This window comes from Euphorbia lathyris, chromosome 5, assembly GCF_963576675.1.
Source record: "Euphorbia lathyris chromosome 5, ddEupLath1.1, whole genome shotgun sequence".
NCBI lineage: Eukaryota > Viridiplantae > Streptophyta > Magnoliopsida > Malpighiales > Euphorbiaceae > Euphorbia > Euphorbia lathyris.
Genome location: NC_088914.1, coordinates 48,806,487 through 48,878,575, shown reverse-complemented (window position 1 = coordinate 48,878,575; position 72,089 = coordinate 48,806,487). Strand labels below are relative to the sequence as shown.

The 72,089-nt window shown below is 36.2% G+C and overlaps 2 protein-coding genes across 3 annotated transcripts; one reads left to right on the top strand and one right to left on the bottom strand.

Moving 5' to 3' along the window:
- Positions 1 to 25,466: 25,466 nt before the first annotated feature.
- On the bottom strand, positions 25,467 to 40,352 carry LOC136229774 (uridine kinase-like protein 5). The gene is made up of 14 exons (XM_066018667.1): positions 40,235 to 40,352; positions 40,055 to 40,146; positions 39,902 to 39,971; positions 39,668 to 39,783; positions 30,634 to 30,730; positions 30,203 to 30,282; positions 26,881 to 27,075; positions 26,697 to 26,780; positions 26,392 to 26,452; positions 26,236 to 26,296; positions 26,048 to 26,141; positions 25,884 to 25,956; positions 25,699 to 25,781; positions 25,467 to 25,625 (listed from the first exon to the last, which is right to left on the bottom strand). The coding sequence occupies exons 1-14, from the start codon at positions 40,314 to 40,316 to the stop codon at positions 25,467 to 25,469; spliced, it is 1,347 nt and encodes a 448-aa protein (XP_065874739.1). The 5' UTR covers positions 40,317 to 40,352.
- Positions 40,353 to 40,923: 571 nt separating this feature from the next.
- On the top strand, positions 40,924 to 42,970 carry LOC136230503 (uncharacterized). 2 transcript variants are annotated; one of them, XR_010689421.1, is made up of 4 exons: positions 40,924 to 41,150; positions 41,845 to 41,954; positions 42,513 to 42,624; positions 42,733 to 42,970. XR_010689421.1 is itself a non-coding variant. In XM_066019588.1 (3 exons), exons 1-3 carry the CDS (start codon positions 40,947 to 40,949, stop codon positions 42,544 to 42,546), a joined length of 348 nt encoding a protein of 115 aa, XP_065875660.1. In that variant the 5' UTR covers positions 40,924 to 40,946; the 3' UTR covers positions 42,547 to 42,968. The 2 variants fall into 2 exon arrangements, 1 of the variants encoding a protein (XP_065875660.1); XM_066019588.1 differs by having other exon boundaries at positions 42,513 to 42,968.
- Positions 42,971 to 72,089: the final 29,119 nt, after the last annotated feature.

Genomic DNA, 72,089 nt, shown 5'->3' with positions numbered 1-72,089 from the left:
AGAAGCTGAGTATAACAAGAGTACCTTCCTCTATACCTCTACTCACTCCTATTCTACCGCTGAGTACTATAACCGAGTACTCAGCCTCTCCTTTCTATTCTTCTAGAAATGATAATAAGATTGTCCTATACAACAATTGCTAAGACACTTTAGATGATTGGAAATCACTCTAGACTTTTACACAATAATATGGAAATTGGTGTAAGGTATTTGCTTTACTTTTCTCACAGAAAATTCGAGTATGAATTTGGTCAGCGTTTTGACAACTTGAAGTTCTGCCTTGATTGAAGCAAATGAAAGGACTATTTATAGTGACACTTGAGGCACTGGTCATTTCGAATTTCGAAATAACCGTTGGAGGGAAACGGCTTCCTGTTGTTGTCACTCTGGGCGTGCTCAGCGTCGTTGGCCAATAGAATTCTTGTATCTTCTGTCTTCGTCAGTCCATGGCAGAATGTTTCGACATTTAAGGAAAGGTCCACGGGGACAGCTCCCTGCGCCTTCTGAACATTTCCCAAAGTAGAAATACTTTGTCTACAAGTTGAACATTGTCTGCCGCTGACTTGTACTTCTTGTCGTTCAACTCAGCAGCTTCATTCCGAAGTTGTTAGTAGAAGGCTTCTCGATCCTTCTTGGTGCTGGGCTAACGTCTTACTCAGTACGACGGCGTTTTGTGTCTTCTTGGGCCGTGTAACTTTGATCTTATTGACTTGGGCTTGACTTCCTATTTTGGGCCTTTGGGCCATTTGTCTTAATGTCTCATGAATTCAATAAACTCAACATTGAACAAACACATTAGTGAAATAAATCAAAGCATTTAAATTTAATGTGTTAGAATATTTTTTCTTACTTAAATAATTTTGTCAAATCAAAATCATGTGGAAAGGTGTTTCAACAAAACCAATCCACGACCCTGAATAGGCTGCTTCAGAAGATCCCACGAGTAAAAAAGAGGTAGCAGAAAAAGAGACAGAAGGCCCAGCAGATAAAGAGTCATCAGAAAGAGGATCCGTGAATCAAAACCCACCTCTGGTAATTAAACCACCTTTCCCTGGTCGTCTAGCCAAGTCGAAAAAAGAAAAGGAGGAGAGAGACATCTTTGAAATCTTTCGTAAGGTTGAGGTAAACATCCCTTTACTTGATCCAATTAAGCAAATCCCTCGCTATGTAGAATTTTTGAAAGAATTGTGTGTAAATAAGACCGAGTTGGATGGTTATGAGAAAGTGGTTGTAGGAGAGAATGTCTCTGCTGTTTTACAAAGACAAATACCAAAGAAATGCAAAGACAAGGGTATGTTTGCTATTTCTTGTTTAATCGGTAATACGAGCATTAAGAGAGCGATGTGCGATTTAGGTGCGTCAATTAATGTCATGCCTATGTCTATTTACTCTTCCTTGAATGCTGGTCCACTAGAAGAAACGGAAGTAGTAATTCAACTTGCAAATAGGGCTTTAGTTTATCGAAAAGGTGTTTTAGAAGACGTTTTAGTTCAAGTCAATGATTTGGTTTTCCCAGTTGATTTTTATGTGTTGGATATGCAAAATGATGACAATGCTCTAGAATCATCTGAAATTTTACTTGGAAGACCTTTTCTAACTATGGCGAGAACCAAAATCGATGTTCATAAAGGAGTCCTAACCATGGAATTCGACGGTAAGGTTGTCCAATTTAATGTTTATGATGGCATGAAATACCCAATTAATGTGTCTTCTATTTGTGGTATTGATATATTGAACTTGTAACCCAAAATTTGTTTAAATTGAGTAGAGAAGATGAGTTGCAGGTTGTATTAAGCGAGAGCTTAACAATGGACAACGAATACATGGAAGAAAGTATAAAAGAAATCATCGATGCCTTGGAGAAATCTGACCAGCAGGTAGGGAACATGTTGCATGTTAGACCGATTAAAGCTAATAAGCGTCCTTTACCATCTGTTGTGTAGGCACCCAAATTGGAGCTGAAAGAGCTGCCTAAGCACTTGAAATATGCTTACTTAGGGGCTGAAGAGACATTAGCGGTGATAATTTCGAACAAATTAAATCCGGATGAAGAAAGGCAACTAGTTGAAGTGTTGCGGCAACATAGAGAAGCTATAGGGTGGACAATTGCTGCTATCGAAGGTCTCCGTCCGTAAACATGCATGCATAAAATTCATCTAGAAGAAGGCGCAACTCCGAAATGCGATGCTCAACGACGACTCAATCCACTAATGATGGAGGTAGTGAAGAAAGAGGTTCAGAAGATGCTAGATGCCAACGTAATCTTCCCAATTTCGGACAGAAAATGGGTAAGCCCAGTCCATGTAGTACCAAAGAAAACGGGAATTATGATGGTTCAGAATGAGAAAGGAGAGATGGTTCCTACTCGAGTACAAAACGGATGGCGCGTCTGTATCGATTACAGGAAGTTAAACGCTTCCACGAGCAAAGATCACTTTCAACTTCCTTTTATCGATCAGATATTAGAAAGATTGGCTGGTAAGAATTTTGATTGCAATATGGATGGTTATTCATGCTTCTATCAAGTCCCGATAGCACCCGAGGATCAGGAGAAAACTACTTTCACCTGCCCTTTCGGTACGTTCATTTACCGACGGATCCCATTCAGACTTTGTAACGTCCCAGCAATGTTCCAACGGTGTATGGTTAGTATCTTTTCATATTATGTAGAACAAATTATTGAAGTATTCATGGAAGATTTCACGGTATATGGAAATTCCTTTGACGAATGTCTGGCTAATCTTAGTAAAGTGTTAAAGCGGTGCTTAAAATTTAATCTGATTTTGAATTATGAGAAGTGTCATTTTATGGTTAATCAGAGCATAATTTTAGGACATGTCATTTCAGCTAGAGGTGTTGAGGTAGATAAGGCTAAAATCGATGTAATTCAATATTTGCCTTACCCCGGGAGTGTCCGGGAGGTTCGTTCTTTTCTTGGTCATGCAGGTTTTTACTGGCGCTTCATCAAAGATTTCTCCAAAGTGACACAGCCCATGTGCAAATTGCTACAAAAGGATGTCATATTCGAGTTTGATCAGGCCTGTAAAAACGCATTCGATGAACTTAAAGAGAAGCTAGTATCAGCACCTATAATCCAGCCACCAAACTGGGATTATCCCTTTGAGATTATGTGTGATGCCAACAATTATGCAATCGGTGCTGTCCTAGGACAAAGAATCAAAAAGCTACCTCATGCCATCAAGAACCCTCAATAATGCTCAATGCAATTATTCAACCACAGAGAGAGAACTTTTAGCCATTGTATTTGCCTTAGAGAAATTCCATTCTTATTTACTGGGTACTAAAGTTATTGTGTTTTCTGATCATGCAGCATTACGGTACCTATTGAAGAAGAAGGATATGAAACCTCGCCTTATTCGGTGGATTCTTCTGTTGAAGGAATTCAATATTGGGATACGCGACAAGAAAGGATCTGAAAACTTAGTCGCATATCATCTTAGCCGATTAGTTTCAAATGACGATGATGAACGGCTCAAGGACGAATTCCCCGATGAACATTTATTCAACATTAATACATTTACCCCTTGGTACGCTAATTTAGTCAATTATATGGTTGCAGGGGTGATGCCAGAAGAATTCACCAGGAACGAAAAGGATAAATTGAAAAAAGAAACCAAGTACTATGTTTGGGACGAGCCTTATCTATGGAAACACTGTTCTGATCAGATGATGCCGCGATGCATTCTTGAAACTGAAATTGAGTCCATCCTGCAATTTAGTCACTCAGGATTGTGTGGTGGTCATTTCGGGCCCAAGCGAATAGCACGCAAAGTACTCGAATGTGGTTTGTTTTGGCCCAACATTTTTCGTGATTCATATTTATTTTGCAAATCTTGTGCCAAATGTCAGAAGATAGGAAACATGAGCCAGCGAAATCAGATGCCACTTACGTTAATTTTAACTTGTGACGACGTATGGGGTATCGATTTTATGGGCCTATTCCCAAGCTCTTTTGGTTATCTTTATATATTAGTGGCAGTGGATTATGTTTCGAAATGAGTGGAAGCAATCGCCACCAAGACTGATGATGCACAAACAGTTGTGAAGTTTTTGCAGGGAAATATATTTTGCAGATTTGGCACACCTCGTGTGTTAATCAGTGATAGGGGGACTCATTTTCGCAATCGAATAATGGTATCCCTGTAAAGAAATATGGAGTCAATCATCGCGTGTCTACAACCTATCACCCGCAGACCAATGGTCAAGCTGAAGTTTCAAAACGAGAGATAAAATCTATCCTGGAAAAGACAGTGAATTTTACAAGGAAAGATTGGAGTGTCAAACTCAAAGACGCCCTCTGGGCATACAGAACATCGTACAAAACTCCGACTGGCATGTCCCCATATCGAATGGTTTATGGAAACCGTTTCACCTCCTGGTGGAATTGGAGCATAGAGCATCTTGAACAGTAAAAAAATGCAATATGGCATATGACGAAGCAGGAGAAGAAAGGAAATTGCAGCTGCACAAAACGTACCATGATAGCCTGCTCACACGGAAGCAGTTCCAAGTCGGGGAAAAGGTCCTCTTATACAACTCTCGACTCAAGATATTTGCGAGAAAGTTGCGCACAAAATGGATCGGTCCTTTTATGGTGACGCAAGTCTTCCCACATGGTGTGGTAGAAATCAAAAGTTTGAAGGACGACAAACGTTTCAAAGTCAATGGTCATCGCCTAAAGCCATTATATGAAGGTTTTCCAGGCTCAAGGGACCGAAGAAGTTCACTTTGAAGTCCCAGAGGACTGAATACTGAAGTTCAGTTGCGTCTAGTCAGAGACGTGAACAAGCGGCGCTACTAGGAGGCAGCCCAGGAATTAGTCTTGACCAAGGCTATCTACCCGTTTTCATATCATTTTTTCTTTTTGTTTTTTATTTTTAACTAACTTCTCCCCCTTCCTTGGAATATTTCTGGGTTCAATTTTGTGATTGCAGGCCTTCACTATGGTGTTTTTAATGAAGATGGTGTTTTTAATGAAGATGGGGCTAAATGAATTGGATAATAAGCTTAATGGGCCCAAATGTAAAGCCAAAAAATAGAAGTTTTTATTTTTATTCTTTTTCTTAAACCCCTAATTTTACCATTTATCCACTTCCCATTTACCCACTACACACTTACTCGATCATTTACCCTAACTATCTCACACCCACCACTTCATCTTCTTCACAAGAAAAAGACAAACCCTAACCGCCTCTACACCGCCGTTGTCTACCACTATGGACGGATACCTTAGCGATTTCCCAAAGCGCAGCCGTTTCTACACGCCGATGTCTCCTCCTCGCCAGTACCACACCGACGTTGAAGAAACATCACCGCCAGCCATTATTCGGAGATACTCACGATAGACGAAGGGGAGGATGACACAACAGACAAGCCCCTCATCCTCTCCATTGGTCGCTCCTGAGTCGCCGTACTGCCCCCACTCTCCTTCCGCCTTCGAGATTGCCGCAATGATGAAGCGGACTCAGGAGACCGATTCCACAGCTTTTGAAAACATGGTAAGCCCCTCCTCCCCAATCCCGACGGGTCAAACCTTTTCACCACAAGTTTTTGGCAACACTCTCTACCATCTAACTACAACAGGAAGAAGAAATCTACACCACTAGTAAGTCCGGTTCTGCGTCAGAAATCCCAACGGCAAGCCTCCCTTCCTAAAACCACAATCTCCATTGAATTATCTGAGTTAAGTGCTTCTGATTCAAAGGAGGCTGATTCTAGCTCGCATAACAATTCCTTCGAGCGAGCAGAATCAGAGGCTTCGAAAGCAAACAGTGATAATCCAGTAGAACCCGAAGCACCAACCACCTCAGTACGACCAAAGAAGACATCTCGGGCTCGGTTAGGGAAAGGGCCACATTGTTCTAAACCTGAAGTCATTGACACTCAGATGACCTTCGACATGGCGGAGCATCAACGAAGGTATAATTCCTTAAAATCTAAATCTTTTGTTGAAGGTCGATTTTTGCATTACGCCACCTTAGTTGCTTTAAATGTTAAGTCTGATGTGAATGATTTGATGGATACCATTGACTGGAAACCCTTTCTGCGAATGAATTATCCTGTTTACAACTCTTTGGTGCATGAGTTCTTTAGCACGTTTACTTTGGATAAGAAAAAAATGAAAAAATCGTAAGTCTCATGCATCAAATTCTAGTTATGTGACCAAATGTATAACCTGTCTGTGGCTGAGTTTAATGTGGCATTGGGACTATTTGACAAAGAATTTTGCTCTACTGATGCATATTCTAAAATTTTTTATGATTACCCCGTTGAGTTCAATGCTGTGAATGTTTATTCTGAGTTCACTGGTTTAGCCAATCACATTTTTAGTCCTTCAAAGTCTAAAGCAAATCTGATGTTGAGTGAGCCTTTGCATTTCATGTATAGGTTTTTGGCTATTAACTATTCGGCTAGGAATGATGACACCTTTGTGGTGTCAAAACATGAATTATTCTTTTTATGGTGTATGGTCACTGAACAGCAGGTCAATTTAGGCTATTGGTTAGCACTAAAATTTTCTGAAATGGTAAAAAAGGTAGCTAAATTTCACCTAGGGCATGTCATCACGTGCTTAGCAGTTAACCTATGCGATCTTGATATTGATGAATGTCCTTTGCACGTTGTTTGTCATATGCTTCCCTTTGATTTAACTTTGTTGCGAGCCATGAAGTTAATCCGGGATGAGGAAGATGGTTCTGTTTCTTTTATCCCTGCAGGTGATTTATGTTCACACACAGGTCGTATACCAATGAAATTTGCAACCTCTGCAGCAACCACTCAAGGACAAGGAGAAACTTCTGCCCCCAATTGTGACACGACCGATCCCATAGAGCGATTGACTTCCTTAGTAACTGTTGTTAGCACCATGGCTGAGACTATTCAGAAAATCTACCAAAACCAGGCAGCCTACTTCAAGGAGGTTGGATTCAACCCTCCATTCCCCTTCGCTCCTTGACTCGATCAGCACACTCCTCCACGGGGCACTAACTCTTACCCTTTTTTCTTTTATTCTATTTCATGCCCTTTAGAACTATTAATGGTTTCTCTTTTTACATCGAGACGATGCATGACATTAGTGGGGGAGGAAGATTTGAGTAGTAGAAGACGTTTGTATGCTTGTTTAAGTACTGATTGGTGTCATGGGAGCTTTGCTCTGGTTTATATATGCTGTTGCGCTGTGAGATTTTTGACTAAGTGTGAGGTGCCCACCAATTTTTTTATTATAAATACGACAAAGTACTAAGTGTGAGGTGGGCACTCAAATGCATGTTCCTAAGTATCATTGTGGTCTCTCAATCTATGCTTGAAATTGTTGACAAACGAAACTAGTCTAGTACTGAGGCCCGTTTGTTTTATGGAAATTCACAGCTGTTGATTTGAAAAGACTTGGGGATGAGTAGATGACCCGTTATGCTTTGCTAAATTGTTTAATCAATTATGGAGTCTATCAACTTAGAATAGAAAAAATATTTTGAACCTTGCACCGCCACCATCTTACCCCTAATTTTTGGAAAGCATTTGAGCCAAACAAGAAAAAAGCAGAAACATTACATTCCGCTCTCATTTTTCTGAGTGTTATCCAATTCAAGTTTGAAATTCTAGAACTTGCCATATTATGCATTTCGAGACCACATTGATGTATTCAAGCATTAAAAATGATAAGGTAAATAGGTTTTTTTTCTCTGTTAGCCATTTCAAATAAACTTTGAACCTTTAGTCTTGTCCAAGACTAACAAAAAAAGACAGTACCAGCCCTTAGTTAGCCACATTTGAGCCTTTTCCCCATTCTTGACACACCATTGTTCAAGTCCTTTGGCAAGGGACGTTCTAGCCGTCAGAGTCTGTACATTCTTTCATTTATCTTAGTGTTTAGTTGCTGCTTTAAGCAATCTCTTCAAATTAACCACAAGTTCATCAAAGTATAAGGATTTAGCATAAGCCCTTTTAGTTATATGTGGTCGTGCTTCCAAAGGTGTCTCAATGGACATTGGATTGCAACACAGTAACTCTACTGTGTTAGTAGCACTTTTAGTGCAAAGAAAGAAAAAAAAAGAAAAAAAAGGAAGAAAACACAACCACCACCACCACCAACAACAACAAAGCCTTAGTCCCGAAATGATTCGGGGTCGACTAACATGAACCATCATATGAAACCGTGCAATCAAGTTGTGTCAGCGACACAAATTCTCTCCCTCCACTCTATCCTATCCACTACCATATTCTCCTCAATCCCTAATAAACTCATATCACTCTCGATCACCCTCCTCCAAGTTTGCTTAGGTCTACCCTTACCCCTCACCACTACATACCTTTGCCACTCTTTAGTCCTCCTAACCGGCGTATCAAGCGCTCTTCATCTTACATGACCAAACAACCTTAGTCGGTTTTCCCTCATTTTATTCTCGATAGATGTAACCCCTACTTTTGTCCTAATTATTTCATTACTCACCCTATCCTTTCTCGTATGATCACACATCCATCACAACATACGCATCTCCGCCACCGACATCTTATGAATGTGACAGTGTTTCACTGCCCAACACTCCGTACCATATAACAATGCTGGTCTGATTGCCGTGCGGTAGAATTTTCCCTTCAATCTATTAGGCATGCCAGGGTCACAAAGGAAACCCGTAGCACTCTTCCACTTCGCCCAACTAGATTTAATCTTATGAGCAACATCTCCATCTACTTCTCCATCCATTTGGATAATAGATCCTAAATACTGGAAGCACTCCAAGGCCTGAACAACTCTCCCATCTAGGGTGATTGTCCCTCTCTCCCTACTCCTATCGTTGCTAAACTTACACTCCAAATATTCTGTCTTACTTTGGCTCAACTTAAAGCCTCTAGATTCTAAAGTTTGTCTCTATAGTTCCAACTTCCTCTCCACACCTTCTTTCGTCTCATCAACCAACACAATATCATCTGCAAACAACATGCACTATGGTATACCATCTTGAAGTGAACTCGTTAGTTCATCCATAATGATGGAAAAAAGAAATGGGCTCACTGCGTAACCTTGATCCACTCCAATCATAATAGGGAACTCTTCAGTCTTTCCCACACTGGTACCTACACTCGTGCATGCTCCCTCATACATGTCTTGTATGATGTCAATATATTTTCGCGAAATTCCTTTCCTTATTAAGGCCCACCAAAGTACTTCCCTTGGTACCTTATCATATGCCTTCTCCAAGTCAATGAAAACCATATGCAAATCGTTCTTCTTATTTCGATAGTGCTCCATTAATTGTCTCATTAGATGGATGGCTTCCATAGTTGATTTTCCCGGTATAAAGCCAAACTGGTTTTCCGAGATCTTCACTGTCCTCCTTAACCTTTGTTTGATCACTCGCTCCCAAAGTTTCATAGTGTGACTCATTAATTTGATTCCTCGATAGTTGGCACAATCTTGGACATCACTTTTGTTCTTATACAAAGGGATTGGGATACTTTTCCTCCATTCTGAGTCATCTTATTGTTCCTCCAAATTTTGTTGAAGAATGTTGTCAACCATTCGATTCCTCTCTCTCCCAAACATCTCCAAATCTCAATAGGGATGCCATCAGGTCCTACTGCTTTCTTCAATCTCATTTTATTTAATGCCATTTTGACTTCACCCTTTTGAATTCTCCGCATGCAGTCACGATTTATCATATCATGAGGGATACTTATATCTCCAACATCTTGTCCGCGATCTCCATTAAATAAGTCATCAAAATAGGACCTCCATCGTTCCTTGATATCCTTATCTCCAACTAGGACTTTTTGGTCCACATCCTTCACACATTTAACTTTTCCAAGATCTCGTGCCTTCCTATCTCTCATCCGAGCAATTCTATATATGTCTCTTTCCCCTTCCTTCGTATCCAACCTTATATATAGATCCCGATTCACCTTTACTCTAGCCTCTCGTATGACCTTCTTTACTTCTCTTTTAGCCTCTTTGTACTTTTCGTAGTTCTCATCACTCCTGTATTTCCCCAATATTTTATAGGGTTGATTGCTTTATTCTTAACCATTACAGCAAAGCAAGTATACTTGTGGTTGTGAAAGTCCATTGAGATTGATTTTTGATGGCTTGTGTTCTTCATAACACTAGAGGGACTTAGGAAAGATTAGTGAGTGTGTTTCAGTTGAAAAGAAAGCTATTGACTAAACTGTGACATGCTTAGGGACAAGCATTTGGCAAGTGTGAGGTATTTTGATAAGCGCCTAAAATAGCAAGTTTGTTAGGCTTCTTTTGATCTTTATTCTTCATTATATGCATCACTTTGGAGCCTTTTTACTAGTTTTCTCGTATAGGCATTTACAGGGATTAAATTGGAGAAAAGGAGATCTAGGAGTACTGTTTTGGAGCCATTTTGTTGCTGCTGACTTAGTCTTGCCCAAGGCTAAGGAAGGTCGGCTTATGCAGAATCGCCAAGTCAGCAGAAACATAAATTAACTTATCTCTCTAGACTCAAGGCGTATTTTGAACGATTGAAATCCCTAAAATCAAGGAAAAAGAAGAAGTTTATTGGAGTTAGGATTTTGGTTTCCCTTATAACTAGGGGATCAAAAACATTATATATAGTTCTCTCGACTGTTTTGTAAATAGACGATTTTCTTACTATTTCAGCAGGATTATATCAGTTCTTAGGAAGTTCTTTTTCTACATTCATCATTTATGTCTTTGATAGTTATCATAGTCGATTTCATGACTATGTGTAGCTAAAACACCTTAATCGATTGAGGGATCAATCAAAGGTGAGCATTATTTTCCATCGTGAGATTGCTGCTATTTAATTTAGAAATCTGAATTGATATAAGCTGTTTGCATGTTTGTTAATCTATCAAATCAGACCATCTTTGGAGGTTTAGGTGATGGTTCGTCCGGACTCCAGCCTTTTCATTCATTGATCAACGTTGAGAAATAGGATTTGTGTTCATCCAAAAATCTTAACAAAGACTAAGCATATGGACATGTAATTTGGTTTAAATCGGAATCGATAAGAATTCGGTTAACTTAGATTGGGTCTCTCTAGTTACTATTGCATTCAATAGATTAAATTCTAACGCTAAGATAGAACTGTCTAATCGAATAGGGGATTATCTTTAGGAGTACTTGGATTCGCTTTACAATTAAGGAAAGATTAGGTCGGGAATGAATAAGGAACGACTATAACCGATCTAGGACATATTAATTAAGATAATAGCTCACCTTCAACGATCAATGGGACATAATTGTTCGGCCTGCGGATCTCCCTTAATCGAAATTCCAACATACAAGATCATCAACTCAATTTCGATTCAGTTTTGCAATTTTTATTAGTCTGTCAATTAATCATTTCACCCCCAATTATTTCCTATTTGTTAATTGCTTTGTCATATTCGTTAACAGATCAGTCTTAATCCTTCGGGTATGATCTTTACTTACCCTTTTTACAAGCTTGTAACTAGGTCTGTCAAGTAATAATTATTTATCTGGTGGATTCGGCACCCATCAGTTACCTGACTCGGGAAGAGCAGTGATGGACGAAGATGAATGTCGAGCAGCTAATATTGCTTGGTACGTGGCATACTCGGCTGCAGTAAGTGTGTAGGTTAGATCTGATGCAACATCAGTAGTGGCAACATGAGCAAACCGATTCCTGGGATTTTTGGATTGTAGTTTCTGACAGGTACGCTTGGTATGACCAGGTTCATGACAATAATAGCACACAACAGAGCGGCTTCCATCTCCGAAGTGTTTTGCATCGCGAGTGATACCCTTAGTTGGACCCGTAGGAGAGCGGCCTGACCCATGCTTGTGACTGATAAGAGCGCTAGAGGCGGGAACAACAGGAGGAGCGGAGATAACAAGCTCACTACGTAGAACACGAGTAAGAGCCTCCTGTGAGTCAGGATTGTCAGCACCAGAAAGAATTTGAGAAGTAACACCCTCATATTCTGAGCCGAGTCCACATAAAAATTTGAGAACAAAAATTTGGTCTCGTTGAGTTTGTAGGACTTTGATATCAGTACTCAGGGGCACTAACTCTTTCAACTGTTAAAAAAATTTCATAAGTTGCATATAGTAGTTCTGAACTGATTGACCCTATCGCTCGGTAGTGTAAAAAGACTTGTAGATATCATATATGCGTGAGATATTACCTCGACCAGAGTAGACAAATTGCAATAAGTCCATCAATTCTTTGACATACTCACAATGTTGAATCATGCCGACGATAGTATCAATGGAATTCTTAATCTGAATGAACAAACGAGCGTCATCCTCCAGCCAATCTTCGTCAGTTGTGTTTGGAGCATCAGATAAGTGACGACTTTTTCGAATACTGCGAAGATAAATTTTGACAGTTTTGGACCAATCAACATAATTCAAGCCAGTCAATTTGTGGTCGGTGATTTTCTGAGACACTGGAATAATATTAGTAACAGTAGAATGATGAGTTTCGACTTTCTTTCTGTCTGCCATAACTACTCAATAAATGGAAATTGCACAATGTAACAACTCCAAATAAGGAACACAGGGACTACGGAAGTGTAAGAGTTCCACCACACTTCACAAATTCAAGCAAAATAGATCACAACCCACTGTATAGTACAATGGAAAGACTAAAAAAAATTTGAACAGGAGGGCAGCAGCAAAAGGAGTAGCACACAGGAACCCTAACTATGAAAAAGTGCAGGAACCCAACAACTGACCGGAGATGCTGATAGTGGAGGATGGGGCGACGCCAAAAAAGGAAATCCGATGATGAACGGCCTCCGGACGTGCCCTCACTCGCCGGCGCGTGGGTGATGGGGTGAAACTTGTAGGCAGCACGTGAGAGACACACGCTGCAGGTATGGTGGCCGGAGTTGGACTAAACGGCCGATCGGAGGATGGGTGGTCTGCTAGAGCCGATGGTGAAGCAAGGAGATGAGCAGAACAGGAGACCCTTCCTCAACAGTCTATACGTTGGGATAGAGAAGACTTGAAAAAAAAATTACCCAGACCATTGCTCACAAGGGCAGCTCTGATACCATGTAATTTAGGTGATGAAAGTGTATTGTATTACAATTCATAAGAATTACAGAAGCCTACATATCTATATATACAAAGGTGATGTATGGGCAAAGACATGGGCACAGGTATGGGTATTGAGTATGGTCTGTCTATACCCTATCCTCTACTGTCTTGAATACAGTAATAATCTTGAATTCTGTAACAAGCCTCAAGGAAAATATACCAAAATCATGACTCAAAACACCAAAACTCTAAAAACTAATACGACTTAGTTTTTACCTAAGAAATCTGCTCCCGTTCCAACCAAGTTCGAGCCTAAAGGCAAACGATTTGTCTAAATATGATGTTGAAACACAATTTCCATTAGTTTTTTATTATGACAAAAAAATTAATAAGGAAATTAGATCCCCAAAATATTTAAGTTTAAGAAATTACGTTTGATTTATGATAACAAGTTTGTTGAATATTGATTACAACTTAAGCATTAAATTGAACACAACGCAAAAAGGACTTAGAAGGACAAAGGCTCAAAGCCTTATTTCTAGTCTAGAAATAGAAGCCCAAAATTTAGAAGCCTAGAAGCAAGAAGGAACAAGGCAGACATTGACATTGAGTCACATCATGCCATTCCCAAAATAGCAAAAAGGACAAGCTACAGAAGTCATGTCCACCACCATCTCTCTTTTGATGCCCAAAATGGAAAGATTACAAGCTGCAAGTCTGCCATACCTGAAGATAGAAGAACGTACGATTCAAGAGACAAAAGCCCATGTGTTGTCAACGGTAACCTTTTGGACTGTAGGCACAGAAGTCAGAAGCTGATAGTGACAGAAGTCATTTTCCCTCCAAACGGCTAGTTTGAAATTCAAATGGGTCTTCTCCAAAGCTTCTTCTATAAATACCAACACCAAGCTCATTCACAACTGATGGTTTATCAAATGCTGAAAAGAGATAAAAGCTTCCAAATGAAACTAGATCAATATTTGTGATACACAAACATTTCAATATTTGTGTAAGTCCAATAGAGAGATAGCTCTTCAACCGAGTTCTATATTAGAACCCATTTTCTATTTGTAAATTAGAAACTCTGTTGTTTTCTTCAGTTATAGGCAAATAACTAGAGAGATAGATAGCCGAGTGTGAGTGTAAAGGAAGGTACTTTATAGAAGCTTTGTCTATTGTATAAAGGATCGTGTTATACCCGTTAAAGAGTACTTTAGTGGATTAAAGCTCAGAAGATGGGATTATGAGGACTGGATGTAGTCGAGAGGCCGAACTAGTATAAATTTGATGAGTAGCGTATTTCTTAACTTTGGCTTTATCACCTCTAATTATATTGCTTGCTCTAACTCTGTTATCTCACATATAGGCTTTAACTGTTAAACACCTATTAAACCGTTCATCTTAAGAAGTAAACTAAACTTGCCTCTATGCTAAGCCATTTAAACGCCAAGTGAGAAATTTTATAAAAGCTTAAAATTAACTAATAGTTCCATTCATCCCCCTTGGAACTAATCTAACCTTACAAGAGACTAATAAGTGGTATCAGAGCTTAAGCTTTATTGCTAAATATAAAACTATCTTGAGCTCAACATCCTTAATGGCTTCCAATAGCACACGTTTCCTCCCTGGTAATGGACAACCTAAATCCTCCCGGAGGGTCTATCCATTACCAGACCCTTTGTTCTTTGGATCCAATTATACATTCTAGAAAATAGAATGAAGAATTTTATCCAAGCACAGACCATGAGTGCCTGATTAGTAATAATCAAAGGGCCTTATAAACCTTTTAAGACAGTATGAGGGACTCAAGTCATAAAGACTGAGGACAAATGGACAGATGAAGATTTAAAGAAGCTACAAACTAACGCTTTAGCTATCAATATGCTTCATTGTACTTTAGATGCTACATAATATAATAAGATCTCAGGTTGCAAGATGGCCCAAGAGATCTGGAACAAGTTGGAAGTAACCTATGAAGGTGCCAGCAAAGTAAATAAGTCAAAAGTAAATCAAAATATGAGACTCTATGAATTGTTTGAAATGAAGGAGAAACATGTCAAGAAAATCCTCAGAAGCCTTCCAAAGAGTTGGCAGGCCAAGAAGACGACCATTGAAGAGGCTCAGAACTTGACTACCTATAAATATGATGAGCTCATCGGATCCTTACTGACCTATAAAATCCCAATGAAGAACTTTGACATCAAAGAGAAGTTAGAGGACAAGAAGCAGAAGTCAATAGTGCTAAAGGCAGATAATACTGACGAAATCTCCTCCGTTGATAAAGAAATGGCCATGTTCACCCGCAAGATGCATCAAATGTTCAGAAAGAATGAAAAATATGGGAAGAAGCCATTCAGAAGGTTTGATAAGACCAGACATGAGTATGGTGATAGCAAGTTCAAGAAGGAACGCTTAAAGCCCATCACCTATTTGAATCTCACTAGCCATGACACATTCAGTCCAATTTCCCAACACTCAAGAAGGAGAAACGACACAATAAGAAGGCAATCTTTGCTACTTGGAGCGACAGTGATGAAACATCATCCTTCGAGAATAAAGCTACTGAAACAACAAATATATGCTTCATGGCTGTAAAGATAAAAACACCCAGAGCTACTGAGGTTGCTGAGTCATTAAACACCTCCAACGAGAAAGATCTCGATCGGAATAATGAGTTAAATTCTTTATCTCTCTTTCGAGAAGAAATGATTAATGCCTTGTGTGATTTTTATTCATTTGTAAAGAAGTGTAATAAAAAGATAAAGGCATTAAATAGAAGATGTGATGAAGTTAAACTTAGAGATATCCGATACCTTCTTCAAGACAACACTCGTCAAGATGAAAATATTAAGATGACAATGAAGTTTGTCACTAAAGTCTATGAGTAGAATAAATTCCTCAGAAAAGACATCACATTAATTCAGAAGCACCTAGTGACTCAGAAGAGAAATAGCCACCATTATCAGTACTCTCGAGGCCAAGCTTCTAGTAGGAAAGGATCGAAACCACGGTCGGAAGCTGTATGTAACTACTATGGTAAAGTAGGCCATGCTACTGAGTTATGCTGGCATAAAAATGGCTATTATGATTCATATGATGAACAACCTGTTAAGACTAACAAAAGAGGACCAAAAAAGACTCGGGTACTTAAGAAGAAATAATTATTTTGCAAGTTAGCCTGAGATATGCTCAAGAGTAGAAAATATGGTACATTGACAACACATTCTCAAGGCATATGACAAGTGATGAAAAGAAGTTCATCACACTAGAGCATAAATAAGGCGGAAATGCCAGTTTCGAAGATGACAAGAAAGGTAAAATAGTGAGATCTGGATCCATCAGAACCAATCCCTCTATTGATAAAGGCTCCTTAGTTAGAGGTCTGAAGTAAAACCTACTGAGTGTGCCCCAGCTTTGTGACAAAGGCAGGAAGGTTATCTTCGACTCCTCTGGATGTCAAATTATAGACAGTCAGACTAATGCTTTAATACTTACTTCTCCTGGGAATGATAATGTTTTTATGCTCAACTTGGAAAATAAGTTTTCAAAAGAAATATGTTTAGTCTTAAAGGAAGATAATTCCTAGCTATGAAACAGAAGACTTGGTCATGTAAGCATGGACCTTCTAGCCAAATTAGCAAGAAAACAACTTATTGAAAGGCTGCCAACCTTAAAATTTGAAAACAATCATTTATGCAATGCTTGTCAATCAGGAAAACAAACTAGAAAACCTTTCAAACGTAAAAATCTTATCTTAACCAAATGTCCTTTAGAATTATTATATCTAGATCTCTTTGGCCCTGTTCAGCCTCTGAGTCTGGGCGAAAGAAGATTTTTATTAGTTATAGTAAATGACTATTCTCGATATACATTGGTCATCTTGCTCAGTAGCAAGGATGGGACATTTGAGACATTCTCAACACCCTGTAAGAGGATTGAGAATGAGAAGGATTTGAAAATTGGTCGTATCAGAAGTGATAATGGTGGAGAATTAAAAAACCAATTGTTTGATGAATTCAGTGAAACCAGAGGCATTGACCATAACATTTTCTACTCTTAGAACTCCTCAGAAAAATGGGGTTATTGAAAGGAAGAACAGAACTCTAGTTGAAATGGCCAGAACAATGCTGAGCGAAAATAAGCTTCCGAAGTATTTCTAGGGAGAAGCTGTCAATACTGTTGAAACACCTTTCCACATGATTTTGATTTGACAAAATTATTTAAGTTAATCCCATGATTAAGACAATTAAATTTAAGTGCTTTTATTTAATTGTACTAATGTGTTTGTTCAATGTTGAGTATATTAATAAATGAGAACATAAATGAAAAGTAAAAGAGAACAAAGTCAGCATGAGCCACAGAAGCTGAGTAGAACATAACTCAGCATCATAGAAGAAAAGTTTTCTTCAGAACAAACGCTTGAAGACGGAGCGGACCGAAGAAGCTGAGTAGAACACAACTCAGCATCATAGAAGAAAAGTCTTCTTCAGAACAAACGCTTGAAGACGAAGATGACCAAAGAAGCTGAGTAGAACGTAACTCAGCCTCGTCAAAGATAAAGATCGAAGGCAACGTCAATTAAGTCAAGCTGAGTGCTCGTCAGGTCAGCACCAATGATCCGTTAACTAGAAGACAAAACCCGATAAAGGTCTGCACCAATGTAAATAAACCTCATAGGTTTGAAGACCCTAAGCTTCTGAACCACGTTTATAAACTTAAGAAGGCTATGTACGGTTTGAAACAAGCACCACGTGCTTAGTATGAACGTTTGACAAACTTCCTTCTAACTAGGAACCTTGTCAAAGGCAAAGCTGATACAACCTTATTCATTAGGAAAAAGGGTAACTGATGAATCTCTATATAGAGAATTTAGTGAACTAATGCATAATGAATTTGAAATATCCATGACGGGAGAACTTAGCTTCTTTCTAGGACTTCAAATCAAGCAAGGAAGCAACTGCATATTCATTAGTCAAGCTAAATATGCAAAGGAAATACTGAAGAAATTTGACATGGAGTATTGCACACCAATATCCACTCATATGAGCATAGATACGGTACTTTCAATAGATGAGTTAGGTAAGTTAGTAGACATCAAATTATACAGAGGTATGATTGGATCATTACTCTATCTCACAACAAGTAGACCAGACATTCAATTGATATTGATATTGTGGGACCTTTCTCGAAGTTCAAAGGGCGGAAGCAATATCTCCTAGTAACAGTTGACCACTTTACTAAGTGGGTAGAAGACGAAGCCATGTCAGCTATCACAAGAGCACCAGTCGTAGACTTTGTGGACAGACTCCTACTCACCAAGTATGGAATACCCACACCATCATAGTAGATAACGACACCCAGTTCAACTCTGCAGCTTTCAAAACTTATTGCGCCAAACTACAAATCAAGCTTTAGTTCACTTTTGTGGCCTATCCATAGACGAATGGTATGACAGAAGTTACGAATCAAACCATCGTACTAGGCTTTTAAAAAATATTGGAGCTCAAAGATTCGAATTGGGTAGACCAATTATCAGAGATATTATGGGCTTACCGAGCCACTCCCTAAACGACCATATGTGAAACACCCTTCTCCTTATGCTACGGGACCGATGCTTTCATACTAGTAGACATTGGAGCCGAATGTCCCAGAGTACTATTTTATTCGGAAGCAGACAACGAAGCTAATATGAGGAAAAAACTGGACATGGTGGAGGAAAAAAGAAAAAGGGCCACAATAAAAATGGAAACCTACCGTCAGCAAATGAAGGCAGTCTAAGACAAAAAAAAATGTAAGACCTAGACAATTCCAAGCAGGAGAGCTAGTCTTGTAAAGTACCGAAGCATCAAAAGCTGATGAAGGGAAAGGAAAAATGGGAAGGCCCATTCCAAATAACTGAATGTGTCAATACACACACCTACATGCTAAAACAAATGGACGGGAAACCAATACCCAAGACATGGAATGTTGTAGCACTAAGAAAATATTTCCAGTAAGGTTACTTATAACTTTACACATATTTTTTCATTAGATGCGGCTTTTTCTTTATAGGAGGCTTGGACAAGTGTAATATTCTTGCCTTTTGGGAATTACAAAAATGAAAAGACGTTTACAATCATATTCTACTGAGTAAAGTCTTATGGAATTTCTTAATCGACTATATTAAAGGTCAATCCTATGCATGCTAAAAGGATTTTGATCAAAGTTATTAAGTCGAAAAAATTCTTGACACTCCGTTCAAAAACAAAGTAAAGAAGTATTTTCACACGAAACCTAAATGAAACAATTAAAAAAAATGAAGAAATGAGGAGAGGTTGTGAGAAAAGAAACTTTGTGCCATGCTCTCAGCGATTGTGAGAAAAGTAAAGAGGTTTGGAGGAAAGTTCTCCCTATAAAGGTGATGTCTTCATTTTTATCCCACTCTGAGCTTGATTGGTTTGTGGATGGGATTAATGGGAAACTTTTGGCTGATTTGAAGCATGGTGTTCTCTTATTTGTGGTGGTTTGCCATCAGATTTGGAAATGGAGAAATGAGGAGATTTTTGGAGGAGAAACGGTTGTTTTGCCTAATGTTTTTGATTTCTTTTCCAAAAAGATTTGCACCTTGGTTGATAGCTTATTTGAGGATCCCTTGGCTAGGGCTATTCAGAGGAAAGAAGTCTATCTCTTAGGCTGGTGTAGGCCTAGTGAAGGTGTGGTTAAGCTAAACACTGATGGCTCTTGTCTAAAGGACGTGAGAATTGCTGCGGGAGGGGTTCTGAGAGATGATAGTGGTGGTTGGGTTTCTGGTTTCTCTCAGAATTTGGGCATAGGATCGTCCTTTTCTGCAGAGCTTTGGGGGATTTTTTCTGCCCTTAGGCTTGCTAAAAATCTGGGGGTGAAGAAGCTTCTGGTGGAATCTGATAACTTTGAAGCTGTCAAAATGATCTCGGAGAATAACGCTATTTGCTTGAATAGCCAAAATTTAATCAAAGGTATCAGAAGGATTTGTTCTTCCTTTAATTTTCTTAGCTTCGACCATATTTATAGGGAGCAAAATCGGGTAGCGAACCGTCTTGCAGTTGAAGGTCATACAAGGATGTTGGGTCTCTCAACCTTTTCTTCTCCTCCGCTGTTCATTTCGTCCCTGATCTTGGATGATTTGGTGGGGGTTAGCTTTCCCAGGCTGATTCCGGGTTAAGCGGTTTTGTTCGTTTTTCTTTCCTTTCCTACAAAAAAAATGAAACTGTACGGTAAAAGGGATACCTTCTACACGTTTGTTAACATGAAAGAATAAATAAGATTACAAATGGCGACGTTCTAATATAAACAAAAGTTTTGTTTTTGAAAAAAATATAGAAGTTGTATAAAGCCTAAACATCAGCAGCTAGGGGAGAAGTTGTAAAAAGCCTAAAGTTTAACACGAAATTTTTCAACAAGAGCGGGTTGAGGATGAAGGACCGGAGACGCGATGAAAAGCTACTCAGCAGAAGGGTAAGTAAAACAATCAGCTGAAAGAGGAACTACTATAGGACCTTCCTCATCTGACTCAGAAGCAGATTCATGAGGAAGTTCCACATCCTCAGAATCCTCTGGCAGAGGAAAGGTAGGATCCACTTTGGGATCCGGAGGAGACACATTCACCCAAAACCGAAGGTCAGCTTTAGGGTATTGTTCTTTAACAGTTCCTATCATTTTTACTTGATCCCGATTCAACCTCCATAAGCCTTCTTCACTGCTCGAAACTTCTGCCATGACAACTCTTTCAAATTAGTCTGCAGCTAAGCAAGGTGTAACATCCGTAATTTTATAGGGCTAATTTGCAAAATAAAATTTATAATATATATTATAAATTACAGTAGTATAAGTGTACCAATTAACTTTATTATTTAATATATTGCTATTATTATTAATAATATTAAATTGTTAGTTATTATTATTATGATTACGTTTCTTAGTGATGAGGGAGAGGAGAAATCGATTTCTCAACCTGTAGTTCCTCTCTCACACATTATTTTCTATTTTCTTCTATGTTATTTTAATTCATAACTCTATTTTTCGGCCACCTCTTCAAATGGAAATTATACCATTAAATTCCTTGTTTCGTGAGGAAGATTTTAAGACCACCATTGATATTTTTCGGACTCAAAAATATGGTGACCGGAGTGGGTACTTTTCACCGACAAAGTGCTAGATCTCGACATTTTAGGCCGTTTTAGTTGTGAAAGGTGCGTACTTTTGGACTCCCCTGCTCGTTGGCTATCTCGTGATAGTCTCGGTTCGTGATTCCGGCATCTCCGGTGAACTTCCGGCAGCCGACCACCATGCTCCGGTGAAACTCCGGGGAGCCAGTAATGGGTCAATTAGAACCCGAATAATTTGATTAGCTTTTTAGGATTAGAGGTAAACTTAATTGCTTATGTTTATATATATATCTATTGATATTTTGTCATAGAATAATTAAATGCATGTTGAATTGATATTGAGTATTTGGTTATCATTTAATTGGTAACTGATTTATACATATGGTGATTTGAAATGTGGAATTTCAAATGTTCTCTGTATGGTTGAATTTATTGATAGAAGTCTTTGTTCCTTTTAAAATCATGTTGCTGTGAAATTATACCATGATAGAATGTGAATGCATATGAGTTCAAAAGATAACGAATTACGAAATTGTATTGGATTATGCTTGAGTTAGAACGAAATTGTATTGGATTATGTTTGAGTTAGAACAAAACATAAATAGCTAGCTTGGGTGAATATATTCAATGGTCTGGAGGTTTGTTGATACTGTGATCACAGACACCTGGGTAGGGTGTTATTTTACTCTAATTGAGTTTATACTGTGTCCTGAAACTAGGGGCGATAGCAGTACCGTATTATTGAAAAAAAAGAAAGAAATCATTATGAGGTTAAAAGGGTACGTGTCCCGAAACTAGGGGCGATAGCGTACACATACGTTGGAATATGGTTAACCATGAGACCATTCAGTATATTTCACTTAGGTCTAGCTGTGCCCTTAAAAATAAAGATAATAAATTATAATTTTGTTGTTTGAAGTAAATCGAGTCACATACGAGATGATATGTTTATATCTTATTCTTGATCGATTGATGGTTGATTGTTTGATTTATTAAATGTTAAGATGCACGAAATTAATTATATATATATATATATATATATATAGGTAATTATGTTTATTGAGTAGGCAGCTCACCCCTTACCACGTTGAAATTTTCAAGCTAGGTTCAGAGGTTCTCCTATTTGCTAGATTTTCAGGCTTATCCTGCATTCAAGCTGGCCAGCACAAGCATCTCATTCTCATTAGAAATTTCATTGACATTTATTAGGATTTAATGTATTGTTGAACTATATTATTTTGTTTAGATTAAGTGAATTTTCATTTGTTTTATTGGTTATTGAACATTTTGAATATTGATTCTTGATAGGCAATAATGAACAAGGATACTTTATTTGATTATGTTGCTCTTTGTATGCAATTATGATAACTAATTGGGTTCGTGTGTGTTTTTAATGTGACCCGAAACAGGGGTTACACAAGGTCACTACTTTGTTTATAAAAAAGATCCCTCAATCTCCGACTCTCAGCCTTTGCTTCCCTAGTTCATCCTGGCTCAAGTTTAAACCCAACTGCATCTCAGCAAGTTGAGCCAGAAGCTAAACAGAACTAGAATCAGTCGCTCTTCAACTGAGGCTGAATATCGAGCCATGGAAACCACAAGTTGTGAAATAAGATGGATTTCCTACTTGCTTAAATATTCTAGCTTCCTCTATAGTTTCCTATCAGATTGTTTTGTGATAACCAGACAACTGTCCAAAAAGTTACTAATTATGTTTTTCATGAACCTACACGTTGTTTACCCTTTATAAGAATATAAAAGGTCTAGACATAATAGTAGATCATAAAGAGTTGGTACTTTTTCATTCACAATACATGTGAGTTCCATCAGGATATATGTCAAGCATCTTGACATTAATTGTAATTTCGTTCGTGAATACTTGCAATCTAGTTTCATTACTACTCATTTTGTCTCAAACTTCAATTCTGATCAATTACCTGAAATCGTTTGATTGGAAATAAAATGTAACTAGTATTATGCAAATTGGGTCTTGTCACTAGGGGTTTTGGTTTCCGTATTTGTGTTGCAACAATCACACACATAATCTTGTTGTTTCATCAAAACGTTTTGGTTGGGAGAACATAACATGATGGAGCTTGTGTCTCAAATGGGGTGTGAAAGAGTAAGAATCTATAGTTTACCGTATCACTGCATATAGCCAAACATATTCATCAATAATTGTCAAGAAAAAATAATTAGAATCTGTTACTTTGAGAGGGAAAGTTAATTAGTGTTGAGAATTTTTATGGATTGAGACAATTCAGCAGAAGCAATAAATCTCAATTTTATTGAATTTATAAGGTTTACAAGAGTGTGTTCTCTAAAAACTTTCTAGAGTTACAATGAGATAAAACAAAAATAGTAGCACTCGGGTGTTTCCCAAAAATACCCAAAATAATTATCTTTACTGTTTTTATCTCTCTCCAAAATAATTAGACTACCCTCTAAATAAACTCTCAAAATTCACAAGACACAATTGTGCCTCCTCTCACTCTACATCATTCCTCTCTCTATTAACTCTCTTTCTCTCTTTTTTCCACAATACCTCAAGTTGAAATTGAACATCATTGGCTTTTTATAAACCAAGGTATGCAACCTAATTAATTGTGTCAGCAACTTGTTGCTGGCACAATTAATTGATACATTGACCACCAAATTCCGTGGTCAATTTTCAAACTTTTAATTTTTTTTAATAATTACAAATTATAAAAACAATCCCTCATTACTATAAATTACAAAAATAGTCCCTTATTAATTGGGACTTCACAAAAATTCATTTTTTATTTAATTGTTTTAAATTAATAGTTAATTTTCTCAACAATCTTCCCCTTAACTATTAATTTAAAACTTTCATTTTTTTTCTTCATACCGGAGCACTTCTCTCCGTAGACAACTTCTCGGAGCACTTCTCACCGAATCGATTTGTTGATGCACTTCTCATCAACCTTCAACTATTTGAGCACTTCTTTCCAAATTAAGCAAATTCTTCTTCGTCAACATGATTTGCCACATTGACATTTTCTTTTCTCTTGTTCATGCAATTCCATTGCACGTGCCCAAACTTCTTACACGAAACATTTGGGGCTTCCCCTTCCTAGCAGTTCTTCTCATCATGACCATGCCTTTTGCAATGATCACATTGAGGAATTTCCTTTTTTTTAACCTTAGGCAAAGAAAACTCCTTCAACTACTTGCTCATTTTCTCCATTTTCTCATGCCCAATTCAATTGGTGCGTGACGCTAACATCAGCAGGAGCCCCAACATTGAACCATAGCTCTGATACCACTATTGGAAATTTTTCTGGATTGGGACAATTCAGCGGAAGCAATAAATCTCAATTTTATTGAATTTATAAGGTTTACAAGATGGTGTTCTCTAAAAACTTTCTAGAGTTACAATGAGATAAAACAAAAATAGTAGCACTCGGGTGTTTCGCAAAAATACCCAAAATAATTATCTTTACTATTTTTATCTCTCCCCAAAATAATTAGACTATCCTCTAAAATAAACTCTCAAAATTCACAAGACACAATTGTGCCTTCTCTCACTCTACATCATTCCTCTCTCTATTAACTCCCTTTCTCTTTTTTTTTTCTTCACAATACCAAGTTGAAATTGAGCATCCTTGGCTTTTTATAAGCCAAGGTATGCAACCTAATTAATTGTGCCAGCAACTTATTGCTGGCACAATTAATTGATACATTGACCACCAAATTCGGTGGTCAATTTTCAAACTTTAATTTTCTTTTAATAATTACAAATTACAAAAACAATTCCTCATTACTACAAATTATAAAAATAGTCTCTTATTAATTGGGACTTCACAATAATTCCTTTTTTATTTAATTGTTTTAACTTAATAGTTAATTTTCTCAACAATTAGATGGTCATGGGATGTTTCATGTATATGTAGCTTAGATGAGTCATTAGTATGACAAATCTTGTGTATATAAGTAATACTTGTACTTGATATATTTTATATGAATGAGATATCAATATTGAAATATTATATTGTTTCAAATTAATTTAGAACCATACATCGCTACAAATAAAATCATTACACTACTATACATTAATAAACCGTAAATATAAAATCTGGTGTAAAAAGTCAAAATGAATAAAATAATTACATGGAAAATTGTAAAACACAACCATATAATCTTGAGAAAAGTTATATATTATTGATTTTAAGGGCTATTGGCATCATTAACACTCGATTTTCCTTGATATTATAAACAATAGTAAAAGAGAAGATAAAAAAAAGTTAAAATCATAAATTAGTAATGTAATGTAATTGGAAAGTTAAAGGTGTGAACACATATGGTTATATATGTTCTTCATTATCTGTACCGAAATAACGATCTCCAAACTCCCCCATGCCCGGGATTACACGAAAATTATCATCCAATGTTACATCAATCTCTGAGGTTACAATCTTCACCTTTGGAAATTGCTTGCAAACTGCATGTATTCCTTGAGGAGCCTATACATGATGATTTTAGTAACGAAAAAATAAAATAAAAATAAAAATATGAATTCAATTGGAATGAACTTACAGCTATAAGGTTGAGGAATATAATGTTAGATTCTGGAACACCTTTACTAACAAGTAGTGATATAGCCTTAACTGCACAATTTCCTGTTAATGATATAATGATTGATGTGAAATTTATATGTATACATGAAAAGTACATCCATATTACATACAAACTTTTCCATAATAATATAGTATGATTGAAACCTGAAGCAATTACGGGATCGAGCAATAAGACATGACGACTTGAGATGTCTGCAGGTAACTTTTCATAAATTAACTGCATACATAAAAATGATTGGTAGGATGAATTACTTGAGGAGTATGGTAGATATTCTTGGACAGAAAAATGAGATTCCTAGGAGACGAACCTGGCGTCCACTATGACCCTCTCTGTGGATAAGAATTTTACCAATTTTGATTCCTTTACAACATGCCCTTAAAGCATTTTCCATGCTTTCTCCACTGAAATCAATCATCTCTCCATTATAAAATTTAATACTATTAAGGATTTTTGCATACACTATATAGTTAATTAACGACCATATTATGTTCATACCTTCTAATGACTGACACCCCACATAATCTTTTGTAGAAAACAACTCCAGGATATATGGAACCTGAAAAACATTAAAACAATAAAAGAATAATGGTGGATAACATGTAGACTGATGGGTTTTTTTTATAGACATTTGTAGGTAATTAAGGCAATTACTTGTTGGAGTTGTAATTTGTCTTTCTATGAAAGGAAGATGACCAAGACCATGCTCCACAACCTGAAATATATATCAATTCACAAACAAATTGGATCACATTGATTGTACCAAGAAATGGATAATTTCTACCATACTTACAGAGCAATACACACGACTAACCAAAAGAGCGAAGCATACCACTTTATGGGAGATGATTGGTGTTAAGCAATAAATGTATATAAGTGACATCAATTAAATGGCCGGATATATTGCTCCACGAGTATTGTAGAATTTCATGTGTCTTAAGAATTAATTTCTCTTTTACCAAACGAATTAATCTGTCCGCATAAAACACAAAATCATGTTTTGTTGTATTCACATCACGTATCAATGTGTGCATCCCTCTTATCTACATCAAATTCAAAATTATTAGAAAAGAAAGATCTATATGACTTTATTGTTTAATATATATAGAATGAATTAAAGTTGAAGAAAGCATTATTAATTACCTGAAATGTTGGAAATATGACAAAAATATTTGGATATATTTTACAGAGTTCGTGTTGGCCAAGCTTTGTTCGAATATGTTCAACTATCAAGTCAATTGCTACTTCATTATCTCCTCCTCGAGGGATTATAATATCAGCATACTTTTTTGATGGCAGTATAAATTCTTCAAAGCTAGGCTTCACAAATCTGTCGTACTGCAAGTTTTCATGTCAATTACTTATTAAATTAACCAAATACCCTGTAACTTTTTATTTAATAATACATGCTATATTATGGTATCTCAACTTTAGCATGTTTCACACTATAGTAGTTAAACTCCATTTTGTGCTTGAAAATACTTCGATTCAGTTGTGACCTACATTAAATTCTATACGTCCTGTTATGAAAACTTAATTATTAAAAAATATGACATGACATAATTTGATCTAAATAACAAAATTTTATAGATCCAACTAATATAGAAAAATACACTTTTAGCCTTATAAATGTTTCCCTCTGTTTCCATTTATCACATTTCTATCTCTTGTTCAATTTCTCTCCCTTATTTGATACAATATGCGTTGTCAAAGCTACAATTAGGGGTATTAAAAAGGGTTGTTGTGTAATAATCGTGTTATGTGATCTATAATCAAATGATTATATATGATATAAATGAAACAAAAAAAAAAGACTAGGATTAACCTCTCAAGCAATTACATCAACACATGGCTCATAACAACACGTCCATGAATATTGATTATTTTAATAGCATGCATCATTCCTTCTATGATATATCCTTCTTGACCATAACATGTTATTTATTCACACAAACTAAATTAATGTGAAGTTGTTTCTTTCTTTAGAACATTTTTAGTGATATCTTGTTCCTCTTCTGTTTACAAGTTCTAAGATTTTCCCTTTTGCATTGTTTTATCAGTGGAATGTGGTCATTCATTTTGATAAATCTGTTAGCTACAGTAATTTCAATAAAAAATTCCTAGTTGCTAGCTAAACCCTATTTTGTCTGTTCAAAGAATAACTAACTTAAACAAAGTTAAAAACTCTTTAGAGAACAAAAAGACCTAGATTGACATAAGGTTGAATCTTTTTGTTTGTTTGCATCCATAGCTCCATCGAAGGATGTCATGTTTTTTTTTGTTGAAGATGTTGATGCCATTTATGGTAATTTGAGATTTCAATAGGGGATTAGATGGTGAGACTGGGAGTTTAGAAGAGAAGTTTAGTAAATGAATAAAGATAGATAGATATGGTGAATACCACTAGAGAGAGAAATAAATGGTTTAAAAGAGAGGTTTAGAAAAGCAATAGAGAAATATATAAGGGTAAATAAGTTATTGTACCCAAGTGATTGCATGCTACACTAATCATTTAAACTATTTTTAAAAAAATTACATTATTGACTATAATTTTTTTCAAAATTAACTACTTAGTCATTTTGTCCATAATTATGTTAGTCAAAAGCTAAATTTTATACAAAATGACAAGTTTACCAGTCTATGATAATTCAGAGATTCCGGACGGAATGACGAAATAATTGATTTTGAAAAATTTAGATATCAATAATGTATTTTTTAGTAAGGACTCATTAGTGTAATATACAGAAACTCGGGATTAATAAACTATTTACCCAAAAAGAAAAGACATTGGAGAATAAAGAAGATAACAATCTAAAGTAGAAGGAAAATATAAAAGGTTAAAAGAGTATTTTAAAAGTGAATGGTAAATTATATGTAAGTATTTTAATATTTAATTGGCCATACATTCCAAGTTAAGAAAAACTAAAGCACTGATATGGCACAATCAACCGATTCTATCAGATCATTTGAACTATAATATTAGGTAATGTAAGACTCTCTTTGATAACAAGATAAATCACTTAAATTAATATATTAAGCATTTAATTAATTTAAGTGTGTTTGATAACTTTATATTGTTAGGTTCTTAAATTATTCAATTAAGTTAAAATTGACTTAAATAGTAAGTGTTTTTTGACTTAAAACTAATCACTTAACACACTCAGTGTTAAGATTTGAATTATGTTTACTTTTATATCCTCAGGAGTTCCTTCTTTTTAGGCCCTTCTTCATCTATTCGTTGCTTTTCTCTCTGTGCAATGTTCTCCATTATTTTGTCTGTGCTAGATTTTCATCCTTCAACATTTAAAATTCTTCCCCATCAATAAACACATTCCAAACAACATTAGTTATATTCAATTATTTAATGTGTGACGAGGATAAACAAATAGGAATATTTGTAGCTTGTCATAGAAATTATAAGTAAAATTAGTCCAACTTCATTTTTTTGCATACATTTGTAGTTGGTAGTACTTTAATATAATGTTTTAGTGGAAGCTTAGTGTCATTGTCAATTTATGCATGAGATATGTATTTCAAGATAGTCAAATAAGAAATACATACATATAGTAAATGTTATTAGTTGCATTGAGTCATAGGAAATTTTGATTTATATATATATAAACTTTTAAAATGTGATTCTAATGTAATTACAATAATGTTTTGGCTTAATATAATGTTCATTAAAAGGTTTCGTTGCACAATATGAATTCTTTGATTTATTATATTTTTTATTTTAGATTAATTGAATTAATATAAAGGATATAATGGTCTTATTTATAGTTTTATATTTTTTTCGTCTCGTAGTTATTAAACAGATTAATTACATTCAATATTTAATTTTCAGTATAAACCAAACAGTTTCATAGTTTAATACTTTCAGCATTTAATATTGAACACTTAATTTTCAGTTTTATCGAACATCACCTAAGTTCAAGTATGTTTAAGTGCAAAAATGAATTATAGATACCAAAGTGTAAATACATTAAAGTTCATGTATAATAACTGTAATTTACCCAACAATACATAATTAGCAGAATTTTAGATATATCAAATTGAATATGAGATCAAGTTATCAACGATCATTTTCCTCTTTATTTGTTGTATATTTTGTCAATGAAAGAAAATTCCTCTTAATTTCATCATGTAAAGGGAGGATTGCTTCGTCGAGATAATGATGACTCATTTTCTCTTATAACTAATTCAACCTTAAAGCTAGGCAGCTAGAGCATGAAATTTTCAACATTGATCATATATGGCAGCTAAACCGTAAACTAATTGTCTATGATATCATGTTGAGAAAGTTGTTCCTAAATTCACTTAAAAAGTACCTCAAAGTAAATAATCACCTTAAACTTATAAATGATTCCTTTGGATGAAGCTAGGACTTAGTTTATCAACATATTCCACAATTTCTTAAATTATAGATATAATAAAGCATAGTGAAGCCAATTTTGGAAGTACTGACTTGATCAAGCACATTTTGAATATTTCTTCCTCTTTCAACAGTATCACGTCGAATTCTTCGAGCAAGTCGCAAGTCGGAATCTACATTGTGTAATAAATCATATTAACATTTGTCTAGAACAAAATTAATTCCCATAAAATCATGCCATTTCTGACATCATTTCTAATTGTCAAATGAAATATGTAAGAATTCAATTATTTCTATTCTTTTTTGTTTCCAAACATGAAAATTAAGTAATAGAATTCAATTGAAATTAATTTTATCTAAACTTACATTTCTAAACACTTTTTAAGAAACATAGCACAAAGAAAATTTAAAGTCACAAGTTTTTTTCCTACTAGCAATTTGTATTAGGCTACTCTTGATAAATATTTCATTCAAATAAAAAAGAACTAATAAATGTATGAATGAAATAATTGAGAAGAATGAACCTGTATCAACAAATATCTTCATGTTCATGAGACCGCGAACTCGGGGATCATGAAGAACTAATATTCCTTCTAATATGATAACATGTGAAGGATTAACCTAAACATGATAAAAAATATATAATAAAAACATAATAATACTTTAATCAATCATTTGACTATAAAATAATGTGAGTTAAAATATATCAAATTTCCAATATATAACTCAACAAAACCTTAAAACCACCAATGGCTAGTAATTGTTGCAGGTAGAGGAAAACAACAATATAAAAATGCAGACACTAAAATTTATTTCATATAGGAAGAATAAAAACTTTACAAAACAATCAAAGGTTGTTTCTTATTTGTTATTCTACACTCGATTGTATACTTTACTATGAAAATGGCTCTATTTATAGAGCTACAAAATAAATTAAGAATACAAATCAAACACAATTATGTGACACCTTAAAACACAAAATACAAACTAAATTTTATACCAAAAACTTCCATGTCCATAAGTTTCACCAAACACATTTCATGTCAATAAATTTTACCAAACTTCTTCCATGATGATAATGTCACATTTTTCATCTCTTTTTGTTATATTCATGAATATATATATATTTGATCGATTACATCCACATATTTTAGTGTCACATCTTTTTTCTCAATAAATTTTCTAATAAAATGATATATTGTATCAATATACTTACTTCGATCATAAAGCACTAGATTCTTCGATAACACCAATGTGGATTTATTATCATTAAAAATTTCCATTATATCACATTTAATCATCTAAAATTCCTTTAACAATTATTGGAGCCAAATTGCATGAGACACAAATGATGTTGCAAACACATATTCGGCTTCATAAGTAGATGATGTCAGTATCACTTACTTTTTAATTCTAAGTAAATATCGTGTCACCTAGAAATACAAAGCCACATGTATTCTTTTTAGGCAAAAAGCATCATTAGGCACATGATCTTTCATTTTTTGGTTCATTAAGCCCTTGATCTTTTATTTGGATACATTAAGCCCCTGATCATTTATTTTTGGTCTAATTAAGCCCTTGATGACCAAATCAGTAAGTTGTGAACATCTAATTCTGTTAAAAATACGTTATTGACTTCATCTGTATTTGAAATTATTAAAAAAAATATATTTTTTACAATTTGGGTTAAGATTTTTACAGTTTTCCTATCCACATGACACATCCAAAACTGATTTCAAAAAGGGAAAAAAATACAAATTTCGAATGGAGGTACAATGAATAACAATCCGTTAACCAAATTTTATGTTCACATTTACTTTTTATGGTCATCAAGGGCTTAATGAGACCAAAAATAAATGATCAGGGGCTTAATGTATCCAAATAAAAGATGAAAGGCTTAATGAACCAAAAAATGAAAGATCAGGGTCTAATGTCCTTTTTTTTTTATCATTCTTATTATAACCAAATCACTATCAAATTGTCCAACTAATTTGAAATCTTCAGTTTTTGAATAAAGTAAACAGAAATTACTTGTACATTTTACATAATGCAGAATCTTTTTAGTAGCATTCTAGTATGACACATAGTTTGTGCTTCAATGTATCAACTTACCAAACCAATTGCATAAATAATGTATGGTCTTGTATAGCTTAAATATTCGAGGCTTCCAAACAAGCTTCAGAATATTGAAGGATTGAGACTTTTCCATCATCCTTTGTTAATTTGAATCCGCATTTGACTAGACTTCTAACGAAATTGCAATTTTCTATCTCATATGTCTTCAAGATTTTTTTTGCAGAGAAATTAATGTTCCATCTTCATTATGCTTCACTTTAGTTCCAAGATAATATGACATGAGATCGATGCGAGTCATTTATACGAAACTCTACGTGAAAGCAGAAACAGGGTCAAATTCACAAACCATTGTTTTCTTGAAATCTTTAAACATTTGAAGATTATTTCCAGTAAAAATAAGACTATCCACGTATAAACATACCACTAGAATATAGATCTTTCACCTTTTCATACAAGGAATATTCATGTGGGAATTTGACAAAACTATTTTCTCGAAAGTATTTATCAATGCATCTATTTCATGCTTTCAGTGATTGCTTGAGACAATATAGTGCATTTTCTATTTTAATACTTTATCTTCATGGTATTTGACAACATAACTAAGTGGTTGTTGAACATAATTGTCTCCTCTAGAAATCCATTCAAGAAAACTGATTTGGCATTCATTTAATGAACCTTCCACCCGTTTTGAGCAGCAATCGAGATCATTAGTCTAATGCTCTCCATTCTTGAAACATGAGAAAAAAACTTTATTATAGTCAATTTGGGATCGTTGACTAAATCTTTTCCTGACCAATCTTGCTTTATGTCTGACAACTTCACATTTTGCATTTTTATTGAACACCCATTTAACACCAATGTGTTTTTGGCCATTTGGATGTGTAGTTAGTTCCCATGTCTTGTTCTTCTGGATTGTTTGAATCTCCTCTTCCATGGATTTTCTCCATTGTTCATCTTCATGGATTCTTATATATCCATTTTCTCACTATCAACATAATGACAATAAATAGTTAGTTCATCACTACAATTTCTTGTTACATCTTAGAGATCTTCAATACATGTGAATTTTGTAGGCCTTTTCTTGGACTTTCAATGAGACTGTCTTCTTCAATAGAAGATGCTCTCGAACTGGATGTATTTATTAGTGATGTGGTTAGTTCTTCATGATCATTGTTTTCATCCATAGTGAAAGGATACAAACTATAGTTCTTTTCTTTGTCAATTCTCTAATCCCAAATTTCTTCTTCATCAGTGGTGACATCTCTAATGTTGATGATTTTCCACGACCGATGATCAAACAAATTGTATCCTTTAAAAGGTTCTGAGTAGCCAACAAACAAGTATTTCTTACTCCTGCAACCCATCTTCCTTCTTGGTTCATCTCGTACATGAACATATGTGACACTTCTAAAAATACGCAAATGAGAAATACTTGGCTTTCTCATACTCCATGTTTCTTGAGGCGTTATATCCCATACACTTACTAATGGAGACTGATGCAATGGGTAGACGACACGTTCTCTTTCTTTTAGCCATAACCCTTTTGACAATTTTTTGCATTTTAGCGTGCTTCTCACCATATTAAGCATCATTTTTATCTTCCTTTCAATGACACCATTTTGTTAAGGTAATATCGGGATGAAAAAGAATGATGAATTTTATGTTCCTTATAGAATTTATTGAATATGTTGGATATGAATTCAACCCTTATATCATATTTTAATACCTCAATAAAATGACCATTTTCACTGTAAACTAAATAATAATAATTTTTACCCAAGAACATTAGAGTCATTTTTCCACACATATTTGCATAAACGAGCACAAATGGTGTCTTTCCTCTTAACATTAACACCTTTGGAAAAATGATTCTGAATTATTTTCCAACAAGACACCCTACACACGATCGATGCTATTGATAAATAGGAGGCAATCCATGCATCATATTCTTCTAACCTAAGAACTTTAGCCCTCCAATGTTTAGATGTCCAAACCTTAGATGCCAAAGCTAAGGGAAAATCTTCACACAAGTTGTTAAACATTTGGCCACTTTTGTGTGGATGTTCATCATGAACATTCGGTTTTATGACATAGAAAATCTAGCAATCAACTCATTTGTCTCGTCCAATAGTATTTGTGGTCAACCATATACTTTATAATTTTTCTCTATAAGTTGTCTCAATCTCAAAATATTGTTATGCATGTTTGCAAAATAATACACATTATTGATGAACTAATGAGCACCATTCTTTCTCTAAATAAGAATGGTTCCATTACTTGTGATTGGGAATCTTCCAAATACAACATTACCACTAACATATTCATATAGCTCAATGAAGCTTTTATTACCTGAACACATATAATTATATGTTGTATTGTCAAGAAAACATATGTTGCTTTCATGATTTTCTTCTCCTTCATAGGTAAGTAAATTGTACCTGTTACATCCTCATCTGGGATATGTTAGCCTTCTTATCCACCTAATTAGGACTCTAACAACATGATGCATCGTGCCGATACTTGGAGAAGTTGTAGCATTAGATGTTGGATTTGTCGCGTCTTTCATTTGGCATCCAACTTCTTCTTCCTCGTTCACGGTCTTGGCCTCTTACAGATTGAATGCTTAATTGTTGTTGTAACCATTATCACCTCTTTTTTATTGTTGATTTCTTCAACATCCTCATTCTCTTCCATTGCCTCCTCCAAATCTACTACATCCTCTCCTAGAATAGGTTTTTACTTTCTTTCTATTTGAATGAAATCTTTATTGTTGAGACTTGTTCTGTTGACTCTTCTTTTTGCGTCTCAAGCCCTTTTTCACATTTTTGCAATGATGATAATCATCCACGGTCATCACATTTATTCTCTAGATACTTCCATTGTCACCCACACATAATTAAATTTTAGTCACATTGATCACAAAAAAAATAAAATATTTTGGAATCTTTAATTTTTTCATCGTACAATTTTATTTGATTCACAATAAATTGTGCTCGGAATGAGTAATCGATGATATCCTCTATTTCCTCCATCTTCATATTTTCAAACTCTCATCTCAACATCTGTAATCGAACCTTTTTTTAATTTATTTTCACCTTGAAGAGAAACTCAAAGAATTTCCCATGTCTGTTTGGATATTGTAGCTTATGTTACCTTCTCAAACATTACTTCATCCAATCCTTGATGGATGGGAGTAAGATTCTTTTGATTGCTTATGTAGTTTTTCTATACACTATCTTGTTTCGGTAGAGATAATCATGACTCGTCTACTACAACTTTGTAGCCTTTATCAACGATGTCCCTAACATCTTGATATTTGAGTAAGACCTTAATATGGAGGCACCAATATGTATAATTAGTCTTTCTTAGATGATAGAAGTGAAAGGAGATATTTAAATTTCTATATATTTTTATGTAGTATTTCTGAAACACTCAATTTAAGAAAAGAAAATTCTCACAACTTTTCCATCCTAAGCTTTGATGCCATTTTGTTGGAGGTACAGGACAATAGGAATACAAAAACACACACACACACACACACACACTAAAGTTTATTTCATAAACCAGGAATACAAACTTTACAAAACACTAAAAAAGTCTTCCTTATTTTCTCTACTCTCAGTTGCATATTTTTCTACGAAAATGACTATTAATAGAGCTAGACAATCAATTAAGAGTTTAAGGCAACAAATCAAACACAACTGTGTCACAAAAAGACCATAAATTACAAACTCAATTTTATATCACACATTTACCGAATACCTTTCATGTCCACAAGTTTTAATGACAACCTTTCATGTCAACAAATTGTATCAAACTACTTCCATAATGATGTGTCACATTCCTCATCTCTTTATATTTAATAATTAAGTTTAATTTGTTTAAAGTAACAAACCTCGCTTAGAAAACTCTCTCTTGACTTTTATCATCCTCATTTTTCATAAATTCTAAAGTATGTATGAAAATTTGGACATTCCATTTGTGATTTTATTTCAGTATAAAGTAGAGTTGGATTTGGTTTCACCATAGCAACTGATTGATTATAATCTTACAAGAATATGAACAAATATATGTTTACGTTAATTAGCCTTTAAATTCATGAACACTTGCCATAATAAGTTAGTAGTTGAATTAGTTCCTTATATATACTACATCTAATTTTGGGACTAGAGGGAAATCCAAAACACCTTAATAGGTTGACGTGTCTTAGAAAAGATTTAATTGGGAGATGTGTCTTTAGTATAAACTATACTATAACTTCACATACCAAAGGTTCATTATAAATTATTTATACATTACCAAATTATTAGTTCTTAAATAGGCTTGAAGTCGTATTATGGGTCCAATTTCTCCTAGTAAAGGTTTACATCAGGGAGACCCGCTCTCACCGTATCTGTTTTTATTTTGTGCTAAAGGGCTGTCTACTTCACTGTCTAATCTGGAGGGCCAGGGATTGTTACATAGTTATCGCATTGCTAGGCTAGCACCGCCTATCACTCATCTATTTTTCACTAATGACATTTATCTATTCTTTAAAGCCAATACAAAGGAGGGTATGTGTGTGAAATTTTTTTAAGACAGTATGAGCTCGCCTCTGGACAGAAGGTAAACTATGACAAAAGCTACATCTCCTTTAGTAAAAAATGTTTACTGGCTACATGTGCTTCTCTTGCAACTGTGTTAGGGGTGTCGATTGCCTCTAGGCTTGGTAAGTATCTCGGCCTTCCATCCATCGTTGGTCGAAACAAATCCATGCGTTTCAACTTCATCCAGGATAGAGTTGCATACAGACTCCGAAGCTGGAAGGCAAAGTTCTTATCCCGGGTTAGGGAGGAAGTACTTATAAAGTCAGTTCTTCAAGCTCTATCGGCATATGCAATGAGCCTATTCATCCTCCCTAAATCTCTGTGTGACGAATTAGAAAAGATGATGAACTCCTTTTGGTGGGGTTCAGATGGCAATCAAGGGAGAGGCATAAGCTGGAAAACTTGGGAGCGCTTATATGTTCCAAAGGAGGCGGGTGGTATGGGATTCCGGAATCTTCATCATTTTAATGTGGCGTTACTCGCAAAGCAAGGGTGGCGACTGATTAATAGCCCATCCTCTCTTGTCGTATGGGTTCTAAGAGCTAGGTACTATCCCCATGGTTCTTTTTTGGAGGCTGAGTTAGGCTCGAATCCCAGCTTTGTGTGGTGAAGTTTACTGGAGGCCCATGATATAACGCGATCTCGAGTTAAATGGGTGGTGGGTAGTGGATCAAGTATTAACATTTGGGAGGACCTCTGGCTACTAGACCCTCAGAACCCGTTTGTAGAGAGTGCGAGATTAGAGGGAGTTAGCGTAAATACTGTTAATATGCTTCGTATTCCGAATAGAGCAGCTTGGGATATGGATATGGTTAGAGGTCTATTTTGCGACCGGGATGTTGCACTAATTTCCCAGATTCCATTGAGCATGCACAACGTAGAGGATGCCTGGTCCTGGTCGGATGCCAACTCTAGTCAATTTAGTGTTCAGGCTTGCTATCTTTCTTTGAGAGCGGATTGCGTTCCGTCGAATCCTATGATGAATGCAAAGATGTGAAGCCCTATCTGGAAATTAAAGGTTCCCCCCAAAGTCCGTAATTTTGTATGGCGTGCATTGTCGGATAGTCTGCCGACTCGGACTGCGTTAAGGGAGCATCGTGTTCCGGTATGTTCAAATTGCCCATTGTGTTTTCAGGTGGCTGAGTCGACGGTTGTTTGGTAGGATGCCCGTTTGTACAGCAGGTTTGGACATTGTCAGCATTCGGAAGTACGGGTGTGCAGGTTGGGTCGTTTTTAGACTTTTGGTTATCTGTGTTGAGGTCAAAAGTTTAGGAAGATATCGAGTTGGCTGCGGTAATTTGTTGGGCAGTTTGGATTAACAGGAATAATAGAGTTTGGAATAACTCGTCGTCTCCAGCTACTATCATTTTTAACTTGGCACTTTCTGCACTATCGAGTGGAAAGCTGCTCAGGATCTTCGTAACAATCATGGGGCTCAGCCTGTTGCTTCGTGTTGGTCTCCACCACCAAGGGATGTCCTGAAACTCAACGCTGACGGGGCATTTTTTGCAAGTGAAGGGTATGCTGGCTTTGGAATTGTTGCTCGAGATGAATTTGGTCAGTTTATTGCAGCAAAAAACGGCCAGCTGCTCTGCCCTCTTGATCCATTCCTGGTCGAAGCTCTGTCATGCCGTGAATCTCTGAGTTGGACTAAAGAGCGGGGCTGGAATTGCATGTTAGTGGAGTTAGATTCTCAGTTAGTAGCTTATGCTCTAGAGCGAGAATCTACTGTTTCTTCAATAGTGGATTTTATAATAGGCGATTGTAAATCTCTTTTACGAGATATAGATACATGTGAGGTTTCTTTTGTTTGACAGTCTGCGAATCACTATGCTCATGTGTTTGCAAGAGGAGTGGCTTCGGAGTCTGATCGGGGATCCTGGTTTGACCATCCCCCCAATTTTGCTACTGTTTCTGGTAACGTTATTCTTTAATAAAGTTTTCTCAAGTTCTTTTCAAAAAAGAAGGCTTGAATACATGTTTTATAAACAATTATAATGCTTCTAATTCACAACGGCAACTCCCAATAAAAAAACTCATAGTTGGTAAGGTCTAAAAATGAGTAGATTTGTTAATTAAAAAATAATGAACAGTAATTTTAAAGTTTTTACTTTATTTTATTTCCTTATATGTAGTGACTTTGCGCTACATCTTGTTATTCATCAACATTTAGCATTAAAATATTTCTTAAATTAAGATCTTATAGATATTCATCAATTTTTCAATCCAAGTCTTATTTGGAGACTTGTTATATTGCTTTCTTTTATGATTCATTATTCTCAAAATATTTCATTCTATTGATAGAGATGTTTAGGTCACTATTGGGTTTTTTGTGTTTGCATATTGCCTTCTGGTTTAACGGGCTCATTTCTATTTCAGTAGGATACTAACATATGCATTATAGAACAACATAAACTATTTCTCATTTAGATCTATTTTGAAACTAATTCCAATTTCAGGGTGGGTTTTCTTTAAAATGTATGCACATATGTAAGCCATATAAGCATTGTGCATGAATTTTTTTTTTTAAATATTCATCCATCAGTATAATAGAAGGATGACAAATTAGTAAGCTTTTGCTTTTCTTTTACAAGAAAAAAAAATTGATACAAATGGCCATTATGCTATGCTAAAAGAGGACATTCCTCCATGAGAACTAAATAAAAAGATTGAAAAATAGCCGAAACTACAGTATGCTTGCAAGTTATTTTGTGAATAAACTTATGATCTTAATTGATAATTGTGCCATAGATTTATATGTTGCTTTAAGATTGTCTTATATATAGTATTTTTTTATTATTAAAAAACTAACTAATATCTAAAGTAATTGTGAAGTATTAGGTTTGAATTGCATAAATAGTGAAAATGAAGAATAAAAAATGCAATGCATAAATACCTGTTGTCCTGGTCCAACGCTTTTATGCCTTTTGAAATCATAATATGGTATAGAAATTGGTTGGCCAAGTTTCAGTTTCTCCACGCATGAAAGTAAAAGCTCTGTGTCAAATGCATCTGATCAAGAATAACGGCAGAAATAAATTACTCCAAATATAAGTTTTTATTTATTGAATCTATTTTGCGATTAAACTATATATATATATATATATATATATATATATATATATATTACCAGGATGATCAAAGTTGTACTCATGAACCTTTTCCAATTCTTTATCATTGAAGGAGTGATAAAACGAATCCTAAAACAAAATTATCATATCATTGATTAGAATCTTAATAGTTTTATTCCATTTAGAATTATAAATAAATAAAAATAAAATACTTGATTTATAAGAACAACGCCTTGATCATGAAGTTGAGAAATAATCATATTGCAAACAGTTGTTTTGCCAGATGCAGTGCCACCAGCAACACCTAATATTTGATTCATAATCATAATAATAATAATAATAATGAAGTGAGATGAATAATTACAAAATCCTATTAAAAAATAGTAATGTACCAATGACAAAGGGAAGTTTAGATTGGACAGATAAATGATCTTTGATTCGATGAGCTAATGTAGCTAACTGATCTGATTCCATCTTTGTTTTTCTTCTCTTCAGATTTCGATCCTTTTCTTTTTCTCTATAAATTATGAGATCATCATTCAATGGAAGTGCTGATTAGTTTATTTTTTATAATGCAAAATTTATCCTACAATTCCGCACTAACATAACTATGTAAATATCATCTGTTTCTTTATTCCTTTTAATTTATACATATTAACATAATTTTCTATATATAGTATATATACTAGTGAAACGAATAATAAAATATAATTTTATTATTGAATATTTATGAAATACAATAGTGATTGCACAAATTTATAAGACTTAGACACATATATCTATTGAATATAAGATGAAGAAAAATAGATAATGTGTTTAATGAATTCCATTGATTAGGGTTACGCATAAATCATTCTATATATATTAAAATATATGAATATAAGATGAAGAAAAATAGATAATGTGTTTAATGAATATAAGATTTTTTTTCCTAAAAAAAACAATAAGTGTTATAGACAATTATAAACGCTAGCTAGATAATTAATCTAATCTATATATAATCTAAATCTGTAGATAGTATAGATGATGTGTCATTGTTTCAATGTGTTGATGCTGATTTGTCATCTCCTTATTTTTTTAATTCTTTTTTAATTCTTTCCATCTATGGCCATTTCTCCCTCCTTGAAGCACGATCTTATTGTTCCGCAATTTACCATTTACGGTTTCCATAATCCTATTTCAACTGCTTTATTCTTTCAGTTCCTGTTTCGGTTTCTTCCCCAACTCCCTCAAGACTCTCTTTGGTTTCTGTTTTTCGCCACTAGAACTATTGCCATCATCCACATCCTTTATCTGGCTTCTTCTACGGTGAGTTGGATTTCTATTCCTGCATGAATCAACTGATTTGTCTTTCATCCCCATGGGCACTATTTCCGATTGTGCATATTACTTTTCCAATTAGTCACTTGTGACATGGATTTCTTTTTCTATGTTTAGCCTAAGATTTCGAATTAAACTTTTAGTTATGCTTTAAGTTTATTAATTCACTTACTTTTTACTTCCATTTACATCTGCTATGTTGAAGTGTGATTACCCAACCAAGTATTTGATCAATTTTAATATCCTACTGATTGTTTATGATTAGATGCTCCCCAATTTTACTGTTTCTCATTTTGCTATCAACATTAATCTCCAATGCATCCAATTAACAAATCTGTTAAGACTTTTGTTCTCTCTTCTTCTTCTTTAATGATTGGGGTTGTTCAATTTAGATACGATTTCTTTTGTGTATGATATTTCCTTCTGGTGAGTATAATAGTTTTCTTTTACACATCTTACTTCCTTCTAATCTTCATCATCCTTCAAGAATTTATGGTCACATATTAGTTTGGCTTGGATTTATTGTGACTTCTTTTTCTCTATCTATAGATAAAAATTTGATGACTCAGAGTTTCAAAATGCATTATCTCTGTCCGGGGATGTTAGAATATAGAAACTTCCATAAAACCTCAGTTTATTTTTTGGACCTTTTGTAGTACTTATTCATGTGTTTTTATTTAAGGGAAGTAGTGTGACTCATGGAGCTTACCGGAGGAGCCCAAGTCGTAGAGCAGCAGTCAGATTTTCAATCACAACAGTAGTCGTAGCTATAATGACAGAATGGAGCATGAGGTATTTTAATCTTGAAATTTGCAAATGTTTAAAGCTGGTTCGCTCAGTAGTTTCGATTATTGGCTAATAGAAATGTGTGTTCCAACATGTCTCATGTGGATAAATTATAATTTTGGTTCTTTCTCTAATTCGTTTCATGAGACAATTTAGGAATGAAATAAGGAAATCTTCTTTTTCTTTATTTGTTAGTTAAACACTGATATCTTTACGAGTAATTTGATGTGTTTTCATTTATAGTTCCGACTGATGTTATGGTTTTAATGGATGAGAAATTTGAAAACTTATTAAAATTATTGCCTTTCATCAATAGTTTAACCAGTGCTTCTTTTTATGTCTTGAAAGGTGGTTCATTGGTACTTTCATATATAACATAATGCATTAGCTGCTAAGATTTATCACTTTTTTTCAAATTTTACAGTTCCCACATGATTTTGATAACTTTCCCTCACTGTTATCTTATATGCAATTTCTTGCTGATCCCTATGGATGAATAACAGCAAGAAAGAGGGGAAAAAATGAATGAAACAAGTTATATTGTAATTTTTGGCTTATTCTCAGGTTAACCTCAAAGCCAAGAATGGTCAAGCTATGACATGGACAGCTGCTGTTTTTACATCTTACTATATCCAACTTGTGCCAAATACTTCCAGAATCACACATGACCATGATAGTGTGCCTCATTTACCTTCTGTTATTTAAAAAAAATAATTAGTTAATTTTTCATTATCTATTCAATTACTAACTAAAACCTCAAATGATTGATCTCTTCTGTTATTAGTTTTCTATGACTTTGGTTGCTCTAACGGAGTTTGGACTAAAGATGGATGAAGTTGTGACCAAAGTGGCATTATGATCTATCAATATGGGCTAATGAAATCTTTTGGGGTAATTTGAGCATTTATTTGCAGTTTTGTACTTTGAATTTGGGAAACAGATTCTGGATGTCGGGATGATTTTACTGATTGTGCTGTGTTTCATTGAGTTTATTTAATAACTATGTTTTCTTAAATCTTGCTTGAACTGAATGAAATGCCAGTTTAGAATTTATCTCAACTTTTTAAGGAAAAAGTTAAGAGTTTAAATTGTCTCATGCTGTAATTTTTATCCCTAATTATTATACAATAATTACGTTATAATTTTGGACCTTAAGGACATCATTGATTCAAAGTTTGCACAAACAATCATTCAATTCATTAACACAGTACAAGAACTCCTATTTTAGGGACTATGATAAAGACATGGCAAACGGTAATTGAAGGGAACTGCATTGATTCGGGAATACATCCACAGGTGGACTTTGGTATGTTTTGGGATATATGGAAGTAAAGAAGAGTCTGAAAGGGGTTATAGAATACTAATGATAAACCTTGGTAATAATTATGTTTATGAATGTTTGGAAAGGGAGTATAGGATCAATATCCTCCTTCTAATCCAATTGCCAATCCATTCAGAGCACAATATAGTTTGGTCAATGATGAATGTCTTAGCTTTGTTATCTTTACTTTTTATTAAAACGAAAATTGTGATCCTTGAATAGGGTATAGGGAAAAGGAACGTTATAGCATTTTAATTGTTTTTGGTTTCATCTTGAATAATGTTATTTATGATTTTTACTAAAATAGGATATACAGTTGTTATGAATTTAATTAAATCTTCAATAAAAATCATATTTTTTATTTTCTTTTTGTAAGTATATTATATGTTATATATGTTGCGTCGCACTAGAATAATTCTGTTGAATTTTTTTATTGGGAACAATCATAGAAAAACATGTATTGTACTCAAAATGTAAATTTTAAAGAAGTGTATAATAATACTAATTAAATTATTTATTATTGTTCAATACTTTAATGCGTTATAAATAAATAAAATTATTACACTAAATTTTAATATTTACATATCTTAATGTAACGAAACCAAATAAAAAAACCGTGCAAAGCACAGGTCTAAAACTAGTTAAGAGATAATGTTGACAATTATCTCTAACACCCCCCTAAAGCCGATGACGAGAGCGAACCAAAAGGCAAGAGCGAAGCATAGTGAAGTGGGAACTGGCAAGTGGATTGGTTAGGATATCCGCAACTTGATCATCGATTGAAATGAAATGAACGTTGATAAAGCCACACTGAACTTGTTCACAAATAAAGTAATAATCAAGCTCAATATGTTTCGTTCGAGCATGAAACACTGGATTTGAATTGAGATAGATGGCCCCAACATTGTCACACCAAAGCTGAATATGTGTCGGTAGTGGAATATCTGCTATTAGTGCTTCTTATTTAATGAAGGGTGGATTCCAAGCATATTTGGCGCATATTGTTAAGCCCAAAATATACCTAAAATATCATTAATATTCACGTCAGTTTTGTCATGAAATCGTGCTATTTATATCTATTTAGAGTACTTTTACGTTTGAATATGTTTCTTTGATGCAAGGTACCTAAATATTTGGTAAAATCCAAATAGGAGCGAAAACGGATCAAAAACGAAGGAAAACCCCTAAGTTATGAGCCAAAAGTACGAGAAAATCAGTGCACTGATACGAGGAGACGGGAGCGGACCAACACCGGGAGGAAAATCCCGTGTCGCGACCGAGATTCCTATATCTCGGTCGCGACACATCTTTTTCAAGCACGTAGACCTGTTCGTTCTGAAGATAAAAGTTGCTCCCCATATCACGACAGGGATTCTGGAATCTCGGTAGGATTAGCAGCTCTGCAGCACTAATTTCACATGTCAAAATTCCAAGAAGCGCGTCTGTTCGGGAGGATAGAAACGACTCTTCGCAGCGGACACGGCCCTTCAAATACGACTCTTCAACATCTATAAATAGAGAGTTGATTTCAGAGTTAGTGAGTTAGATTAATTAAGTTTTAGAGAGCAGATATTATGTTGAATCTCTGACTCAGAAAAGAGTCAGAGATTAGATTTCATTTCTGTAAAAGCAAACTTGTTGTACACAAGTTGTTCTTAGATTATTACAAACACAGTAGCGATTAAGTTTAGATTAAGAATTGTTCGAAGACAAGTTTTCATTCTGGTAGGAGACGAACCATCTTTATTCCGAAGATTCAACGAGAAGAATAGACAGCGGAAGCGATCCTAGAGTCTGACAAACTCAAACGAAGTTTGGGGAAATGATTGACAACCCGGAACTCAAATTAGTTAGAGTGCTCTCATGTTTACTTTTCTCTGTTAACTTGTTATGATTCACAAATTCTATAATAAAAAGTTTACACAATTCAATATACATTTCTGTAGTTACTTTGATAATATCTTCGAAGTAAGATTCTGGTGTTTCCATTAAAATGTATTCAATTTCACATAGTTACAAGGAAACTTGGTTGAACACTTGAAAGAATTAGTGTTTACGGATGATATGATCGTTAGGTCAGTTTATCAGAAATAAATACCAATTTGATTAAGGTAGAAATCTACTCCGAACCACAGAGATTTCTACGGTTCAAAGCCTATTAATTAAAGGAATTTACCTTTTATTACATGCTTATAATCTTTACAAAGTTTAAGTTGATATCTTTGCTTAATGCAAATAAGTTTAACGCTTTTCTTACTTTAAACGCTAAAACTTTCTGTCTTGTAATCCAATCTCAAGACAGAATTGTTTTCTAAATTTCTAACATAAAACTCTCATCTGATTCTTATTAATTCAATTCAATCCAATCCAATTCAATTAAATGATTTTCTATATTATAAACCTAAAACGTGAATCAAACTGAATTAAAATAAGTTTTCGCTAAAAAACGTTCTTTGTGGGTTCGATATCTTTTTATTACTACAAGCGAAACCGTGCACTTGCGGAAATCGCTCAATAAGTTTTTGGCGCCGTTGCCGGGGAACGCTAAATTTTTAACAAAAATTTATATTTTTCATGTTTTATTCTGAACCTTGATTTATAATATATGTATTTATTTATTTTATAGTTTTTTTTTTATTTGAGGATGGTCACTAGGACTAAATCCTCATTGTTATTTAACATTTGCATTTAGATGTTTGCAGATTAACAGAAAAAAAATCAAAGTTTCTCAGAAGATAACTTGGAGATTTGATTATCAATGAAATTTACAGAAGGAGTCTACAGAAAAGAAATTCGGCTAGCAGATACATCAGAAGGGAAAGGAAATTTTTGAAAAAGCTTGTCAGACGTCACAGATGGTTTTTCCAGAGAAATTTACCTCTTCCCAAATAACTTTACCTCTTTTCTATACACTTAACCCTTCACCAAAACATCATATCTCTTTGTAAAAAAAATTATTCAAATCCTACATTAAAACCAAATAATTTCTTTTTCTTTATTCATATCATTTTCTTAAAACACATACATTTATCTCTCTAAGAAACAGCTGATCAACTCTTCTCAGACAGATATATCAGAAAGTGGGAATGAGGAATACAGTCGATGAAATTATCTTATCCGCCAGGAAGGATTTGTCTACTTTTAGTTTAGTTTTGAAAGTTTCGGTTCATGTGCGTAGTTTTTGTTTCATGCACAGAACTAGAAGTTTGGGCATTCAACCGAAATCACTAGATCCTTAATTTGAGAAAACGCAAAAAAAAAAAAAAAATCAAAGTTGGGATACAGTTCTTTAATTCCCAATTGAAATTATTTCCAGGTAAGTTAAAATGGACAGGACCGTAAGTTAAAACGTTTGAATATGGAGTTTTGGAATTAGAAAATTCCAAAGGAGATCGATTTAAGGTTAACGATAATCAATGTAAATTTATTATAAATGAGCTCCAATTCAAGCAAATGAATATGTGGACGAATTTTATAAAAATTGAAATTATTCAAGTAATTGAATTTTATGAAAATAGTTTTCATTCTTAATTTTCGTTTTCTTACTTTTTGTTTATCGTGTTTATTTTATTTTTATTTTTATAATTTGTTTTTGTGTACAAATGAGTTTTGTAATAAAAAAACTAATCAGGTCATGTTTTTATAATTTATTTCAGCAAAATGTTATGTGTTTATGAAAAGTTCAGAAATCTCTGTAGAGATTCCGAAATCTCAATTGAGATTTTCTGTGTCTAGATTTAGGAAAAGTTCATGTTCGTACCGAGATTACAAAATCTCAGCCGTGACGAGAGGGAAGGTTTCGACATGTCAGGAGGGGTAAAGCGTGTCGCGACCGAGATTCCAGAATCTCGGTCGTGACACGGGCAATGTGACGACCTGTCACCTTTATTTTCTTCATTTCCCTTACATTCTTTGATGAATTTCGAAATTTTTTTCAGTTTTTCACCCAAAAGGCACCAATTGACACCATTTCATTTTTAACAGACATAATTTTTCATTATGTTCAACTATATATTTCAGAAAAGATCAGAATTCTTTTACTTTCACTCCATCTTTTTCAGAATTCTGAAATTCTTCATAAACTTTAAGGTTACAGACACATTTTAATTCTCCAACATGACTTCCTCTCTTAAAAATTCTAAGAAGAATACATCTGCTCGTACTAAGCGTCTTGACATTTCAAAATGCTATGGAGCACCATTCCCCATCTACAATACAGATGAGGGTAGACTCTATTTTGGTTTGAATATGCTATGTTTTGTGGAATGATGTACATGGACGAGTTCCTTAATGATGAACTCGGGATAAGCGATGATATGGATCGCTATCTGAGGTCCAAGATACAGATTTGTATGTGTTGGGAGACATATTCCAAGGCAACACTATTAATTCCTCAAAGATTTTAATAGAGGGGTTAGTTGCCGCATCACGTTCAAAGGAAAGAAAGCTTGGATATGGGAACATTATATGTGGAATTATGCTTGGAACCAAAGGATGTGTTTCGGTTCCTTGGACTGATAAAGAACCATTCCATGTCCTTGACTATGAATTCCTAGAAAGTGAGGGACTTGTCAAACGAGTTTTTCGAGTCGGCCCACGATTTCTTTCTCCTGAAGAAAGACAGATCTTCATACAAGCCAAGATCAATCGGGCCCGTGCAATGCGTATTCCAATTCAACGGGATACCATTTGATTTTATTTTGTTTTGTTTTGTTTGTTTGTAAATAAATGTATATAGGTTTGCTTGTTTTTGAATTCATGTAAATATGTTTTTATTTCATCAATGTTCATGTTTGAAATTATGATTGTTGAATATATAAATGTTTGATTCATATTTATATGTTTCTTAATGTTTCTGTATATATCTGTTTATGAATATTAATTAGAGTATTAATTTTAAACATTTATGATTAATGAACATTCATGTTTTAAATTCAATTCACTTAAGGCATTAATTTGTTCATTAATTCAACATTTATTAAGGTTAAACCTTTGGTTTTCCCTTCATTTAATGTTTTAATTGTGTTTTTATGTTACATGTATTAGTACATTCATTAATAGGACGTAATTGCAAGAAGAATAAGTTAATTCCGAGTTAAATTACGCGTTTTTAGCCACCAGGTCAAGAATCTCGGTAGAGATTTCAGAAATCTCTACACGAATAGCGAAGGAACCAATTTCAGGAGAAATTAATCTCCCTAAAAGACTCATGTCGCGACCGAGATTCCTGAATCTCGGTCGCGACACGCGTGCTGCTGGACGGGAATTGGCACAAATTTTGCACAAATTTCCACCTTTTCCTATTCCTACACTAACCCCTATTTTCATACCTATATATACCTACCTCTTACACAAACTTACATCACCTCCAATTCTTACCAATTACACACTCAATTCTCTTCCCAATACAAAGATCTTTTACTCTTCCCCATAAATTCACAACTATTCATCATCTTCTTCCTTCATTCAACCATAATTCTCATTCACAGACCCTTTCAATTTTCTTTCATCTTTTCAAATTCTCTCTACTTTCAAACCATTTTTCAAATTCAAACACCATGCCTAGAACTAAGAAAGCCGCTCACAAAACCAAGGCCACCGAAGCAAACCGTCTTCGAGTTCAATATGGAGCCGTTTTCAATATTGAGTCCGAAGCGGAAGGAAAACGTTATCTTCACTTCAACGGAACCAAAATGGAGTTCATAGATATGCCGTTTCTACACTTTGACACGGTAAATATACTCTCTTTTTCCAACCGAATTAATGAATTCCTAAATACTCTTGGATGGACTAAGTTTGCTAGCATGAGGTTTTCACATAATCATGAATATATTATAGAGTTTTTAGTCACTTTGAAGTATGATAAGAAGAAGAAAATTATTTCTTTTAGAAATAATGGGGTTAGATATGAGATTGATTATGAAGCAATGGGTGAGATGTTTGGTTTTCCTACTAACAATTTTATTCAAAAAGCCGAAAATTATTGATACACATACCATTTGGAATGCTTTGTCAAACCAAGATGCTTTTTATCCCAAGAATACCTCAAGCAAGTGGATTAGAGATAATTGTATCTTCTATTTTAACAAATTTTTATCCTTTTCCTTGTTTAGTCGGGTAGAAAGTGATGAAACACCTTTCCACATAATTTTGATTTGACAAAATTATTTAAGTTAATCCCATGATTAAAACAATTAAATTTAAGTGCTTTGATTTAATTGTACTAATGTGTTTGTTCAATGTTGAGTATATTTATAAATGAGAACAGAAATAAAAAGTAAGACAGAACGAAGTCAGCATGAGCTACAGAAGCTGAGTAGAACATAACTCAGCATCATAGAAGAAAAGTCTTCTTCAGAACAAACGCTTGAAGACGAAGCTGATCGAAGAAGCTGAGTAGAACACAACTCAGCATCATAGAAGAAAAGTCTTCTTCAGAACAAACGTTTGAAGACGAAGCTGACCGAAGAAGCTGAGTAGAACGTAACTCAGCCCCGTCAAAGATAAAGATCGAAGGCAACGTCAAATAAGTCAAGCTGAGTGTTCGACAGGACAACACCAATGATCCGTTAACTAGAAGACAAAGCCTGACAAAGGTCTGCACCAATTCAGAAGCCCCGGAATTGCGCTAAGAGACCTTTTCGAGACGCATGGATCAACTGGCGTTTGGCAAGAAGACAAACCTGGCACTGTAAGATGAAACCTGGCACAAGAAGATGAAACTGGCAAGCCTGGCGACTGCTAATTTCAGACGACAGGATTGGCTTGCAAATCTGTATGCTGACCAATGAATCACGCAAGAAGACCGTTTGAATTCAATGGATATGTCCAAATTCAAATGATTGAAGCATCAGATTCTAATATAAAAGGACAAGTTCATCACTTGGATCCTTTGCCGATTTACAAAAAGAAAAAGCAAGTACAGACAGAAAAGAAAATCATCACAAGAGTGAAAATCCAAAAGAGAAGCTCCTGATTAGAAAAAGCAATTTCTTACACCCAAATCCAATCTCTGTGTAAAAGTCTAGAGTGAATTTGTATTCATCTAAAGTGTTCTTCATCTAGAAAGAACAAATTTGTATCAATTGTAAAGATTGAGAGAGTGGTGCTGAGTACTCGGTTTTAGTACTCAGCGGTAGAGAAAATCTGAGTGTTCGGTTATAACGCTCAGTAGGATTGAGTAGAGGAATAGAGGACAGTATTCTTGCATACTCAATTGCTTTGTAAACGGTTTGTGCTCAACCTTTAAAGAGCTCAGTAGTGGATTGAAAAAGCCTGGAAGGATTCTGGGGACTGGACGTAGGCGGCGAGGCCGAACCAGGATAAGACTGCTGAGTAATTTCTAACCCTTCTCTTGATATATATATATATATATATATATATATATATATATATATATATATATATATATATGTATGTGTTGCTTGCTTAAATTGCTCAGTATATAATCTGTATAAGCCGATGCTGAGTAATCAGAGTGCTGAGTTGGAAGCTGACCTTAAGTGTTATTTCCCAACTCACAAGTAAAATAGTTCTAGTTAGCCTCTGACTAAAGCTGTCTTGCATCGCGCTCAGCCTTGCTGACTTAAACTGAGTGAAGTTATTTAAAGAATTAAATTAAGTCAGCATAATTAAGCGAAAAAGTTACATTAGTTCCTAATGCCCCCCTTTGGAACTAATCCTATTACATTACACGGGACCAACAAGTGGTATCAGAGCTCAGTAGCTCACTACTCAAAGATAAAACTATCTTGAGCTGATCCATGTAAATGGCCGAGAACAGCACTCGTTTCCTTCCAAGAAATCAAACAACACAGATACTCCCTGAGGGATTATCTATTAGTCAGCCTCCCTTGTTCTTCGGGTCAAACTATACATTTTGGAAGAACAGGATGAAAAATTTTATACAAGCAACAAACATGAGTGCATGGCTTGCAATATCCCAAGGCCCGTTTGTTCCTTACAAAATTGTAAACAACGAGAAAGTTGTTAAAAGTGAAACTGAGTGGTCAGAAGATGACCTTAAGAAATTACAGAATAATGCTTCGGCTATCAATATGATTCATTGTGCTTTAGATGCTGCAGAGTATAACAAAATTTCAGGTTGTGAGTCAGCACAGGAGATATGGAAGAAGCTGGAGGTGACCTATGAAGGCACAAGCAAAGTCAAGGAGTCCAAGGTGAATCAACACATGAGACTGTACGAGTTGTTTGAAATGAACGAAAATGAAGACATCTCTGAAATGAACTCATGATTAACCAATATCATAAATGAGCTTAAAAGACTCGGCAAGAACTTCACAGAAGAAGAGCATGTGAAGAAAATCTTGAGGAGTCTCCCCAAGAGCTGGCAAGCTAAGAAGACAGCTATGGAAGAAGCTCAGGACCTGACCACATACAAATATGATGAGCTCATAGGATCTCTGCTGACCCACGAGATCTCCATGAAGAATTTTGAAGCTAAGGAAAAGTCAGAGGACAAGAAGCAAAAATCTCTTATCATGAAAGCTGACTCAACAGATGCTGACTCATCAGATGATGAGGAGATGGCCATGTTCACAAGAAAGATGAAGAAGCTGTTCAGAAAGAATGACAAGAACAGAAAAAGGTCATTCAAAAGAAGCGATAAATACAAAGCTGAGTCCAGCGACAGCAGACACAAGAAGGACAGCTCGAAGCTTGTCACTTGCTTCGAATGCCATCAAACTGGGCACATTAAATCAAGCTGTCCCACTCTGAAGAAAGAAAAGAAAGGTAGCAGAAAAGCTATGGTGGCAACATGGAGCGATAGTGATGAGTCAACTTCATCAGAAGCCGATGCCACTGAGTCAGCAAACATATGTTTCATGGCTGACGAATCTGCTGACCACTGTCGATCTGAGCGAGCTGACCTGTCAGATGGATCTGACCAAGAGGAACACTCCAATGAGGTAACATCTCTTCTTCTGCTCAGAAATGAAATGGTTAATGCCCTGAGCGATCTCTATACACTGACCAAAACGTGTAATAAGAAAATAAGAGCACTCAGCAAGCGATGTGATGAGATTGAAGAGGTCAAACTGAGTGACCTCCGACATCTGCTTCAAGACAACACCAGGCAAGATGAAAATCTAAAAATCATGCATCAGTTTGTCTCGGAAGTCCAATCAGACTCTAAGAAGCTGAGAAAGGACATCACATCTATACAGAACCAGCTGAGTACATCGGTAAAGAAAAGTTTCTATCCAAATGCTGAGTATCAAGGAACTAGTCAGCATAGACAGTACACTCAGCAGAACAATCAGTGTGACTGTTGTGGAAAAAGAGGACACACTATAAATGTGTGTTGGTATGCTCAGCACCATCGTGCTGACCAAAAGAGGAAATACCCTCAAAGGATAATCTTTTGTGACTATTGTGGTAAAGATGGCCACACCATAAATGTATGCCGTCACAAAATAAAATATGATGCTTCACCTGTTTATGCTAACCAACGAGGACCCAAAAAGAATTGGGTACTGATAGCTCCCATTTGTATAGTGTTTTTAGGATCGTTTTAGATCGTTTTTTCCCTTTATTTCTATTTAATTTCAGTATCATTTTATTACTTTTTAGTTAAAATTAGTAATTTCCTTTATTTATGGCATTTTTGGTGTTTTCATGGATTTTCAGGGACCTTTCGTGCATTTCCGAACCAGACCCAAGCCTATTGGAGCATTTCCAGATTATTCAGGGACCGTCAGAGCACTTTTGGGATTCATCAGGGACCATTAGAGCACTTTTCGGAAGCCTATGGACCTACACGGATAAAAGCCGGAGCAAAATTGCCCCTTTTAGGACCTGTCTTGTCGAGACAATATCTGTCTCGTCGAGACAATACCTGTCTCGTCGAGACACTCATTGTCTCGATGAGACGAGGCGGGGGAAGGCGCACCAGCGCTTTCCCCCTTGCTGAAATCCGCGGATTAGGGCCCAGAAGCCCATTTAAACACTTTGTAAATACCTATTTCGCCCCCGGAGACATTAGGGTTACTCCCTAACTCTATAAATAGGGAGCTAATCTTCATTATTCGGGGGGGGATTAGCCATTCAATAAATCAGAGAGCCGTTAGGGCTTTCTCTCTTCCACAATGTAGTTTTTAGCTTTTAGATTAGATTTTCAGCTTTATAGGTTAGATTAATTTCAGTTTTTATTTCTTATTGAAGAACAATTGATAGGAGAAGCTCCTCATCTTCAATTTTTGTAATCAGAATCGACAAGCGGGTTTCGAATTTCTATCTCTCCCTCTTATCTTTTCCTTTTATATTTAATTGAGGCTTTTTCCATTATTGAGATATGCCTATTGCTATGATTGGTTTGTCTATGAACTGATCTCCATCCAATTTGGGATGGGGATGAAATTGATTGTATAAATATGTGTGATTAGGGATCTAGGGCCTTTTGATTGATCAGTTTATGCATGCTTAATGCCTAGAAATTGTTAGGAACGGGATTTATGCTAGAATGAACATTGATAATAATCAACTAGCCTGTTTATGTATATAATGTGCTTAATGCATGTGACCCTGACATTAAATAGGATTATAGATAGATGAGAACCTGACCATGGAATCGTCTATACCGAATCTGTGTAAACCTGACTTCGCTAGAGACCAATAGGAATGAGGCTTTGTCGCTGGGCTACGGCTTTAGCCTTAGTTTTCAATAAACCTAATGCTTTGCATCACCTAGGGTATATGCCTAATCAAGCCGTCACCCGAATGCATGTGAATAGGAAGGACAATACTGATCACTTTAGTCTTTCACTTAGGATAATTACCTTCAATCATTGGTAAAACATAAATCTGAACTCCCTAAATCCATACATAGGATTCAATCTAAGGATTCCTCAGCCTAGGTTGTGCCATCCATTAATTCACCTTCTACCCTGTCAATTGTTCCCTTTATTTTGTTATCTTTATTGCTTTAATTCATTTAATTAGTTAAACAAAAACCCAAACATTTATCCAACCCTCTAAACAATTAGATCACTCTAGGTAGATTTACTAGTTATAACAAATAGTCTTTGTGGTTCATCTCGTGCTTAGCACAATATTACTTGTTGCGATAGGATACACTTGTCCTATTAACTGCTATATATTTTACGAGCATCAGGTACCTAAAGATGAATAGTTTAAATTGCAGGTGAGCCTGAGGTGTGCGGAGAAGTCAAAGCTATGGTACATTAACAGCACATGCTCGAGGCATATGACTGGTGATGAAACTCAGTTCATCACACTTGTGCATAAACGAGGTGGAAATGTAAGCTTTGGAGACAATAAAAAGGGTAAGATAGTAGGATCAGGTACTATCGGAGGAAACCCTACTATTGAGTCAGTCTCCTTAGTCAGGGGTCTCAAATATAACCTATTGAGCGTGGCTCAGCTGTGTGACAGCGGTAGAAAGGTTGTATTTGATGCCACTGAGTGTCGGATACTCGAGGGAAAAACAAATGATTTGATTTTAACGCCCCCTTGTGTTGACAATGTCTTCATGTTGAGTTTAGAAAAGAAGTTTTCGAAAAACATATGCTTAGTGTCAAAGGAAGATAATTCCTGGCTATGGCATAGGAGACTTGGTCATGTAAGCATGGACCTCCTTGCCAAATTAGCAAGAAAGCAATTAGTTGAGGGTTTGCCCAAACTTAGATTTGAGAAAGATCAATTATGCAATGCTTGTTGATGCGCCTCACGGCATTCGGTACCGCAAGACTCACTAAAGGATAAGTGTACCCCGTCGTTATCAAGTAATAAATCTGAAAAGTCCAGGTATCGAATCCACAAGACTTATTTACCACAAGTATCGAGCTACTTGGTCTCAGGTGTTATCTAGGCTTTGTGGGTTTTGAGTTTGTTTGTTTAAGTTAATCTACTCCTAGGTTGAATTATACTACTCCTAGCTAGATTATACTAATTCTAACTAAGTTATTCTACGCCTAATTAAGTTAAACTACTCCTAATTAAGTTATACTACTCCTAGGTGATCTTTCACTAATGCAATTACCCGATGGAACATGGTATGAACGATAATAATGAAGTTAGTTTATTAGGTCTATTGATTAAAAACCTAATCTAAGTCACTTGTATTCAAGGCGATTAACCCTACTTACCCTCCTGAAGTTCCTAGTGCGTGATTCCCTTGTAAGGCCGAAACTAGGTCTAAGGCTCAGCAATTTGGGCTTAATCAACTAAGAGGTCGTCAATCTCCTAGGCTCTGACTAGGTCAGATTCAGCTCACAATATGTGCCTACTAGATTTTGGGGCTTTTGAATGAGTTAAACCAATTGAATAAAGCGTAAGACAAAGATTAAACAAATAATCATAGAACAAAATAAGAGCTAAAATATTATTAAAGGCGAAGAACAATGTCACAGGATAAAATTAGCCTAGGATTCATAGACTATATCAAAGAGTACAAACAAGGAAAGATAAAAGGAGATACGAAAATCCCTTTCAGGGAACCTGTCTACTCTGCAGTCGGCTTCCTAGGTCTTAAGGACGGACCTTGAATATTCCTCGGAGAACAACTTTGAAGGAGCTTCAATGGAGGTTGAAGAAGATGGAGGAGATGGAGAGGAATTTCAAGGGGAAAGCTAAAGTAAATTACAATAATGAAAGATATCTAATTTACAATGGAAAAGTTCTATTTATAGTTGTAGCTCGGGCCCTCTTTTTGACCTATTTCGTGTCCTTGTGCAGGTGGGAAGTCGTGGGACCGGTCGTGGAGTCGTGGGGTCAAAACTGACTTTTTTGACCAATTCCCATAGCTCAGCTCGCCGAGCAGGGTGCGCTGCTTGGCGAGCTGGCCCTGCGCGGCCAGCTCGCGGCAAGCTGGCCCCCAGCTCGCCCGAGCAGGCCTCTGGGGGCCTGCTCGGCGAGCTGGCCTGGCCAGCTCGCCCGAGCTGGCCTATAATGGCCAGCTCATCGCGAGCTGGCATGGCCAGCTCGCCCGAGCAGGCCCCTGGAGGCCTGCTCGGCGAGCTGGCCTAAAAAGGCCAGTTCGACGAGCCGTTTTTCCCTGCACGCTCCCGCACGGTTGCTCGATATATTTTTCGCCTGAATTTATCCCTGCGCATGCACGAAAACTCCAAATAACATTAGTCTCGAGGCTAAATTGACCCGCCAATCGCTTATTTTGCGCAAACGCTCCATTTGGTGCGACTTTTGGCAGATCAATTAGCTATAAAAGATAACGGAATTATAACGTACAGGCCATTTTGGCCTTATTTGCCTAAAATGATTAGAAAACGAGCCTAAACAACAAAAAGTAAATAAAACATTTCCAATTCCTAACTAAGTCACACAAAGACATATAAATGCGAGAATTGCTCGCTTATTCATAAAATAATACTAAAAACCGTCCCAAAACCGTACCCAAAGATAGGGGTTTTTGACCCCTATCAAACCTCCTCGCACTTAAAACTTTACTTGTCCCCAAGTAAACTAAAAACTAAACCCGCAATCACAAGCAAGCTAGAAAACCTCCCGGTTTGACTAGGTGCTTGACACAATTTCGAGCATCTGTAATTACATGCATTCGGAAATACAAAGTAGAGACACGATATCCAAAAGCCGCATTTCAATTATCATAGGTCATATGTTTTAAGAAAAATGACACATGTTCAATTAAACGAGCTTAAGGGGATCGCTAAGTAAAACACCTCACCATAGGTAGTTCACTCATTTCACACAATTTTGGTGGCTAAAGTGTTTACTCTCAGCTTATGTTCTTGCTTAGGATTACGTCGACTTTGCACGTTCATCTGAGTTCCTCTACTATGCTATATGACTCCGATGATATCAAAAACAGCCTCGAATTGGGGTTGTAATGTGGTTAGAGGGTTAAAGGTACAACAAGGGTTAATAGTTCTACCGCTAGAAAAACAAAGTTAAAATGGCTTTAGCAAATATGAAGTGATTGAGCTTTTTATTCGTTATTTTTTTTTCTTTGAGATGTTTTGATTTCAAGAACTGGGGAATGAAGTTCTCCCTTTTTGTTCGTCTCTTTTCTTTTCTTTTTCTGTTTTTCTTTTTCTTTTTCTCTTTTCTCTCTTTTTTTATGCTCATTCACTTCTTAGCCTTTTGGCTTGCTACTATAATGCCATGAACAAAGATAAAGCGCTACAAGAAAACAAAGGCTCAATGCGAGCTTTGCAAAAACTAGGTTAAGTAACAAACCAAGTGATGGTTTGCAAAAATTGGGTTAGAACGAAAGAAAAATCTACAAACTACAAAAAATATAGGCTCAAAGGGGCTTCCTAGAGTGGATGAAAAAGAGAAAATAAGGTAAAGAAAAGGGTTAATTCTAATGAGGTTGATTTCATCGTCTATCATCTCAAATCATTGCATGTAGGTTCAACTTAGTATTAGGTGCAAAATCTGTAATCTTTCCACAAGTCAAAGCATTCACACAAAAATGTCAAGAAAAAGAGCTTTTTGATGTTCGCTCTTAGGCTCAAATTCAACTCACAATTCTTTGGGTTTCAATTTTGTGTTTACTAGTTCTCCCCGAACTCAAGTTTAACATCACATGCCTTCAATTCTTAAGTTATCTACCTAAGTAATGATTTTAGCATTTCTTCAAAAGTAGGGTCTAAATGCAAACTTTAGCTCATGCTTTTATGGATATAAGGATTGTGTCCTACGCCTAAACTAGTTGTCATGCAATCTTGGATTCGGTTCTCAGCCCTCAAGGACAAATAATGAAGTTTAGATTCGAAGGAGGTTCACGGTTTTAGGTCCTAAACGTGCAAAAACATAAATAAAACCCGAAAACGCTAAACTAAACTAGACACGACGCAAACAAAAATTTAAAAATTATACAATTTTTGTAAGTTTGTCTACCCCTCCTCCTCACACTAATAAGTTCCAACATTGCATCACAACCCATAAAGAACAAGTGTAAAAAGTTAGGGTGGAGAAGACAACTTACTGATCGGCCGGGGGGTATGTAATTGTCTGTAGGTGCAGAACTTGCACGTCCGAGTTATCTTTGCCAAGATAAATCTTAAGACGGTGCCCGTTTACTTTCTTGCTGCTCCTTAGGGCGATGACTTGAACCGTTTCCTCTTGTGAGAGGAAAGCCTCTTGGCATTCCCTTTCTTCCTGTCTGATTGCGGCGAGTTGGTTGCTCAGGGTCCTACATGCCTCCTCGTTGGCTGTTAGTCGGACGGATATCTCTCTTAAGAGGGTCATTATTCCTTCTGAACGCTCTGCTTGCCTTTGACGATTACCCAAGTAACTTACATTCTCACCTCTAGGTATGTAGTAGTTGACATGGCATACCTCACTGGGGTGATTCTGGCCACATCTTGCGCAAAACGGTGTCCTTGTTTGGCTATCACAGCTGAGTGAAGCCACAAGGAAATCCATTTTTGTGTTGAGATCGTTCATGGACGGTTTTGGAGCTCTGTTGTCCATAATTGCTGGAAGAACGATTGTATAAGTACAAAAGTGTAATGTTACAGAAATGACGTAATAATATATCAACAAGTATTTGTATATGTAAGTATAAATATAAACAAGTATATAAACAAGTATAAATGATATAGACAAGTATAGATGATATAAACAAAGGATATTTACAATGAATGCCTAAACTAACAAATCGACCTTTGGTTCGATATTGCAGAAGAAATAAATCCCCGACAACGGCGCCAAAAACTTGATTATTGGCGGTTGTCGGGTATTTATAGAATTAATCTACTATTCCCCGGCAACGGTGCCAAAAACTTGATTATTGGCGGTTGTCGGGTATTTATAGAATTAATCTACTATTCCCCGGCAACGGCGCCAAAAACTTGATTATTGGCGGTTGTCGGGTATTTATAGAATTAATCTACTATTCCCTGGAAACGGTGCCAAAAACTTGATGCGCCTCACGGCGTTCGGTACCGCAAGGCTCACTAAGGGATAAGTGTACCCCGTCGTTATCAAGTAATAAATCTGGAAAGTCCAGGTATCGAATCCACAAGACTTATTTACCACAAGTATCGAGCTACTTGGTCTCAGGTGTTATCTAGGCTTTGTGGGTTTTGAGTTTGTTTGTTTAAGTTAATCTACTCCTATGTTGAATTATACTACTCCTAGCTAGATTATATTAATTCTAACTAAGTTATTCTACGCCTAATTAAGTTAAACTACTCCTAATTAAGCTATACTACTCCTAGGTGATCTTTCACTAATGCAATTACCCGAAGGAACATGGTATGAACGATAATAATTAAGTTAGGTTATTAGGTCTATTGATTAAAAACCTAATCTAAGTCACTTGTATTCAAGACGATTAACCCTACTTACCCTCCTGAAGTTCCTAGTGCGTGATTCCCTTGTAAGGCCGAAACTAGGTCTAAGGCTCAGCAATTTGGGCTTAATCAACTAAGAGGTCGTCAATCTCCTAGGCTCTGACTAGGTCAGATTCAGCTCACAATATGTGCCTACTAGATTTTGGGGCTTTTGAATGAGTTAAACCAATTGAATAAAGCGTAAGACAAAGATTAAACAAATAATCATAGAACAAAATAAGAGCTAAAATATTATTAAAGGCGAAGAACAATGTCACAGGATACAATTAGCCTAGGATTCATAGACTGTATCAAAGAGTACAAACAAGGAAAGATAAAAGGAGATACGAAAATCCCTTTCAGGGAACCTGTCTACTCTGCAGTCGGCTTCCTAGGTCTTAAGGACGGACCTTGAATATTCCTCGGAGAACAGCTTTGAAGGAGCTTCAATGGAGGTTGAAGAAGATGGAGGAGATGGAGAGGAATTTCAAGGGGAAAGCTAAAGTAAATTACAATAATGAAAGATATCTAATTTACAATGGAAAAGTTCTATTTATAGTTGTAGCTCGGGCCCTCTTTTTGACCTATTTCGTGTCCTTATGCAGGTGGGAAGTCGGGGGACCGGTCGTGGAGTCGTGGGGTCAAAACTGACTTTTTTGACCAATTCCCGCAGGTCAGCTCGTGCCTTTGATTGTAAATGTTTTATAATCAATACGAAAGACAACCTTGCCAAGTTTGACTCTAAAGCTGACGAAGCGATCTTTCTAGGGTACTCAACTAACAGTAAAGCATATAGGGTGTTCAATAAACGAACTCAGGTCGTAGAAGAGTCTGTACATATTGAGTTCGATGAAACTGACCCTGCAGGAAAGTCAAGTTAGTCTGCCGAAGATGACCCATGCTCAGCTTCCGCTGACCAAAATAGAGCCGCTGAGTCATTACCACACGGGCTGACCAAAGGTAAAAACGAACCTGAAATTACCTTTGCTGACCAATCTAAAACTATAGAGATTGTTGAAACACCTGCTCCTGAAAACTCAACATTACCCAAAGAGATCAAAATCCCAAGAGGACACTCGGAGAAGTCCATTCTTAATGCTGCTGAGAACAACCTGATGACAAGAAATCAGCTTAGGAAATATCTCAGCAATGTTGCATTCGTCTCAGTTCATGAACCAAAGAACTTCACCGAAGCTGAGCACGACGAATTCTGGATCAATGCGATGCAAGAAGAGCTTGATCAATTCAAGAGAAATGAGGTATAGGATTTAGTGCCAAAACCTAGGAATCAAAAGACCATAGGAACTAAATGGGTCTTTCGAAATAAACTAGATGAACAAGGCAACGTAGTCAGGAACAAAGCCAGACTGGTAGCTCAGGGCTACAGTCAGCAAGAAGGCATTGACTATGGTGAGACCTTCACACCCGTAGCTAGGTTAGAGGCCATAAGAATACTGTGTGCATATGCTAGCTTCATGAACTTTAAACTATTCCAAATGGATGTCAAGAGTGCATTTCTTAATGGTTTTATAAACGAAGAGGTATATGTTAGTCAGCCTCTTGGGTTTGAAGATCCAAAATTTCCAAACCACGTTTATAAACTCAAGAAGGCCCTGTACGGCCTCAAACAAGCACCACGTGCTTGGTACGAAAGGTTGACCAGTTTCATACTGACCAGGAACTATGTCAAAGGTAAAGCTGACACGACCTTGTTCATTAAGAAAAAGGGTAAAGATACCATGCTGGCACAAATATACGTACATGATATTATCTTTGGTGCTACTAATGAATCTATGTGCAAGGAATTTAGTAAACAGATGCAAACTGAGTTCGAGATGTCAATGATGGGCGAACTCAACTTCTTCCTTGGACTTCAAATTAAGCAAGGGAAGAATGGCATCTTCATAGTCAGACCAAGTATGCCAAAGAAATATTGAAGAAATTCGATATGGAAGAATGTAAGCTCATATCTACCCCAATGGGTACTGACTCTGTGCTTTGCGCTGACGAGAAAGGTAAGTCAGTAGACAGCAAGCTATATCGAGGTATGATTGGCTCTCTACTTTATCTAACTGCTAGTAGGCCTGACATTCAGTACTCAGTATGTTATTGCGCAAGATATCAAGCTGACCCCAGAGAATCTCACTATATAGCTGTGAAAAGAATTTTTAGATATTTGCAGAGCTCAGTTAATGCAGGTTTATGGTATCTAAATACAAATGACTTCACACTCATTGGATACACTAACACTGACTATGGACGAGATAAGCTAGAGCGTAAGAGTACTTCAGGAGGATGTCACTTCCTTGGAAGCTGTCTAGTGTCTTGGTTCAGCAAGAAGCAATCGTCAGTGGCCCTGTCAACAACTAAAGCTGAGTACATTGCTGCTGGAAGCTGTGTGGCACAAGTCCTATGGATTAAGCAACAGCTAGAGGATTATGGAGTACAAACAGAAACAATCAAAGTCAAATGCGACAACAAGAGTGCCATTGACTTATCCAAAAATCCAATCCAACATAGTAGAATGAAGCATGTCAGCATTAGGCATCACTTCATCAGAGACCATGTACTCAAGGGTGAGATCAAGCTGACCTATGTTCCAACAGATGAACATCTTGCGGATATATTTACGAAGCCTTTGGCTCATGAGCAATTTAACATACTAAGGGAAGCTATCGGTATGTCTAATCCTCTTCAATAAGTTTCTGCGCTTAAATGTATGTTGAGTGATTATTACATGCTGAGTGATTAGTACTTAATGAGTAACTATTGCATGTTGAGCTAATATGAATAACATAAAATCACCTTATGCTGAGTAGACATACATATTGAGTGATTACTATAAGCTGAGTTACTAAGCATGATAAAATCCCTTCTACGTAAAACTGAGCACTCAGAACTTCAAAAACGTTTAGTATTCTAGATACTGAGTGAAGCCACTTGCATAATAAATGCTACCACGCGCATTACCTAGCCACCTAGGATGATATAAGTGTAATAAATAGAAAACACATGCGCCGAATGTGTCATAATTGCCAGAGATAACGGTTGATTGATCAACTCGAGGTGAAACCGCCATTCCGACCTATCAGATTAATCCAAAACGACTATAAATAGTGGATGATTTCCCACTAAACTCTCTTTACACTTGAAATCTTTGGCATTAGATTTCTCTCTCTTAAATCCCAAATCCTCTAAACTCTCTCAAGAATCCTCAAAAACATCATGTCTGACGATTCCTAGAACAACTCCGACCGGGATTACGACGACAATCACTCCGACCTAAACCCTCTGTCTCCTGCTGAGCAGGACTATGAAGAGACTTCCACTGAGTCTCAAGGACAAGGTCAGTATGACCAATCCAAGGTCAGCACTCCCAGCAAAAACCCCAAAGCTGACCAAGCAACTCCGTCAAGAAAGAAAAAGGAGAAAAAGAACAAGCAACCCCAGGAAAGGGTTTTTCTTCCAGTCTTCAAGAGCGTGCAAAAATGTAAAGTCTTCTGTTCCCGTTTGTTCTCCAAAGGATTCGTAGAAGCTGAGAAACCTTTCTGCGAATGGATCTCCAAAAACGGCTGGACCGAGCTCTTCAAACTCCCCATCACCACTTACCCACAGTTGGTAAGACAATTCTACACGAACCTCAGAGTTGCCGAAGATGATGTTGACCACTTAGTCACTAAGGTCAAAAATAAGGACATCACCATCACACCGTCCTACCTTGCTAAATTGTTAAAGCTGACGGCCAAAGGTTCAGAACTCAAGACCACGAATGACTATCTGCGCGTTGAATACCATGTTGAGTTCTGTAAACCAAAGAACCATAAAAGAGAGATAGCCAGTACCTGCATGGGTCAGCCTCAAAAGATGGCTCACTATATCCTGACCAACTTCCTATTCCCCAAGGTCAACTCCTCCTCTTCAGCTTCTAACTTTGAGTAGTGCTTCATCTGGCACATGCTGAACTATAAGCCGCTCAACATGCCCGTATTTTTTATCAGTGCTTTCCAACGCAGTATCGGGACCCTCCGGATGGGTTCTCTCATCACTAGAATACTCCAGGATCACAAGGTCAGTATTGTAGAGGAGATTGAAATTTCTAGTACAGAAATCACTACTGCCGTACTGTTCGGCTTAGCCTACAACCAACCTATTAAGCCCAAGAAAGGAAAGGGGACTGCGGTTGAAGAAGATCCCACTGATGAAACTGAAGAAGGGGATTCTATGGTTGAAGGGGATAATATGGTTGAAGCAGCACAGGATGCGCTGACCAAGAAAGGGAAGAAAATGATGGGTGACAAAGAACCCGCTGACCGCACTAGGCAGGACAAAAAGCGAAAAGCTGACCAATCCACAAGAGACATTAACACAGCTCCGAGGAAGCTTCGGATTATATCTAGTGCAAAGAAAGCTGCTGCTGAGCAAGCTCAAGGAGAACCTAAGTCAGCAAAGAAACAGAAAAGGTAAGTTGAGCCTGAGGAAGAAAGTGAAGGGACACCAGATCAGCCTCTCAAGAGGAAGAAAACTTATGGGCTAAAGCCACTTGATGCTCCTCCACTTGACTTCGTGATTACTAAGGAATCACACTTCATGCGGAGTCAAGAAATTGATCTGGAGAAAGTTCCTTCTGGTCAGGAGGAAGAACTGGGTGATACTGAGGGACAACCTCATGCTGACGAGATGGGTCCTGCTGAGCAATGTAAACCAGTTGATGCTGACCAAGCTGAGCATCTTGCTGAGTCACCAGTGAAGGACAAGGTTGTGGAAGGCATTGGTACTGACCTTAACTCCTCTTTTGAGTCCCTTGAGTCTATTCCTGCTGATCCTACTCCACCAACCAAAACTCCTAAGGACAGTACGGACAAGTGTTTCAAACGCAAGGCTCAAAAGCCCAACCTCATTGATTTGTTGGATGACTCCCCACTCAGAGATCCAATCACAGATTTGACCGGACTTTAGTTCCAATTCTTCACCAACGTCGTTGAACCAACTCCAGACCAAATCAAGGAAAAATAAGCCTCTGTTTTTCGAGCTGAGGAACAAGCCGACCCAACAGTTCCTAAGGGTCAAATTTCTGCCGACACTTCTGCTCAACCTTCTAGTGAGCAAGTGCTCGAAGTCCATACTGCTCAACCAAATGAGCTAGCAAAGGAAACTCCTGCTCAAGACAGTTCTGAGTTGCCTCAACCTCCAAAATCTACTCAACTTTAGACTGACACTGAGCAGGTCAATAACTCTACTGATCCACCTCTTCCTACTCCTTCAAAGTAGAATGAAAATCAGTCAGCCCCTGCTGCTGACCTGACTACAAGTGCAGCTACTGACCAAGATGGCACCTCCACTTCTCAGCACCAAACACCTCCTCCATCCGGTGCTGACAAGTTTCCAACCTCTGAGCAAAACATTGATGAATCCTATGCTTACCTACATGCCTCTGAGTCTGGCAGGAAAATTATTGACTCGGCTCAAGCTCTCCTTCAGGATATTCATAAAACTCACGCCGATGCTGCTAGGTCTGTTCATGTTGAGCCAACACAAATCTCCTCTGTCACCCAGCTTCTGACCGAAATCAAGGGTCTCAAAGACTTGATGAGTGTCATGACATCCTTTGCATCTCAACAGCCCAAACAAGAGTCAATAGTGAAGCTGGATGAACTCCAGCTGATGATGGTGAATCATATGAACTCCATCCAAGGTCAACTCAATACCTTATCAGCTGCGAACTCAACATATGCAACCTCTGCTGAGGTTAATCAACACTTTTCCCAGCTGACCTCTGAGCTGACTGGAGCTCGTGAACTAATCTCCTCCTCCTCTTAGTGTTCCATCGAACAGATTGGTGAAGCCATTCGCCTACTCAACCTAAGTAAAGAGGAAATGGACACTGACCAAGTGAAGAACAATGAGATTTTGCAGTGCACTCAGTCCACACTTACACAAGTTCGGCATACAAACACTCAACGTCAAGCATACGACACTGCTCTGCTCAGGATGTATCATCAATCCTATGCCCGGATGACAGAATCGATAACTTGGATCGGGAAGTCTCAAGAATATCTGCTAAGTATGCTCAGTGCCAACATTAAGATCCCCGCTTCAAGTATGGACGAGGGAATGCAGGTCTTCCAAGGTCTCAGAGAGAGTACGAGTCAACTCCAACTGTACTCATCCAAACTGACTCGTGCTGTTCAATAGGGAATCTTTTATGCTCCTTCTCCTCCATCTCATGATGCTGGCAAAACGGGGGAGAAAGAAGGAACTCAGCAGAAAAAGGGGTAGACATCTAAGCCAGCTGCCGGAACTAAGCAGAAGCCTGGTTCAACTTCTGCTGACCCGAGCACCCGCACTCAGCAACAACGAACTGCCCAAACCAAACCTAAGTCGAATCAAGTTTAAGCCAATATTAGAAAATAGTGCTAGTAATAGTCTATAGTGCTTGTAACTTGTATTTTATGGCATGTTATGCTGAGTTATATAATTTATAAGAATCTGTTATTCAAACTGACTTTATATATGTGATGCTTAATTGTTGTGCTTATATGTTGATCTGTCATACTTAACTAATAATTGAACAACAAATTGAATCTTGTGAACATAAGGAATATACAAGTAAAACATACTCAGCACACAACTTTGATATCTATAATTGACACTGAGTAATAACTATGTTCCATGAATTGACCAACTTCTGAAAACTGACCTAGGCTCATCTGAATTAGATCTTGGAAGGTCTAGAATTGAACTAAGTCAGTAAAGGCATGTCTTAATTTCACTCGATTAAATCTTAGAAGGTTTAGAGTTAATTTAAGTAAATAGATGCAACCCTTATGGGGAGTAACTTCAGAAGAATAAAAGGTAAATCAATCATGGGGAACTTCAATGCTGAGTTCCATAATTAAATATTTTTGCCAACATCAAAATGGGGGAGTTTGTTGAAACACCTTTCCATATGATTTTGATTTGACAAAATTATTTAAGTTAATCCCATGATTAAGACAATTAAATTTAAGTGCTTTGATTTAATTGTACTAATGTGTTTGTTCAATGTTCAGTATATTTATCAATGAGAACAGAAATAAAAAGTAAGACAGAACAAAGTTAGCATGAGCTACAGAAGCTGAGTAGAACACAACTCAGCATCATAGAAGAAAAGTCTTCTTCAGAACAAACGCCTGAAGACGAAGCTGATCGAAGAAGCTGAGTAGAACACAACTCAGCATCATAGAAGAAAAGTCTTCTTCAGAACAAACGCTTGAAGACGAAGCTGACCGAAGAAGCTGAGTAGAACGTAACTCAGCCCCGTCAAAGATAAAGATCGAAGGCAACGTCAAATAATTCAAGCTGAGTGTTTGACAGGACAGCACCAATGATCCGTTAACTAGAAGACAAAGCCCGACAAAGGTCTGCACCAATTCAGAAGCCTCGGAATTGCGCCAAGAGACCTTTTCCAGACGCATGGATCAACTGGCGTTTGGCAAGAAGACAAACCTGGCACTAGAAGAAGAAACCTGGCGCAAGAAGATGAAACTGGCAAGCCTGGCGACTGCTAATTTCAGACGACAGGATTGGCCTGCAAATCTGTATGCTGACCAATGAATGACGCAAGAAGACCGTTTGAATTCAACGGATATATCCAAATTCAAATGATTGAAGCATCAAATTCTACTATAAAAGGACAAGTTCATCACTTGGATCCTTTTCCGATTTACAAAAAGAAAAAGCAAGTACAGACAGAAAAGAAAATCATCACAATAGTGAAAATCCAAAAGAGAAGCTGTCTGATTAGAAAAAGCAATTTCTTATACCCAAATCCAATCTCTGTGTAAAAGTCTAGAGTGAATTTGTATTCATCTAAAGTGTTCTTCATCTAGAAAGAACAAATTTGTATCAATTGTAAAGATTGAGAGAGTGGTGCTGAGTACTCGGTTTTAGTACTCAGTGGTAGAGAAAATCTGAGCGTTCGGTTATAGCGCTCAGTAGGATTGAGTAGACGAATAGAGGACGGTACTCTTGCATACTCAATTGCTTTGTAAACGGTTTGTGCTCTACCTTTAAAGAGCTCAGTAGTGGATTGAAAAAACCCAGAAGGATTCTTGGGACTGGACGTAGGCGGTGAGGCCGAACCAGGATAAGACTGCTGAGTAATTTCTAACCCTTCTCTTGATATATATATATATATATATATATATATATATATATATATATATGTGTTGCTTGCTTAAATTGCTCAGTATATAATCTGTATAAGCCGACGCTGAGTAATCAGAGTGCTGAGTTGGAAGCTGACCTTAAGTGTTATTTCCCAACTCACAAGTAAAACAGTTCTAGTCAGCCTCTGACTAAAGCTGTCTTGCATCGCGCTCAGCCTTGCTGACCTAAACTGAGTGAAGTTATTTAAAGAATTAAATTAAGTCAGCATAATTAAGCGAAAAAGTTACATTAGATCCTAACCCCCCCCCCCCCCCCCCCCCCCGTTTGGAACTAATCCTATTCATTACACGGGACCAACAGAAAGTTCTAAAGTTCAAAGTAGGGATTTGTTCGTGCTTGATAATATTTTTAAAGGTCTTCAAATTGATAGCATTGGCATGCTATTCGACAATTTGCAACGTGCCGCCGCTTCCCACACTAGGCAAGTGCCTATGGGTAATTTAATTACCGGGATTGTTTTAGGTGCACGTGCTGAATTGGCGGATTATCAAAACTTCACTTACCATGGAAATTTACCTCTTTTGGATGTTTCGGCTCTTCTTCGAGCCAATTTATTGCGTAAAGAAGGTCCCCCGTGTTTATATCTTATGAAGAACGTGTTAAGCATCTTGTTGCTCGAACGGGTGGAGGAGCTTCTAAGTCTCAAGGGTTAGGTACCGAAGAGGGTAATGATGATGAAGAAGAAGAAGAAGGTGAGGAGGACGAGCATGTTGAAGCACAAGCACAAGAGCATGTTGAAGGTGAACACAATGTTGATGATTAAGTTGATTTGCGAAGAATTTTGAACCAAATGAATGCACACAACCATCAAATGAATTTACGGTTAGATGATATTGTGGAGAACAATCAAGAGATGAGTTCAAGGATTACCGCGGTGGATGCCAACATCCAGACTTTGTGGAGAGAGAACACGTCAACCCGACGCCGGTTATTATCATTTTTCCGTCGTCGAGGCGTCGTGACCACACCGTCTCCACCGGATTCATCATCTCAAGAATAGATTTTATCTTATCTTTTCTCAACTCATTTATCTCTTATGTTGTTTTTAATTAAGTTTGGTACAATGATTTTTTTTTATTAAGTTTGGTATAATTTCAATTTTATTATGTTGGATGATTAAATTTCCTATTTTTCTATCTTATTTTCATATGCTTTATTCTCGTATAATTTTTCGTGTTTTATCAATTTTTGCACCAATGAGGACATGATCCAAATTAAGTGTGGGAAGAGATATTTCATAGATCGTTTTATTTTTAGTACGAATGAATGCAACGAATGAGGATGAATGCCATTTATTTAAATATAAATGCATGTTGATCATTGTAAGTAATATTCAAAATGCAACATTTGTTTTATGCCAATGCAACACATTTTGCAACATTTTTCAAAAATGACATTTTTAATGCAACCATTATTTTTATAAACTTTACATTTTCATATGCTTAAAAATATTTTAACTTATGATTATTTTTAGGTCATCTTTATCATTAGAAAAAATATTTCTATATGGGCAATATTTTTCAAAATTTTTATAAATCTCCGAAACGATTTTATCAAAAACGTCTCGAGTGAATGTATTTAAGTAAAAATTCTATTTCAATCTCTATTTTATATCATGCAAATTCATGATACAATAAATCTTATTTTCAATTTTCAATTTTCAATTTTCAATTAGGTTTATAGGCATTAAATTGAACTAACAATTTTTAGCTCGATTTGATTTTCGTCTTACATTAACACCAATTGAAGTTTTTAAGGAAACTTCAGCCATAATACATGTTGAATTTTAAGTCAATATAGGATGAATGTACTATTTTTCTTTTTCCCAATTTACAAATTTAATTTTATAACTCGTGTTAATTAAATCAAGTAGTCATATTCTTAACTTTTGGCCACGATTGAGACCAACCTTATCACAATCGAGGTATGAAAGGGAAGAAATAAATTAAGTAAACGGTACTTTTGGCCACGATTGCGACCACCCTTATCACAATCGAGGTATGGAAGGAACGTTAAAATTAAAGCAAAAATTAAACGTGTTTAAAGTTTAAAGTAACGATTGCATCCACCCATGGCATGGTCGGTACCTCTTAAGCGAACACAAAGCAATTAAATTAAAGTTACGATCGAGACCATCCTTATCACGGGCATAACTAAGCAAATAAATAAATACTAAGTACTTATTCATTTTATATTCATATAATAGTTTAGGTTTGGGAAAGGAAATTTTGTGCTTTGAAATGCCTTGAGACGAAAGACTAAAAAACATGCGTGCTTATATCGTCCCGAATACTTCAATTTAAAAATTGAAATACAAGACGAATGATATATCGCCTTTACACTAGTTAGTTTGATATTTTGCGTATAAATTTGCCATGCAAAGTTAATCTTTCGGTTTAACTAATTTAAAAAGAAATACAAGGATATATGTTTTATTTTTATAAAGAGATTCGTTAAAGGATAAATTCAGTGAAATTTTTCTCGGGACTAGCAAAAGGTTAAGTGTGGAGATTTGTTAAGCCCAAAATATACCTAAAATATCATTAATATTCACGTCAGCTTTGTCATGAAATCATGTTATTTATATCTATTTAGAGTACTTTTACGTCCGAATATGTTTCTTTGATGCAAGGTACCTAAATATTTGGTAAAATCCAAATAGAAGCGAAAACGGATCAAAAATGAAGGAAAAATCCTAAGTTATGAGCCAAAAGTACGAGAAAATCAGCGCACCGATACGAGGAGACGGGAGCGGCGCAACACCGGGAGGAAAATCCCGTGTCGCGACCGAGATTCCCATATCTCGGTCGCGACACGCCTTTTTTAGGCACGTAGACCTGTTCGTTCTGAAGATAAAAGTTGCTCCCCATGTCACGACAGGGATTTTGGAATCTCGGTAGGATCAGCAACTCTGCAGCACTAATTTCACATGTCAAAATTCCAAGAAGTGCGTCTATTCAGGTGGATAGAAATGACTCTTCGCAGCGGACACGACCCTTCAAACACGACTCTTCAACATCTATAAATAGAGAGTTGATTTCAGAGTTAGTGAGTTAGATTAATTAAGTTTTAGAGAGCAGATATTATGTTGAATCTCTTACTCAGAAAAGAGTCAGAGATTAGATTTCATTTCGGTAAAAGCAAACTTGTTGTACACAAGTTGTTCTTAGATTATTACAAACACAGTAGCGATTAAGTTTAGATTAAGAATTGTTCGAAGATGAGTTTTCATTCTGGTAGGAGACGAACCATCTCTATTTCGAAGATTCAACGAGAAGAACAGACAGCGGAAGCGACCCTAGAGTCTGATAAACTCCAACGAAGTTTGGGGAAAGGATTGACTACCCGGAACTCAAATTAGTTAGAATGCTCTCATGTTTACTTTTCTCTGTTAACTTGTTATGATTCACAAATTCTATAATAAAAAGTTTACACAATTCAATATACATTTTTGTAGTTACTTTGATAATATCTTCGAAGTAAGATTCTGGTGTTTCCATTAAAATGTATTCAATTTCACATAGTTACAAGGAAACTTGGTTGAACACTTGAAAGAATTAGTGTTTACGGATGATCATATTAGGTCGGCTTATCGGAAATAAATACCAATTTGATTAAGGTAGAAATCTACTCCGAACTAGAGAGATTTCTACGGTTGAAAGCCTATTAATTGAAGGATTTTACCTTTTATTACATGCTTATAATCTTTACAAAGTTTAAGTTGATATCTTTGCTTAATGCAAATAAGTTTAACGCTTTTCTTACTTTAAATGCTAAATTTTTTTGTCTTGTAATCCAATCTCAAGACAGAATTGTTTTCTAAATTTCTAACATAAAACTCTCATCTGATTCTTATTAATTCAATTCAATTCAATCGAATTCAATTAAATGATTTTCTATATTATAAACCTAAAACGTGAATCAAACTGAATTAAAATAATTTTTGGTTAAAAAGCGTTCTCTGTGGGTTTGATATCTTTTTATTACTACAAGCGAAACCGTGCACTTGCGGAAATCGCTCAACACATATCATTGACACCAAAGCAACAAATGTATCATTTGAGAATAACCTGTGGTAAATGAATTTCCAGATGTATTTCCTTCAGATTTGTCGGGTATACCACCTTTTTTAGAAGCAGAGTTTACAATTGATTTGATTCCAGGAACTGCGCCAATTTCTACATCACCTTATAGAATGGCGCCAGTTGAATTAAAGGAGTTTAAAACACAATAACAAGAACTACTAGATAAGGGGTTTATCAGATCTAGTGTGTCCCCTTGGGGTGCTCTAGTTTTGTTTGTTAAGAAAAA

Excerpts from the sequence above, each read along its gene's own strand:
- LOC136229774 (XM_066018667.1), bottom strand. The coding sequence starts at position 40,316 with ATGGAATCAGATCAGTTAGCTACATTAGCTCATCGAATCAAAGATCAT. Across the intron at positions 26,142-26,235 it reads GGGGTGTCAGTCATTAGAAG|TGGAGAAAGCATGGAAAATG; the intron begins GTATGAACATAA and ends GATTGATTTCAG. Across the intron at positions 25,957-26,047 it reads AGGGTCATAGTGGACGCCAG|TTAATTTATGAAAAGTTACC; the intron begins GTTCGTCTCCTA and ends TTATGTATGCAG.
- LOC136230503 (XM_066019588.1), top strand. The coding sequence starts at position 40,947 with ATGGCCATTTCTCCCTCCTTGAAGCACGATCTTATTGTTCCGCAATTT. Across the intron at positions 41,151-41,844 it reads TTTATCTGGCTTCTTCTACG|GGAAGTAGTGTGACTCATGG; the intron begins GTGAGTTGGATT and ends TTTTTATTTAAG. Across the intron at positions 41,955-42,512 it reads ATGACAGAATGGAGCATGAG|GTTAACCTCAAAGCCAAGAA; the intron begins GTATTTTAATCT and ends GCTTATTCTCAG.